General features: G+C 45.7%; 1 protein-coding gene across 1 annotated transcript; it reads left to right on the top strand.

Annotated features, from left to right (window-relative positions):
* The first annotated feature begins 52,626 nt into the window (after positions 1–52,626).
* Positions 52,627–56,699, top strand: LOC117850738 (metal transporter Nramp6). Its single transcript, XM_034732598.2, has 4 exons — positions 52,627–53,379; positions 54,731–54,867; positions 54,955–55,607; positions 56,107–56,699. The coding sequence occupies exons 1-4, from the start codon at positions 52,739–52,741 to the stop codon at positions 56,314–56,316; spliced, it is 1,641 nt and encodes a 546-aa protein (XP_034588489.1). The 5' UTR covers positions 52,627–52,738; the 3' UTR covers positions 56,317–56,699.
* The last annotated feature ends 15,390 nt before the right edge of the window (positions 56,700–72,089 follow it).

Raw genomic sequence — 72,089 nt, 5'->3', positions numbered from 1 at the left:
GTTGTGCTTGCAGCCTGGTGCTGGTAACGATGAGGAGGATGCTGCAGAGTAGGCTTTGACTCATTGGCTTTGGTGTATAAAGTTGACGAAGTCAGATACTTTTATTTGTGTGTGAAACTATGCCCTGTAAAGTACTTATGTGCCAGATTTTGTTATGTATCCGACTTTTGTAACTATTGTGTTTTTATCCCATTCAAACGTGCTGATTTCTGGCGAAGTGGATCCGTTGCGAGGTTAGATAAGTCAAAGTCGGGTTACCATGTCAGGCAACCCGCTGACTTAGAAAGTGCGAGAGCCGGTTGATACAGCAACCTAAACTCGCTTCAACCGTAGCCGTATTTGTTGTTGTATTTTACATAGGTTGACCTCGTGCGAGGCCGGTCTGGTGTATTGCTTTTGGAAATGCATGTGCTCAACTTGGTCGATGGTTGCGAAGAAATCAACTTTGATTATGTTCAATGCCCTTTTTTGACCGTTTGCCGAGTGAGATCAAGAATGCTATTCGGGCCTTTACGTGGTTAGGTGACACGCATTTTGTAAACTCCTCTCTTGCAAAGTTGCAAAAAAATTTCATGTTTTTTTCGAAAAACGTCACCTTCCCCTTTGCAATGTTGCAAGAGAGAGGTCAGATAACTCAGACTTGCAGATCCTCCTCTTGCGAAGTCGCAGAAATTTTCCACGTTCTTTCGAAAAACATCACCCCCCTTGTGATGCTGCAAGAGAGAGGTCAGATAACACAGATTCGCGGCTAGAGGTTTCAGTATCTTTGATCTGTAATGTCGTTGTATTTACACGTTAGGGTTCCTGCGTGCTCTGGCATGAGGTTGCGCAACTTGGTGTTGCCTTTTGCATGCTCGAGCGTGAGGTCATGCAACTTGTTGTTGCCTTTCATGTGAAATCTCCTCTGCACACTGGCGCGAGGTCGCGCAACCTGTTGTTGCTTTTACACGCGAAATCTCCTCCGCGCATTGGCGCAAGGTCACGCAACTTGTTGTTGCTTTTTACACGCGAAATCTCCTCCGCGCACTGGCGCGAGGTCACGCAACTTGTTGTTGCTTTTTACACGCGAAATCTCCTCCACGCACTGGCGTGAGGTCACGCAACTTGTTGTTGCTTTTACACGTGAAATCTCCTCCGCGCACTGGCACGAGGTCACGCAACTTGTTGTTGCTTTTACACGCGAAATCTCCTCCGCACGCTGGCGCGAGGTTACGCAACTTGCATTTTTAGGGGAAGTTTCCTTTCTTTCTTTGTGAAAAAAGGTGTACATGGATCTGCCTCGTTAAAAACCTTGCCTCCATTATGGAGCCCCTAGCAAGGAAAAGAGTGCAGTCCGGACTCTATGATCTTACAAACGAGGTAAATTTGGAAGTAAAGAAAAGAAAAGAAAGAAAAACCATTCTGTTACCTTCGGCGTTGCTTATAGTTCTGCAAGTCGAAGGTAGCATGTACAATTATGGGTAGTATTTTCGTAGGCTATCAATGTTCCAGGTGTGTGGGAGAGTGTTTCCTTGCTGGTCTGTGAGGTGGAAAGAGCCGGGTCTGCCACTTTTTGTGACAATGTAGGGGCCTTCCCAGGTCTCTTATAGCTTGCCTGGGTTTTCCTAATTCTTTTTCCTTTTGATGACGAGGTCACCGATATTGATCTGTCTTTCTCGAATGTGTTGGTCCCTCCATCTTCGGGTTTCTTCCTGATACTTGTCTAGGTTCTCAATGGCCTCATTGATGTCGAGCTCAATCATGTCTTTCTCTATTCTGGCAATTTCGTCCACATCCCTGTGCTTAAGGACTCTTAAGCTTTTGTTTTTTATTTCTTCAAGTGTTACGGCTTCGGCTCCGAATAAGAGCTTGAACGGGGTAAAGCCTGTTGCCCTGGATTCTGTTGTGTTATGGGACCATATGACTCTTGGGAGCTCGTCAACCCATTTGCCCTTTTTTTGATCGAACAGATTTTTTTGACTGCGGTGAATATGGTACTGTTCGCCCTTTCCACAGCTTCGTTTGATTGTGGGTGGTATACGGACAAGAATTTTATCTTTGTGCTGATGCTGGCGCAGAAATCTGTGAATGAGACGCAGTCAAACTGTTTGCCATTGTCAACGGTTAGTTCCTTTGGGACTCCAAACCGGCAGATAATGTTTTGCCAGAAAAATTTTTGTACCGAAGCCGATGTGATAACGGCCAGTGGTTTGGCTTCGGCCCATTTGGTGAAGTAGTCTATTGCAACTACTGCGAATCTGCAATTTTCTTGTGCTGTTGGTAGTGGACCAACTAGGTCCATACCCCATCTCTGGAGAGGCCACGAGGGTGGGATGAGCTGGATAGGGAGCGAGGGTGCATCCGTCTGCCTTGCTGTCTTCTGGCAGGCCTCACAGCTTTGTACGAGCAAGTGTGCGTCCATGTGGACTGATGGCCAGTAGAATCCCTGTCGGATTGCTTTTCCTGCTAGAGCCCTTGAGCCAATGTGGGTTCCGCAAAAACCGTCGTGCATTTCTTTGAGCAGTTCGCTGCCTGTTTCATAATCGACACAACGAAGCCATGGTGTTGAAATGCCTGTTTTGTAGACCTGCCCGTCAATAATTGCGTAGCCCCTTGCCCTTTGCTTTAGGCGTGTACGTTCGGCCTCGTTCTGAGGTTCGAAGTGACCTCTAAGGAAAGCCATTATGCTCGCGCTCCAGTCGTAACACTGGATGGCGTTGACGGGGGCTGGATCTTCTTCTTTGATCGAAGGTGAGGTTATGACTTTGTAGAATGTGTCGGGTGGGATTGGCTCTCCCTCTGCTGCTGCTTTTGCAAGCTTGTCCGCGTCGTCATTTTGTGCTCTTGGTATATTTTTGACATCAAACCCCCGAAAGTGCTTCTCCATGGCTCGGACTGCCTCAAGGTATTTAACGAGCTCTATCTCCTTAGCTTCGCTGTCTTTCTCGATGTGATCACGGATTACCTTCGAGTCCGTTCTGACGATAAATGTTTGTTGCCCTATGGCTTTCATTTTCCTTAAGGCCAGTAGCAATCCCTCGTACTCTGTGGTGTTGTTGGTTGACTTCACGGTTGGTGGGAAGTCTAGCCTCGCTGCATACTTGATTCTGACACCTGTTGGTGATGTGACCACTGCTGTGACACCTGCCCCTTTGCGGCACCAAGCCCCATTGTAGTGGACGACCCATGGTGTTTCAAGTTGTTTTAGCTCCTGCTTTGGCGAGGTCCAATCGACTACGAAATCAGCCAGTACTTGGGATTTTATAGCTGTGCGCCTTTCGAAGTCGACAACGAACTCTGAGAGCTCAGATGCCCATTTGGCGATACGGCTAGAAGCTTCCCTGTTTGAGAAAAGATCATGAAGAGGTTGGCTGGTTACAACGACTATTTTGTGCCCCTCGAAGTAGTGTCGCAGTTTCCGCGCTGCCATAACGATTGCGTATGCAATTTTCTTGAGTTCAGAGTAGTGTAGTTTTGAGCCGCTCAGGGCTTCGGATGCGAAGTAAACTGGTATTTGTCTAGTTTTGCCTTCGATTTCTTTTTCTTGAATCAACGTAGTGCTTACGGCTGTTGCTGAGGCTGAGATGTACAATAGGAGTGGTGATTTGGGTTCTGGCGGGCATAACTTCGTCATAGATTGCAGGTATTCTTTGAGGTCTTGGAATGCTTTGCTTTGCTCATGTCCCCATTCAAGTGTTTTGGAGCTTCGAAGTGCTTTGAAGAAGGGGAGACTTCGCTCTGCCGCTCTTGGAATGAAACGGTTTAGCGCAGCAACCCTACCTATGAGTCGTTGGACTTGTTTGAGCGAAGGTTGCTCTGACATATTAGCTAACGCCTTGATTTTATCTGGGTTGGCCTCAATGCCTTTTGTTGTTACCAGGCAGCCTAGGACCTTTGCTCTTTGGACCCCGAATACACACTTTTCTGGGTTTAGCTTTAGGTTGGCTGACCTCAGGTTAGCGAATGTTTCTGTGAGATCCAGAATGTGGTCGCTTCGTTTGGTGCTTTTGACGATGATATCGTCCACATAAGCTAGGATATTGTGCCGAAGCTGGTTGTCCAGGACTGTTGCCGTCATCCTTGAGAATGTTTGGCCTGCATTTTTTAGCCCTTCTGGCATACGCACGAAGCAGAACGTTCCAAAAGGTGTCATGAAGCTTGTTTTGCCTTTATCCTCCTTCTTGATTCTGATCTGGTGGTACCCCGAGAAAAGGTCAAGTAGCGAGAGCATTTCACTGTTTGCGGCGTCATCCACTACCTTGTCAATCCTCTCGAGAGGGTAATCGTCTTTTTGGCAGGCCTTGTTGAGGTCTATGAAGTCTATACACATTCTCCATTTGCCATTTTTCTTTTTTACTAGCACTGTGTTAGCTAATCAGTCAGGGTATTGGATTGGCCTGATTATGTTAGCTTCGAGGAGCCTGTCAACTTCGGCCTTTACGGCTTGGACCTTTTCGTCGGACATTTTTCTTAGCTTTTGCTTCTTTAGCCTAGCTCCTTGCCTGATGTCGAGGCTATGCTCGATGATTTCCCTGTCCACTCCTTTGAGATCACCTGCGGACCAAGCGAAGATGTTTTTGTTCTTGTTGAGGCACTCGATGAGGTTGCGTTCTTCTTCGGGGTCGAGGTTGGCTCCAATTGTTACGAACCTGTCTGTGATGTACTCGTCTAGGAGTACCCGCTTTGTTTCGCCGTCAGCAATGATCTTTATTTTTTCTTTGTCTCTCTTGGGCTTGTCATGGGCCTTTTGCTTTGCTAAGCTTTCGGCTTCGTTTGATGAGGCTAGGTGGTGGACATTCTTTTGGCCCGGAGCTACCCTTCTTTCTATATTCCTAGTCATTTGCTGATCACCGTACACTATTATGACCCCCTTGAGCGCGGGTATTTTCATGCATAGGTATAGTTGCCTAATTGTTGCATCCATTTTGGTGATGAAGCCGCGGCCAAGTATTGCATTATAGGGATAGTGCATCTCCACCACGTCGAAGGTGATGTGCTCTGTTCTCGCATTGTCGCAGTCCCCAAACGAGATCGGGAGAGCAATTTTTCCCAAGGCCTTCACTGGCTTTCCACCGAAGCCGAGGAGTAGGATGTCGGCTGGGTCGAGCGTGTTCATGTCAATGTTCATTTCTCTGAATGCGTTTGCGAAGAGGATGTCCGCGGAGTTGCCTGTGTCAACTAGGACTTTTCCGATTGTCCAGCCTGCTATCAGCACTTTGATGACCATCGCATCGTTGTGCGAGGTTGTCTTGAGCTTGAAGTCTTCCCCCGTGAAGCTTATGGGAATGTGTGCCCATTCTGGCTTTGTTGGGGGTCCGTCAGGTATGATCACGTTGACTTCTCTGAAATAGTTTTGCCTCTGCCTCTTGTTCTCGAACTCCAAAGAGGAGCCTCCGGTGATTGGCATTATCATGCCGAAGGTAGGTAAGGAGTTTTGGTTGTTGTTTTGTGTGCTGGGCTCTAGTTTGGGCATTATGGCTGGCATGCTTGGGGGAGGATGTAGTGTTTCTTGAGGCTTCTGAGGCGGATTTGGGTTGGCATGTTGCGGGATTGTTTGGTGGTACGGTTGTATGTGGGGCGGAAGAGGCCAGGTCATTGGTTGCTGGAAGTTGACGAAGCTGGGCTGGTTGGGGTAAAAGCTTGGGTGCGGGTAAAAAGCTGTGTGGTGGATTATTTTGGGTGCTTGTGCGGCTACCTTCGTGGATTCTTCTGTAGCTTTCCTCTGTTCTTCTTTCTTTTTGGGGCACCACTCTGTATTATGATGGTTCTGATGGCCATGGTTGACGTAATAGAATGATTTTTGCTATTTTCCTCGACCTCGTCCTCTACCAGAGTGGCCCCCTCTTTGGGTATTGTTGTTTTGGTTTTGGCACTGGCTTTGGTTTTGGTTTCCCTTAATGTTCATGACACGGTTTTGGTTTTGGTTTTGGTTTTGGTTTTGAGGCTTGTTGTAAGGCGAGGGTTGCCAGCTTCGATTCTGGTTTGTTTGCCTTTCCTTGTTACGTTCCGCCACTCTTCTGCGGTGGTCCTCGTCGGACCTGATGTATTCATCGAGTTTGCTGAAGAGAGCACTCATCGTTTTGGGCTCTTTCCTTGATAGCTTCGACGCTGTTGGGCCAGGGGTGAGGCCCATGATGCACGCGGATATTGCTACGGATTCCTCAATGTGCGGCGCTTGAGAACGAAGCTGGACATATCTTCTTACATATTCTGTGAGTGGCTCCTTGTCTTTTTGTTTGCATTGGAAAAGATCTACTTGGGCCGTTTGGGGGTAATGGAAACCCTGAAAGTTTTGTGTGACCTTCGCCTTGAGGTCATGCCAGCTAATCACCGTGTGTGGAGGGAGTAGTGAGTACCAGTTCAGTGCCGCACCTTCGCAAGTAATTATGAAGGACTTGGCGAGGACGACATCATCTCCCCCGGCCGAAGCTACGGCGGCTTCGTAACTCATTAAGAATTGTCGTGGATCTGTCCGTCCGTTGAATTTGGGCAGGGTGGTTGGCTTGTATGTTGTTGGCCATGGTGCGGTTTGGAGCCCGATTGAGAGCGGTGATGTGGCGTCGACCACGAGAGACACCCCTGGCGAGTGATGCTGGGTGCCTTGGCCGAAGTTGAGGCTAGGTTGGAACTGTGCCTGATCAACGGTGGGACTTTGGTGAAAATAAGCTGTGGTTTGGTTTGCATTCTCATGTGGGCTTTCAAGCTCCGCAATTTCTTTCTGTAGTGCTTCCAGCTGCCGCCTAGCTTCGTTCAATTTTGATAGTCTGCTTGAGGCTTCCCTCTGTTGTTGCACCTGTCGTGCTAACTGCTTCTTTTTTCTTTTGACCTCTTCTATCTCCCGGAGGACTGAGTCTAGCTCATTGTCCAGGTCAAAGGGGCCAGTAGCTACGGACGTTGCGGGCTGGTGGCTCTGTTGACTGTCAGTGCGGTTGGTAGCTTCGTTTGCTGTGGGTTGTTGGCTTTGGTGGTTGACCTCGGGTACGGGTCTCTTACTCATTGCTTTTGCCCTTAAGGTTTGCTCGACTCTTGCAAGGCGTTCCTCCTTATCCGAAAGAACCTGATATGTGGCCTCGGGAGCTATAAGCTGACCGGCCTCCACTGTGCTGACTTCTCTCTGTACTGTAAGTCTCTTTTTCCGTTGTGGTGGCATCGTAGGTTGTTTGTCGAGTTAGACCACGGTGGGCGCCAAATGTTGGGGCTCGTCCAAACAATGGACAAGGTAAAATAATGAACGAAGACAATGACAACTCAAGCAAACGTAACAATAGCTATCCTATCAATGAATAGTGCCCGCCTTAGGGGGGACGGTTCTCCTCCCTTTATAGGGCCATAAAGTTACATTTCCGCATACCCGTTATACCCATACCCAACAACTACATCCCGGGCATATTCCGTACAAGACAGTAACTTGACCCTACTCAAGATGTCGCTTTCAAAGTGGGATTACATTTCTAACCCTTTCCAAGATCCTTATTACAAAATTGACCCACAGTAATGTGGTCCCAGGGCTCTCTTGACCCCTTCCTTCCCTACTTGTTAGCTTCGTTGGGACTAAGTATGCTTCCGTATGCTTTCTGCCTTCGTTGGTCGAAGTCAGCTAACCTTGGGCTTTGGTCACAGGACCTCCCCAAAGTCAGGTCGCCGGGAGCTCCGTGGGGGCTTCGACTTCTGGAATCTTCGCCTGCAAAATCACAGAACGGGCATTTTCGTACTAGTTAACCTCGGTTAATTGTTAGCTTCGTAAAAGAGTATAATGACGAGGTCAGCGTTGGTGTCGGGGAGAGGTCCGTGCCAATTTCGTTCAAGGCGCGTTGTGAGGCGGTCCCCGACACAATGCATGCAATTTCTTTGTCTTCCATCAAACCATTGCATCCTTGCTACAACACCTATACCAGTGCCCTCTCCAACTATTTTGGATTCCTTTTATCTGACACATGCGCCAAATCCACTGCCTTCACATGCTCTCTGTTTTTTGTGGCGTTCAGTGTCTTCGTCGTTTTCATTTTTAAAATAAGACTAATAGTGTACTAATGTTGGCCCCCACATTCTCTCAGTTACTCTAGAGCCTGTATAGGTTTATGCTCCCAGCTAACGAAGTTGGAATTTGGTCATGTAAAAATATATATAATGCCAAATTTCCGTTGAGCTCACGATTTTGTGAGAGATGACAGGTATATATGGAATTTCATATCGAACATCAGATGAGACTACTGGCGCACGAAATAAATGTTATTGATCAGAATAGGAACCTGAGGATCTGATTGGGGAATGATTGCAACTCTTTGATCATGCTTTTCTTTCAGACAAGGGACTCTACATTTTTCAGGCTGGTCGAAAGGTGAGACCTCAGCTGCTGCTACAGAAGCTGGAGGCGTCGGGTGATCTGGGCTAATGATGCTGGACAGGATGCTCCTGCAATGATTGACCTGGCTCTTGCAGCCGATCCATGGAGTGGATGAGCCCGTGCCAACCTTGGTGCTCGACCTCCGTTGCACCCTTTCAACCCAACAGCTCCGCTGAACTCACTGCACTTGCTAAACCAAACGGCTCCATCAGTAGCGAGATTGTACCGATTGGGCAGTGGCTGGAACACAAACACCACAAGCAGAGATACTGCATACTCTGATGTTGAACACTCCGACTCTCCAAGGCTCCAGCACATACAACATTTGTTGATTTCTAACCACATTCTGTTGAACATGCTGGGAACCTTTTTCCCATTGCCTCTCATCCTCACTGCATGACTGAATTAGAGAAACGCACATAGTCAGGGGCGGACCCAGGAATCAGTCAGGAGGGGGCTGGTCCATGCTTAATAGAAGCTCAAGAGTTTTGCACCTTTAGTATTTGTAGAGTTTTTGTGAGGAAGGCTATCTGTAAATGTGCATGCTCTGTTTTTTTTTAAAAAAAAGTTTTGCTGTGTTTTTTCAAGCTCAACTCCTTGCTCTCCGGATCATCGTCCGGTTCCTTCCATGTGTTGGAACATTTGGCGCATTTCTATTTATGAAGATGCATGTGACGAAACTAGAAGGGGACAAGGGAGAAGCGCGGGTGATGGTGGTGATGGTGTTTTGATAAACCTGTGGAAGCCGCTGCAATGCTTCTCAACAGCCAGGCAATGAAGTCGATCGAGTTTATACTGGAGATATGACATGAAGCAAATTAAAGTGGAAAAATAAAATAAACTGTTTTGAGTACATGTGCACAATGTGTGCAGTCAATGTTCATTATACTTTGTCCCTGGCAGGTAATTTAGCCATACAGAGTTTATCCCGAATTGAAAGGTTATTCACCTGAGCTCCCGAACCAGGGTTTTTGTTACACTGTTTACTGTAGAAGCAAACTAGTTTTCTTGTCTTTCTGTAGGATTTGAGTTTCGCTGCATTTAAGAAATAATGACAAGTACACTGTTCGCTGCATTTAAAAAAACGGATTAAGAGAAGCTATCCTCATCACTAAATGATCCGTGCAGCCTGTGTGTGACAGTTTGAGTGCCTGAGTGAAAAAACGACAAGAGGCTAAACTACAAGCCACCGTTTGTATCCTTGCAATGTCTGCAGAGGTTGCCGAGTGGAGCTCTGCCGTGCTGCGTAGCCATGTCCTAAAGAGAGCACCGCGCACTTGTATCGGCGCTTTCAGTTTCTCGATCGGATAAACAGAGCGAGTGCAAGTGTGTGGTGTAGGCGCAACTAGTGTGTAAGCAAACCGGAACATGTCGGATCGGATACTGGCTACTGCCGCACCTCCGCCAAGCATGGAGCGTCTGGTGCGTAGAGAAACAATTGCTGGAAAGCTCAAAGTCTTTACTGCAGTATGGGGTTCATAATCATATACAGGAGGCTCAAGGCCGTGCGTGTGGAACTGCTGATCCTATATTCTAGGAGTGCATGCAGTACATGCAGAAGCCGTTAGACTATGATGTTGGGCTATGCCGTTGATGAGATCCTACACCAGGGTTTACCCCCCGCCCCCTCAGTTGTAGCGTCGTGCGGACAAACGCATAAACTGGACTTGAACTCCTCGAACAGCTTGGACGGCAGCTGCTTCGTCATGATGTCGGCGTACTGCTGCTTGGTTGGAACTTGGATGACCTGCAGATGACCAGCAACGACCTTTTCCCCGACAAAATGGACATCGAGCTCAACATGTTTCGTCCTGCGATGATGAACTGGATTCTCGGATAGGTAGCCGGCGGAGATGTGGTCGCAGTAGATGATCGTGGCCTTGTCGACGGGGACGAGGAGCGAAGTAGGTTCCGAATTCAACAGCACTCCGCATGTGCGTTTGCCACGCCGCGATATCCGCTTCGGCACTCGACCGCGACACGATGGATTGCCGCTTGGAAGACCACGAGATCAGGGCATCCCCAAGGAAGAGACAGTACCCGGACGTGGATCGCCGTGTGTCCGGGCAACCGGCCCAGTCGGCGTCGGAGTAGGCGGTGAGCTGCGTCGAGGGCGTCGCGGAGATGTGGATGCCTTGATCAAGTGTCCCCCGCAGGTAGCGAAGAATTCGCTTGATGATATTCCAGTGCACATATCGTGGAGTATGCATGCAGAGGCAGGTCTGGTTCACGGCATAAGCTACGTCAGGGCGTGTGAGCGTCACGTACTGGAGCGCCCCTATAATGCCGCGGTAGAACGAAGCATCAGTGACTGGATTGCCGTCGTGGAGGGAGAGCTTGGACTTGGTGCCGATGGGCATTGGTGCCGGCTTGCAATTCATCATGCCCGCACGTTCTAGGATGTCTTCGGTGTACTGCGATTGCTTGAGGAAGAAGCCGGTAGCGTCTTGCTTGATTTGCACACCGAGGAAGAATTGATCGCAAACTCGCGGCCCAGCTGCTCGACGATGTGTTGCTGGAGCGCGGACGAGGAGGCCGTTAGCAGGATGTCGTCGACGTACACCAGTCGATAGGCCACAACACCATTGTGGTTGTAGACGAACAGCGACGTGTTGGAGCTGGTGGGGATGAACCCGAGCGTACGAAGATGTCCGCCGAGACGATCAAACCAGGCCCGCGGCGCTTGTTTGAGTCCATGCAGAGACTTGACAAGCAGGAACACGTGGTCTGGACATGATGGATCGACGAAGAACGGCCGGCTGGTAGCAGTGAACGCGTTTCGCGAACTCGCCATGGAGGAATGCATTCATGACGTTGAGCTGGTGCACCGTCCAGTCGCGAGAGGTAGCCAGCTTGAGGACTATTCGTATGGACGCAGGCTTGACCACCGGGGAGAAGCTTTGATGGAAGTCGACGCCCGCACGTTGCGTGAAGCCGCGGACCACCCACCTAGCCTTGCGCCGTTCTAGAGTGCCATCGGGATTCAGTTTGTTCTTGAATATCCACTTCCCAGTGATGATGTTGGCGAGGGCGTCGTACTCCTCCTGCATGGCTTGACGCCATTTTGGATCACGAAAAGCGGTGCGGACAGACAACGGCGGAGCTGTGGGCGCGGACGTTGTGGCGACGGTGGTGTATCTTGGATTTGGTAGATGCATGCCTGCTCTGGCGCGCGTGACCATTGGATGACGTTCAGGCGCGGGCGGTGGTGGCATTGGCGATGAGCTCGGAGGTTCTGACGGGGCAAGCGTTGCGGGCGAACTGCTTGGTGGCGTGCTCGGTTCCGGATGGGGTGGCGTCGGGTGCGGCGGTGAGGGCGACGCGATGGGCATGGCCGTTGGAGCGGGCGCGCGGGGTGACATTGGTGAAGCAGCCATGGTGTGTGGAGGACCCCTCGGCGCATGAGGAGCTGGCGTACGTTGCCAACGAGGCGGAGGAACAGGAATGAGATCCTGTGCCTGCGGCGCGGGCGTTGGCCGTTGCGACGAAATCGTTGGTGGCACCTGCGAAAATGGGAAGATTGTCTCGTCGAAGTAGATGTGGCGAGAGGTGAGAACACGACAGGATTCCGGGTTGTAACAGTGATAGCCACGCTGCTCAGCCGGATAGCCGATGAAGATGCACGCGACGGAGCGGGGAGCTAGCTTGTGCGGCGCGGTGGCTGCTGTATTCGGGTAGCGGCAGCAACCAAACACGCGGAGGTGGGCGTAGTTAGGTGGCGAGCCGTAGAAAAGCTCATACGGTGTCTTGTGCTGGTGAGGACGGCAATGGCAGCGATTGAGCAGATAGGTAGCTGTGGCGAGTGCGTCGGGCCAGAATTGTGGGGGAACGGAGGCATGGAAAAGAAGGGCGCGTAAGCTGTCGTTGAGGGTGCGAAGAACACGCTCGGCACAGCCATTTTGCTGGGACGTGTATGGGCACGTTAGGCGCAGCGCGATGCCGTGGGAGGAGAAGAACGTGCGAGACGCAATGTTGTCAAACTCACAGCCATTATTTGTATGCAAGCACTGGATGTCACACTTGAACTGAGTACGAACATATGCATGGAATGAAATAAGAGTGGCAAGCACATCAGACTTGTGGCGCAGAGGAAATGTCCAGGCAACATGTGAGTAATCATCAAGCACAACCAAATAAAATTGAAATCCACAGTTGCTAGGAATCGGTGACGTCCAGACATCACAATGTAAAAGTTGGGAAGGGGAAGAACACACATTATTGGAAGACTGAAATGGTAAACGCACATGTTTGCCCAAGCGGCACGCATGGCAGCTGTGTGTGTCGGATTTGCTACAGGAATAACCAAATGAACTCAAGATGCGGCGCAAGGAATCATCCCCTGGGTGGCCGAGCCGGGAGCGCCAGAAGGCCTTGTCGTCAGCAGCATGCAGACTGTAGTGGCGGGCAGTAGTTGCTGGTGACGGCGGCCGGAGGGGGTAGAGATCGCTGGAGGAGTCACATCGGAGCAGAACCGTCTTGCTGCAGAGATCCTTGATAGAGAAGCCAAGTGGATCAAATTCAATAGACACGGAATTGTCTCGGGTTAAAGCACGAACCGAGATTAAGTTCTTGATTAAATGTGGTGAGATGAGAATGTTATTAAGATGCAGAGGGGAGGGAGAGGTAAGAAGTGATGCATTGCCCGTGAATTGAACAGGTAGAGGAGCACCATTACCGACGATTATGTTGGATGGGGAAGAAGGAACGGAGTATGAGGATGTTATACCGGTGTTCGACGCCATGTGAGATGAAGCGCCGGTGTCCATGAACCAGTCCCCACCGCCGGTGTCCACGAAGGTAATCTTTGTTTTTTTGATATTCTGAAAACGGCCACGTTGCTCTCTGTATTTTTTTTTTACATTTTACATTTTGCGTTCAGTCTATTCTTTGTTTTCGAAAAGGTGAGTTTTTACTCAGGAGTCAGGATAACATTGATTATTTATGAATCACATAGAAAATTCAGTTATACACTAGGTATCCTTCCTAAATGCATGGCGCGTCCAAGCATGTGCATCGATAATTCGATATACATGTACCACTAAAGTCTAGCTAGTGTCAGATGTCACTGTACTAAACAGAAGCTATATGGCAAATTGTGGTTAATATCATTGAGTTTGCGTTTCAAATTAACGACTTTCTTAAAAAAAACAAAATTACCGACGACGGCAACAAGGTTTGCTGTGTCAAAGGAAGACGATTAGTAGCAGGTGGTGTTTTCACAAGAATCAGGCAGAAGTTTAGAGAATCAATTTAGTAGCATGTCTGTCATGGGGTCGACTGCCTACTATGTAGATTATGTGGTGTGGTGGAGAACCGAGCAATATAGTTTAGTTGGTAGAATCCCCGATTTAAAGGTTGTTAACTGGGCTCTAACTCACGAGCTCATGGGTCATGTAGTTATCCATTTCAAGGGTTTCATACTCTATTACCTTAAAACAATTTAAATTCAATGGACCTTCGTTCTTGGTCGTCTTCTTCCTTCTTTTACTTTTTAGAGATCATCTTATGTCAAGTTGTACCAGCTATTTTTTAAGGAAAAAAGTGTATTTTTCATCCTTTAAGGGGTGATTGGTTGGGTGGTTGCAGGCCAGCTAGGCTCCCGAGATGCGAGGTGCACTTAGATCGGATGCCTGAAGCAGCAACACGGCCTGGCTCCGCACGGTGCAAAACGAGTGCCGCAGCTTGGCTCCGCAGAGACGAACAAAAATTTCCCTTTCCACCAAGCCTGGCTGGCGCGAGCGCGCGTGCCGTTTTGCGCCGGAGAGCAGCGGTGCAAGGAAGTGCATTGAGCAGGCCAAGCAATCAATTTCCGTGCAGGCCCTGACCACGCGCAAATGGGCCGGTAACCAATCAGCTGCCCATGTATCCACCGAGCCTGGCTGATAGGGCCTGGTTAGCCGGTATGAGCCAGGCCAGTTTGGACCAGCAAACCAAACCAATCAGACCTAAGTATCACAAAAGTATGGCTTCCATCCTTATATTTCATTTGGTTTGGTGCAAATTAATCCTTAACTAATTAAACGGGTGCACTAATCATCCCCATCTGGACTTCACAATGGTTTAATGCCATATGATAGCAGTTTTGGTGCGGCGTAAGAGGAAACAACGACCATCCTCAAGTCGTGTGAGATGTCAGACCGCATGCAGCTTCAGCTCTACATGATGTTGTCATGAAGATTAAATTTTACCGGATGTTCAATTTAGAGAATTTTCTAAAAAAAACTTTGGCTTGATGCATCTGTTTTAGTTTCACTTTCCCAACAAAAAACACTATGTGTGAACCAACACTTTCTACAAGATAAAAAGAACCAACGAAAATGTCGAACCACAAATTGCATAAACCATACATGTCTAAGAAAACAAAATGAACAAAATAGTATTATTGCTGTAGGATTTGAGCTTATTTGCATTTAGGAAATGTTGACAAATAGAAGTGTGCAACCAAATCTTAGATCAATTTAGTCACAACCACTGCAGCGACCAAATGGGTACAGCCCCCTGATGACGAGTGAATGAGCAGTAGTAGCTAGTATTATTATGGGCATCCGATCAGTGGAATTGCATACAAGTGAGTGCCGTCGAAGGTTTCCAAGTAGATCAAAGCAGCTAGGTACACTTCGTCAGGTTGTCGATTTCTGACCATAATCTGATGAACATGCTGGGAGACTTTTTTCCAACGCCTCCCATCCTTTACTGCATGACTCAACTGGAGACATGTTGGCAGACTATCTATATGTAAATGTGCATGCTCTATTTTTGTTGTGTTTTTCCAAGCTTGAACTCTTTGCTCTCTGCTCGTTGTTTGGTTTCTCTCCTCTGTTACAACATTTGCATTGGCACATTTCTATATATGAAGAAACTAGACGGAAGAAGATCTACAAGCAGGTGGTGTATTGAGGATCTTGTGGTAGCTGCTGCAATGCTTCTCAACTGCCAAGCATTCAAATTCGAGTTTCTACTAGAGATAGGAGAGGAAGTAAATTAAATTGAAAAACCAATATAGATTGTTTGGGCACATGTACACAATGCGAGCAATCGATAGTCATCATACTTTTTGTAGGCATGGTAATTGAGCACTTCGTAGTTATCGATTTAAAGAGATTCATAATCTGTTACCTTAAAACTTTTTAATGCCTTCTCATGGTTGAGCTTTTTTTTCTTGGTAGTGTGATGCGTTCCTATCATTATTTCTTAAATCTTTTTTACAAAAATATGGTCCTAAAACCTGATTTACTTCCAGTTTAAAAAGTTTAATTATCTAAACTTTTAAACGGGAAGTAATTTAGGTCTTAGAACAATATTTTTGTATAAAAGATTACCATAAGAACAATTATGACATCCTTAGAAGCATCGCACACTTTTACAACTTGGCCATTAAATCTTACTATTACTAATTGGAGGCTTCTTTTGAAGCCTCCAGATGAAGCCACCTAGGATTCCTAGGTGGACACTAAGAAAAAGAGAGAAATCCTAGAAATTCTCACAAAAAAGCAAAACATCCGACCATCAATCGACAGATTCAAATCATCATAGCCATTGGATCTATTATGTTTTCTAAAAAATTAACCACCTATGCCATTATAAAAATAGCCTAAAGTAACCCCCTAAATCTATATATAAATTACACACCTCTGCCATTATATAAAATAAACTAAAGTAACCCCCTAATCTTCATCAAAATTACCCACTTATGCCATTATAAATAATATTTAAAATAACTCCCTAATTTGCAACTGAATTGCCTACCGCTATTACTTTAAAAAACTTAAAGTAACCCCTTAAATTTGCATCTATATTACCCACACATGCTATTATTAAAAATAACATGAGGTAACCCTACGTTTGAATCAAATAACCTTAATTAAAAATATACAACAATATATGATTCTAAATCGTCTATATCTTACACTATTGGTATACGATATAATAATTAAGGTCTATACGCATGATGTGTGATGTGTGTCACCATTTATAACGATATAAAGTTATGGGAATATACATTTCTATGCTAAAATTATATTTAGCATTATGGATAGTTCTATTAAATTTATGAGCACTCAAGCTTAGGATTCATTAAACAAATTCAAGCCCATACATGCGGTCTAAAGTGGAAAGTTAAAGATTATAAATATGGATGAAAATATTATAGAGTAATTACAAACTAAAATCTATCACAATTCAATTGGATGAAGATATTAAGTATAATATCTACATAAGTACTGTGTTCGAATATTTAACAAACGAGAGGTAGCTTATGGTAATAGTTTTGTAGCAATGTAATCTCATTTTTTTCCAATGGAGACTCCGCATTAGTTCCCATGAGACAAGCAAGAAAAAAGAGAGATTCTCATAAAAATTAAAAACATCAAACACCAATCCTGTAAACTCTAATAATCATAGCCATTGATCTATTATATTTTCTAAAAAGTGACCCACCGCTATTATTGTGGAAATATTCAAAAATGAGCTCTAAACCTATATCTAAATTACCGAGCTCAGCTATTATAAAACATAATCTAAAGTAACCCCGTAATCTTTATCCAATTTACTAATGCACATCATTATAAAGCATAACTTAAAATGTCATTCTAAAATTTTATCTATGTTACCCACATATGTCGTTATTAAAAATAACCTAAAGTAAATACCTAAATCTTAATCTAATTATTTTCATGTGCATCATATGGAAATCTCAAAAAGTAAACTAATATATGATTCTAAATTACCTATTTATGTCATTGTTAATATAAAAATACTACATTAAAGTATATACACATGATGAGTGCCACCATTAGACCATGTATACATGTATGTGTGGAATCGATGAAAAATATTGATTTGTATGCTAAACATAATGTATAGAGGATTGGAGGTGCGATACAAAATGGAAAAAGTATGAATATGAATGAAAAAGTGCATAGAATAATTATTAATTAAAAATCAATCACAACTGGACAAAGATAGATACATATCTATATAAGTATTATGTTGAAGTATTGGAAAAATAAGAGAATAGTAGGTAAATAATTTTGATTATTAGCTAAGAGTTTAATTTCTAAATAATTTTCAAATCCAATAGCTTATAAAAACATTAGCCCATGCGGGAGCACGGGTTGATGGACTAGTAGAACATAATCTATTAGTGAAGGTTTTGTTGTCATGAGTGGGAGGTTTGCAGAAGTTGCCGAGCTGGAGCTCCACCGTGCTGCGGCACATACCTCCTGGAGAAACGCCGCGCACTTGCTGGTGCCTGGCCGCCTTGGTGATGGTCCAGACGTAGCACCTGAGCTCCTCCTGCTGCTGCTAAAGCGGTTCAAAGTGTCGCGTGGCCTTCAAGCTCAACCTCTGCTGCAACCTTTCAACCCAACATCTCCGGTGAACCAACCAGCCGACCAGCGAGATCTGAGGTTGTGGCTGGAACACAAACACCACAGGGTACATCCTCCGACGATGAACGCTCCAGGCAGGATCTAGAGCCTGGAACATTGTTCATTGCTGAACATGAATAATCAGGCAAGCTGGGAACATTTTTTTCCAATGCCTGCCATCCTTACTGCACAAATGAACTGGAGATACTTGGTGTAAGGCGTGCTCTCTCTCTTTTCTTTTCTTTTTGCCTTTTTCCAAAGCTAAACTCTTTGCTCCCAGATCATGCATGGTCTGGTTTGCTAATTTCCTGTGTTGCTATGCTTGGCACTTATCTATATATGGAGAAGATGTGAAGAGACTATAGATGATGAAGAGTCACCAAAAGACTTGATAAAAGGAATTAAAATAAGGTAGAGGCTACAGCTCATTGATGACTAGTGAATGAGCGGTAGGCAGGCGTACGAGTGGAATTGCAATTCCATTGAGTGCGTGTAGACCATAGTTGAAGTGTCCAAGTAGATGGTCTAGCTACGTGCACCTGGAACACAAATATTTCCAATTTCACGGAAACATGCCTCGTAATATCGCACAGGCCAAGTAAAGTGCAGCACGTACACTGTCCGACTGGTAAAGCCGTACAGGTGATGTGCACTCCAGTCAACCTAGCTCACATGGCAACCCGACGCCCGTCATCACGTGTTGACCTGGATTGTGCTCTGTACGCACAAATGAAAAACTGTAAACAAGTTGGCTTTAGCTTCTCGATCAGATGAAACGAATCCTAGTGCTTGGTGCAGGCACAACTTGTGTGTAAGCAAACGAGAACATGTCGGATCGGATACTGGCTACCGGAACACCAGAACAAGACGCTACATCCTTCGACGTTGAACACTCCAAGTAGGCTCCAGCGCCCGGAACATTGTCGATTGCTTAACAGGATATATAGGGCATGCTGGGAACCTTATTGCCAATGCCTCCCATTCTTACAGCACAACCGGACTACTGGAGATACTTCGTTTCGTGTAACGGCCAGGCAAAACTAAATGTAACTGCCGCATGCTCTCTTGTCAACTGTGCTGCACTTTCCAAGCTCAACTCTTTGCTCTCCGCTCGTCGTCTGCTTCTATTTCCTATGTGTTGCAACTTTTACATGAAGATACATATGATGAAGAAACAAGACGGGAAAAGAGCTAGCTATATATGGAGTAGGTGGTGTAATAATGCTTTTTAACGGACAAGCACTGCATGAAGTCATAGTTAACACTAGACCGGACATGAAGCAGATTGAAGCGAAAAAAAAAAACTGTTTGAGTACATGTGCGCAGCACGAGCATGGGATGGCCATTAGGCTTTTTCCCAGCTATGGTAATTTAGCCGTTCGACTTGTCCTGCCGAGCCACTGTCCGAGCAATAATATAAAGATTGTGGGGTGCAGTACGTGGAGAACCGAGCAATAATATAAAGATTAGTTGGTAGAGTCCCTAATTGAAAGATTATAGCACTCTCGTCGTGTAATTACCTTGGAGCTAGCTACAAAACTTCCCGTCCTTCTCGCCTCCTTGACAGATTGGTTGGGAAGTCGCTGCCGCCTCACAACCCAAGGTGGAACATCTGGAAAGAAAGGAAGCCGTCGCAACTTATGTGTTGCAACGTTTGGCGTGTTTCTGGATATGAAGATATGAAGAAACTAGATGAGCCGATGGTGTATCGATGAACTTATGGGTTCTGGTAGAAGCTGCAATGCTTCTTAACTGCCAAGCATTGAGTGGGGTTTATGACAGGACACAAGAAGTAAACTAAAAGTGAAAAAAAAAGCCACCAACCGATCGATAGTCATTATACTTTGTCCTAGATTGTTCAACTGGGCTCGAACCCCGGTTCTTGCTAGTTCTTTAATAAACTGTTCACTGTAAAATATTCTGAGTAGCGTTCTTGCTGTAGGATTTGAGCTTAGTTGCATTTAAGCTCAACACTCTACCAGCTACTCTAGAGCCTGTTAGGTTTGTGCTCCCAGCTAACCAACTCGAAATTTGGCCATGTAAAAATCCAGATGATGCCAAAGTTCTGTATAGCCCCTTGACTTTGTCAGAGAGGACAGGTACATGTAATTTTCATATCGAACATTGGATCAAAGTGCTTGCGTGCGAAATAGAAGTTGATAATAAAAAATAGGACCGTGAGGGCTGTGATTTGGGAATGATTGTGATTTTTTATCATGCTTTTCTTCAGGCTGGTCAAAGCACTAGTGTTTAGGTGTGAAGGTGCCAAGGTACGTGATGGTAGCTAGAGATCAGGTGGTACATAAGGTGATGCCGCGGCAACTACAGATGCTACGGTCGTCGGTTCGCCTAAGCTGGTGATGCCGGATGGGACACTTATCTAGTGGTTGATGGAGCGCTCGCCACCGGACTGCACCATTTGGATGAGACAACCGAAACCTCCGTGCTCGACCACCACCAGTCCCAATCCAATACCAACCCAAGTGCGGTTGCCGAACCAAATGGCTCCATCACCCGCAAGATCAGAGTCGTTATCAGGTCACCGGAACACAGACACCACAGACTACATCCTCTGATGCCGAACACACCACGTATGTTGCAGCACCCAAAAAATTGTCAATCGCTGAACGTGTTCTATGGAGTATGCTGGAAACCTTTTTCCCAAGGCCTCCCATCCTTACTGCGCAACTGAACTTGAGATAGGATGTACGAGGCAAGACTATCTTTACAACGCGCATGCTTTCCTTTTGTGTTTTCCCACCCTCAGCTCTTTGCTATCCGCTCGTTGTCTGGTTTCTTCCTGTGTTGCAATGTTTGCCACATTTCTATATACGAAGAAGATGTGAACAAACTAGACGAGCAGTGGAGCAGGTGGTGTACGTATTAATATGCTCGTGGCAGCAGCTGCAATGCTTCTCAACTGCCAAGCACTGAAGTGGAGTTTATACAAGAGACAAGACATGAAGTAAACTAAAAGTGAAAAAAGAAACTAAATTGTGTCTGAGTACACTTGTGCACAATGCCACCAAATGGTCATGATACTTTTGTCCTGGGCATGGTAATATAATTCAGGCATATAACTTTGTCGTAGATCGTTGAACTGGGCTCAAACCCGGTTTCTTGGTTACACTGTTCATTATAGAATAAACTGAGTAGCATTCCTGCTATATGATTTGAGCTTAGTTGCATTTAAGAAATAATGACAAGTGTTGAACCAAATCTTAGATCAACTTAGTCACAGCCATTATCTCAGCGACCAAATTAATGGGTCGCTGGCCTAAACAAAGCAGTAGTTTCCATTATATTTGTAACTTGTTTCTATCTATGAGGGTGAAACGAAATTCTGAGCTGAGCTGAGGCCTAGAATGCCTTTTGTTCTTGGGCCATTTTGCTAATCCGTCGCATCAACCTCGAAGAGCCGCTCATTTTTAGCTGCCTTGCTCAGTGTGAGTATAAAAGACCTCTATGAGTATAGGAAGCATGGGCAACAAAATTTGCAGCGTCACGGCCCGTCTTGGCTAACTGTTAAGGCAAGCAATTGCCTCTCCGCTACTACATTTTTCTTGTGGGAAATTAGTATATATGTTAGCTTCAGATACATCATTCTTATTTCAAGGGATGTGAGATGGATGTTGCTGTGCATTACCTTTCCTCCTGAGGAGGTCTTTTACGGTGCACCATACTAGCATATACTAGTGTTCGAAAAGGACTAGTACGAAAACATTCGATGGTCCAGATTAATTGTATACTACCGAGAACCTCGTAGTATAATGAAATAGTATAGGTGGTATAACACTGCTGGGGAATGCGCCTTCAGTACCGGGTCCAAAACCCCTTTAGTACCGGTTGTGCAACAGTATTACTATTTCGATACTAAAGTGGACATTTAGTACCGGGTCAAATAACCGAAACTAAAGGGGTATTAAAAAATAAAAAAAAAGAAATGCACCGACTGGAGCCCAGCAGCACAGCACCTGAGCCCCACACCAAAGAGGGAGGGAGGGAGGCGGCGTACTTACGCTGCTCAGCCACCGCCACCGGTTGCTGCCGCCGCTGCTCCTCAACCCGCCAGTTTCCGCTACCGCCGGATCTGAGGGAGAGATGGCCGCTACTCCAAGATCCACTCACTCCTTGCTCCACCGTACCTGCCGATGCTCCACCACCGTGCCCTCCAGCCGGAGCTCCACCGCTCCTTGCCCCGCCGCCGCTCCTTGCTCCACCTCGCCGTGCCCTCCCTTCTTGCCTCCGCCACTCCTTGCCCCTTGCCCCGCCGCTGCTCCTCACCACATGTAAGAGGTGAGGGGCGAGCGGAGGGGGGCAGGAGAGGGGCGGCGACGGAAGGGGCGGCGATGGGATCTGTGTAGGGGAGAGAGGGAGGGGATTCAGCTGGGGAGAGAGAGGGGATTCGATGGGGAGAAGAAGAGAGAGAGGCGCAGGTGAGAGGCCGGATGAGGGGGACGAGCGGATAAGTGTGGGGAGGGGGGTGAGCGTGGGGTGAGAGAGAGAAGGAGGGGCTAATGAGGTACCCCTTTAGTACCGGGTGGAGGCTTCACCCAATACTAATTAGTACCGGGTGAAGCCTCCACCCGGTACTAAAGGCCCTCATGCACATTAGTACCAGTTGAAGGCTTCAACTGGTACTAATGGTGACCTTTAGTACTGGGTGAAGCCTCCACCCAGTACTAAAGGGGCTCACAGGGGGCTCCTCGGAGACTAGCTATTAGGCTCGATATTAATGCTCACATTAGTACCGGATCAAAATGCAACCGGTACTGAGCCTCGGGACAATTGCTGAGTTTCTAGTAGTGTAAGGGTAATATGGAAAAAATCACAAGTGGCATCATCGTAATATAGTTATGACATCACTTTTCATTTTTGTATTTTCATTCTTCATTTTCATTTCTTTCTCACCTGCTATGCTTCTTCATTGTTGCTTTGGCATCCTGAGAAACACAAGAAATTTTGTTGCCTTAGCTTTCATTTTTTACGATTTTGAAAAGCTCTTTTACGGTATACAGTACTAGACTATACTAGTGTTCGAAAAGAACTAGTATAAAAGCGATAAAAGAATGGAGAGAGGTAGCGCGTGCATTTGAATATGTGATGATAGCAGCTTGTAGTATAAACTCAACACTGAGTTGGCAATGGGAAAGGGAGGTGGATCTACTGGATGTTGTCTGCGACCTCAGTAAACATTGCCATCAAGGATCATGTTTTAAGCCAGGTTTGCACGGGGTGTTTAGCCTTTTCATTCAGGAGCAAATGGCTTGACTTTGTGAAGAACACGCGATGGAAGCTGAATTTGGGTTAGTAATATCTGTAGCTGTAAGCATCCTGTGGCATCTTTGACAGGGAACTCCCTGGTTGTGTCAGCCATGTTGCGAATATCATGCTGGTCATCAAGTTGTATATATGGTGTGCAGATTAGTAACAGTGCATCAACCCGTTGCATTCTTGCTACAGTACATACACCAGTGTTCCATCGTTAACTCTCCAATTATTTGGGTTCCTTTTGTCTGACTCATGCGTCAAATTAATCTGCTATCTTCAGATATTTTGAAAATGAGAACGTGCATGTATACATGCCTTCACATGCTCTCTCTGTTTTCTTGTGGCGTGCAGTTTCTTCGGCGTTTTCAAATCAGAGTCTATGTACTAAGCATAACATAGATTACGAGCCACGTAACAAATTCAGGCCATCCGACTATAAGCAGATGAATCTAGCTAGGATCGCCGGATGGCCTGAGCTGATAATGCCTGTCGAAACACTCCTGTGGTGACTGATCCAGCGCTTGATACCGATCATTCCAACGCAATAGCTCTGCCGAACCAAGCGCAGCCGCTGAACCAAACGACTCCATATCACCAACCAGATCAGACCGATCAGGTTGTCACAGGAACAGAAACATCTCACGCTACATCCTCCTGCGCTGAACACTCCAAGTAGGCTCCAGCATCCAAAGCATTATCAATTTCTGAACACAGTATATTGAACATGGTAGGAACCTTTTTCCCAATGCCTCACATCCTTACTGCACGTATGAACATGAGATAAGTACGTCGTATAGCTAGGGTAGGGTTATCTCTGTAAATGTGAGTGCTCTCTTTTAATTTTGTTGTGTTCCGAGCTCAACTCTTTGCTCTCCCCTCATCGGTTGTCTGGTTTCTTTCCTGTGTTGAAATGCTTGGTGTGTTTCTAAATACGAAGAAGAAAGTAGACAGGAGAATAGCTCTATTTATGTGTATTTGACGAGCAGGTGATGGTGTACTGATAAGCTTGCATTGTGGCAGCAGCTGCAAGCCTGCATTTCTTTTCATCTGCCAAGCACTCAAGTCGAGATTATACTGGAGACAGTACATGGGCACAATGCGAGCAATCGATGCCATTATACTTTGTCCTGTCCTCCTGGATATGGGTAATTTAGGCGTACGGCTTTGTCCTATAGATTGTTCAACTGAGCTCGAACCCGGGTTCTTGGTTACATGGTTCATTGTAGCTTTTTTCTGTAGGATTTGATATCAGTTGCATTTAAGAAGTAATGACAAGTTAGGAGTGTAGAACTACTCATTCTTAAATATCAACTTAGTCACAACCATTGCAGCGACCAAATGGGTAGCTGGTTAAACAAAGCAGTTTCCAGGGCTTGAGCTCGCCCACCAAAATGGCTCATCGCCGTCATCTAGTGCCCTTGGTTTGTTGGCTCTTTTCAATGAAATGGTTCAGGTGGATTACTTACCCTGTTTTTTCCTGTAGTATTAGTTGTGATCTTCTCGTAGCTACCAGAAAGAGTGAAAGGGGATTCTAAGGTTTCCTAGAAGGCATTTTCTTCTTGTGCCATTTTGCTTATCCATCACATCTCATCCTTGAATATATAGTTGTACAATTTTCCCTTCTTGCTCGGTTCATAGGAATGGTAATTACACAACAAATCCCATCTTGCATCTCTGAAAAAAAAATGTCATATCTGAAGCTATGCCAAATTATGTTTAAAATCATTGTGTAGAATTTAAAGTTAACGACAAAGGTTTTAAATGGAGTTGATTGCCATCGGTAGTAGGTTGGTGTTTTTATTGGAATCAAGCAGGAGTCCAGAGGATCAGGTCAGTACGTACTTCGGATGAGCATCAAGCAGGCATGCAACTTATATTCCAGGATCAATGTGCTCCTTTATCCACGACAACGAGGAATAGTACGACAACAAAGCATTCATTCTAGCTAGTCGCAAGCAAGTTATTAGGGTAGGCTAGCTAAAGAGGATACCTGACATATGTTCGTATTAGTGTTACCTGAATCAAAAGAGAAGTGAGGGTGCAGTCTACAGCTCATAAGGCCTGGTCCTGAATATCAGATAGGTCAATCAAAGTGCAGCACAGTGTGTCCGACAAAACTGGCCCACCAATACGGATGAAATATGTGCCCTCTAGTCAACCTCACTTGCCCAATAATCCTAATACGCTGACCTGGACTCGCACCAAATTGTTTGCTGCCACGTTTTCATGCATGTGCGCACACGGTTGCAGAAGCTACTAGGTTCATGATGATCTTGGTTACCTGAATTCAATCGAGTCTTAAGAGAAGCACATGAATGAGTAATATATATGCATACACGGATGTATTTAGTAGTCAAACAACGTAACCTCCTTTAAATGCTACGAAACACAAGCTTTTCCGGCCAATACAACCCGGGCTATGCAAAGGGTACGAACACCAGCAGATTTAATATGTGGATGTAGGCTTGGGCTGGTCTAGCTTAAGTCTAAGCCTGGTCATAACCAGGGATTAGGATTTCGTTTTGTGAATTTTTTTTGGTCACCATCGAAAACACCGAATTTCATGAAATTTTAGCTGAAATTTGAACTAGGAAGTGTGTCTTTCATTGACAGTAATTTTGGTCACCACCGAAAAGACTAAAATTTTGATCACTGGTAACTATATTCCAGGCAACCAAACACGATAAGGAGCAGCAAGTCAGCAACACATTAGGTCAAGAGTATGGTATCCATTGCAGATAAGCCATGTTTGGATCGAGTGGAGATTGTGACAAGCTGTCATCGTAGCTTCTTCTTTAGCACACAAGCTACACCTCCTTTTGTATCCGAAAAGGCGATGGACAGTTACATATGTGACAGCCCAGGTCTTGTTTAGTTGCCAAAGTTTGGAGGTGCCAAATTACTGTACAACACTGTAGCGTTTCGTTTGTATTTGTGAATTATTGTCCAAACATTGACTAATTAAGCTCAAAAGATTCGTCTCGCAAAGTACAACAAAACCGTGCAATTAGTTTTTAATTTCGTCTACATTTAGTACTCCATGCATGTACCGCAAGTTTGATGTGATGGGGAATCTTCTTTTTGCATAGTGCCAAAGTTGAAAGTTGGGATGAACTAAATAAGGACCCAGTTAGCAAGGTTTTATTGACGCCCATCAAATAAAGGTTGGTTGTGGATGTTGCAATGCTGCTCAGTGCTCAGTGAAAATGTTACTGTATTCAAGTTTCACATCGGGAAGAAAGAAACTGGATTCGCAGAAACTGTCCTCGTCATTAAAAACCGGACAACTATTCCGTTCAGTGTGTGAGTGCCTGAATGCATCGCACAAGAAAGAGGCTGAACATGCAGAAGATGCCGGGAAGCGCTCTGTCGTGTTGTGTCTATACCTTGGAGAGAGCGCCACGCACATGTATCACAATAACAGTGCATGGCGCAACCGAACATGGTGTGCCAGCAAACAGGAGCAAGTTGGATACTGACTACCACCGCACCTTCAATTGTGTAGCCATGTTGGTAGTGGTCGAGAGATGGGATTCGAGCTGCTGCAGCCGCTGCTGCAGGAGCTGGGATTGTCATGTGGCCAGAGCTGGCGCTACCGTACCGGACGGGGGCGTTTGGCAACCTGCTCCAGCGTAGCCAGGCTCATGGGCAAACCCAGCCAAGCCGTGGGATGCAAATATTTTGTTTGGCAAATCTGCATCCCGTAGGCTAGGTCCAACAAAAATTTTGTTCGGTATTGAATGTGTTCACCGTGTATCTGGCCCATGGTGGAGTTACCACCCACCTCTCCTTCCTCTCTGTACCGCCGACGCACACTGCCCGTCGTGGCCTCGACTTGCGGCACGCCACCGCGTCCGCCGCTCGCCCGGCCGTCACTGTCTTCGCCCTCCGAGGCCCCAGTCCTCCACGTGCTGCCGCATGCCCCGCCAGACGCTCGCAGGCCCCTTGCCTAGTCATCAGTTCTAAAGGCATCACACCTCTTCTTCTCCCAGTCATCACTTTTCTTCCTCAACTCTCTTGATCTTGAACTGCGCATGCATATGTGTGGGTTGGCTGCCGGGTCCCACATTGGAGGAGGGAGGCGAAGGTGGTGCTATTCGAGCACATGCTCTGAATGCTGGGGAACGCGCACACGCCGTCGGAATCCTTCGACGAGCTCAGTACTATATTTGCTGAGTGTTGTCGAGCAACCACTGCTCCCGGTCCGGCTGCCAGAGCTGGAGGCTTCTTGAATTTTGAAGCCGGCGACGGTAAATCAGTCTACAATTCCTCTGTTTTGAGTAGAATTAGAGTAGGAGAAACCATTGTTAATCGCCACGTCGATAATCCCTAGCTTAATAACTATTACTTTGTCTTGTGCATTGTTGCATAATTTCATTCAATTCGTCTCTTGAATCGAACTTGTTCCTTATCCAATTTGAGATCTAAACCTTGAATTGAACTTTCCCTCGTTCACTTCAAGCTCCTCGTTATCCGATTGAACTTATTCCACTGAGGAGCTCTGGATCCACGGCTGCAGCTGGATTGAACCGCGAAGCAGCAGCGCTCGGTGATGCGCTGCTAGCGGCGGTTGCGCTCGCGATGCTGAAGGCTGGGGACCCTAATGTGGACTTCTTTGAGATGGCGGCGAGCTTTGGCCTGAGTGGCTGCCGAGCTCACCACGGCACTCTCGCCCAAGTCTGTCACTTCTACGGCTACGGCATTGCCTCCGCCCTCCTATCACGGGCTCCGCTCGGAATCTTTTGCGCGCCGCTGCGGCTTGCATCCGCCGCTTGCCCTGTCGATGCTTGCATCCGCTGCGCCCGCCATCACGGCACCCGCCGCCAGCCACCCATTGACCTATCGATTCATGTGCTGGCGAGTGATGGTGGTTGAGAAAAAGAAGCACCGGAGGTCACGATAACCCCCACGAGCGCATCGCCTCAGCCTGTGCCGCATGGAACAGTCGATTTTTGCGTTCCATGCGATGCAGGTTGCTCCACCCTTTTTGCATCTCGTGGGCCTGGCCCAACACTCCAACCAGGCTACCGAACATGCCTACTTGCAGCCCATCAGCCTGGTTAGAGGTCCATACAAGCTACCAAACGGACTTGATCCGGTGCTCACCTATGGCCCACGTGGCGGATGAGCTAGCCCTAGCCGCCATGCTTGAGCTCCGCCGCACCATTCCAATTAGCAACTTCTGCTGACCCGTGTGCGGTCGCCGAACCGTGCGGCTCCATCTCCAGGGAGATCACACACCAATCGGGTTGCAGTCGGAACACAAAATCCACATGCTACATCCTCTGATGGTGAACTCTCCAAGTAAGCTCCAGCACCCAGAACATTATCTATCGCTCACCAGGATCTGACGGGTACTCTGGGAGACTTTTTCCCAATGCCTCTCATCCTTACTGCACATAAGAACAGGATTATCTTGCTGTAAATGCGCGTGATATCTTTATGTTGTGTTTTCCTAAGCTTCAACTCTTTGCTCTCCGCTCGTCCTGAGGCTTCTTTCCTGTGTTGCATTGCATTGGAACATTTTCATATATGAAGAAGAAATTAGACGGGAGAAGAGATATAAGTGGGTGGTTTATTGATAAGGTTGTGTCAGCAGCTGCAATGCTTCTCAACTGCCAAGCACCGAGGTTTATTGATAAGGTTGTGTCAGCAGCTGCAATGCTTCTCAACTGCCAAGCACCGACAGTCCAGTTTGTACTGGAGATAGGACCGGAAGTAAATTAAAGTGAAAAATGTAAATATGTTGTTTAGGCACATGTACACGATGGAAGCACGGTGGTCATTATGGTAGTGTGATGTATCACTATCACCACGTATGCTTCAAACTTCTGAGCGCTGTGGGATTTGAGCTTAGTTGCATTTAAGAAATAATGACAATTAAAAGTAGAAGTGCAGAACCAAATCTTAGATCAACTTAGGCTCCGTTTGGCAGCAAGAATCGGAGAAACGCTGCCAAACGTTGCAATCGAGAAACGTTTCAACGAGAATCACCGAGAAACGATTCTATCTTTCTGGCTTGTCGAGTGAAACGGCAAGAAGGTGGTTTCTGAAGGTGGTTTCTCGTGATTCTGATTCTTCCTTTCTTATCTACTCTTTTATTTAAAAATATTTATACTGATCCTCTTAAAGTGCAATAATTAAAATGGATGGCATTTGTATCGTTCTTCACCCACAAAAATTCTCAATATTTTTGGTAAACCTATCCATTTATATAATTTTTTCATACAAAATAATGTTTCTTACCAACCTTTCAAGAATCTAAATCCAAGCCTTTTAGCCAAATGATTCTACAGTGTGATTCTGATTCATCGGAGAAACGTTTCTGGAGAGAATCTGAATCCAAAATATTTCTGTGAGAATCTGGATCCATACCAAACGCACCCTTAGTCACGACCCCTGCACTAAATGGGTACAGGTTACAGCTACTGCCCCTTGATGACGAGTGAATGAGCAGGAATTGGAACACAAACATTTTTAGGGTCTGTTTGATTTGCCCTTACTTATTTTAGGGACTAAAACTTACTTATTTTGAGGGACTAAAGTTTAGTTCCCCCTATCGATGTTTTATACCCGGCAACCTACTGAGGGGGTACTCAAGCTAGTAGATTGGTTGGTGGGGAATGCCGGATCTGGAACTTGAAGGTAAAAGCGAGGACACAAGATACGGATTTATACAGGTTCGGACTGCTGGAGTAGCGTAATACCCTACATCATGTTTGGGGTGTAGTATATTGCGTCCTGCACTTGGGTGTTGCGTAGCCTGATTGTTGGCTATTGATGATGGTTCTGAGGATTCTGAGCTGTCGATCTAGGTACCCCTGCCCTCATTTATATACTCCAGGGGGCAAGATTACTAGTTGGTTACAAGGAGGAGTCCTAGTAGGATTACATGGTATGAGTCCTAGTAGGATTATGGTGGAATTCTAGTAGGAGTCCGTCTTCTTCCTTTCTTGCGGGTACTGGGGATCTATCCCCGATAAGCCTCCGAGCGTTTCATAGCTGAATGCAGCAGTCTTCGAGTACTTTTAAGATCCTTGCCGAGTAGATTTGGTGCTCTTCGAGTACTTTGTCTGGCTGAATCTTCAAAGTTTCTAAAAGCTACCATGAGGCTATGGTGTGCTTAAAGCCTTGATCATCTTGATACTGTAGTCTTCATATATACAAAGCGGCAAAAGTCGCACTCCATATGGAGTAGCCCCCGAGCCTTAGGTTGAATCGAAAAATCAGGCTGAGGGTCAATAAAATCTTGAATTTTCTTCCTTTGTCTTGAAAAAAAAAATCAATTGTTGGGTGTAGCCTATCAGCCCTCGAGCCTTGGATTGATTGAATAATCAATTCAGGGATCTTGAATCTGCACGCAAGTCATCATCCGAGTAGTTTTGCGGCGTTCAGCCCCCGAGCTTATGTGCCAGGTGGACCGTGTAAGCCACGTCAAGTAGTTATTGGCACTTAGCCCCCGAGCTTGGAAGCTATCTGAACCATTGGAAGTATTTTCAAGTAGTAATTGATTTGTAGAATATTGAAACTACTGAAATTTATTCAGCGATCAAAAAAGGTTTTTTGTCATGCTCTTATTTTGGCTATATCTCTCCCGAGTAGTTAGCCTATTACGTTTAGGCTCTCAGCCTCCGTTAGCCGCAGCCACTGCGTGGCGAGATCTTTATCTCTTGTACGCGTACGGGCACTGCCATTTGCATAGCTGAGATCTTTGTCTCGTGTATGTGGGCTGGCACTTAGGTGTGACAAATGCACCTAAGGCTTTCACGAATTAAGGCGTGTTCTGCTCAATGAGAATATCAATGGCTAAGAGAAGACATAAGTAGCCGGCATTGCGACAAAAAGTTAGCGCAATTGCCTTCAAGAGTTTGCTGCCCTCCGACGAGTCCTTTGGCTTTCAGTTTCTTCAATGACGTTGGCAGATAATTCATCTTGTGAGACATCATCTAGGTGACGCTCTCTTCAGGGGGTTCTTGGTTGATGTTGTTCACCTTCTTCCTCGTTCGTGATTAAAGCGAAGAGTTCTCTTTCTAGAGTATAGCTGCCAGAGCTTGAGGTGATGACTTCTGTGAAACCATTTTCTTCGTAGATTGGTGACAAGGGTGTTCCTTCTTGGTATGGTAGGATCTTAAGGTTGGCGATTAGCCGTGACTCATTATCCTGGTCAAGGAAGGATGGCTTCATGCCTGGCCAGTAGACGAATCTGCCTTGAGGAGTTGAGGTAATCACCAGGCCTTGCTGCGGTCCTGATAAAGGAATTTCTTCGATGGAATCTGAGTAGAAGTCGAGGTTGTGGTCTTCAATCGTCTCCAATCCGGATTGTGACTTGGATGGAGTTGCTTGATAAACCAAAGTCGTGTTTCGGAGTCCAAACAGGAATTGACTCGGAGTTTGATTCGGTCCGCACGATGGCTTGTTTGCCTACTTGTGGGAGCCAGTCCGAGTTGTTGTAGAGTCCGAGTTGTACTCGAGCTCACTGTTTGTCAGATTGAAAATTTTGCTGAGTTTCTCGATGAAATCCTCCATAGCATGTCGACGAAGGGTGATGTCGAGTTGCTTCTTCTCCGAGGCCTTTGCGATGTAGCGGTGGAAACCTCCAGCACCGTCGGCGATGTAGACCCAGGAGCCGAAGATGAACGTCGCACCCGCTTTGAACGCGATCGCAGGCTTGATGATGACTTGAGCCATCGAACTCGCCTGGAGAATTTTGGCGACTTCCCCTACCTGACATGCCAGCCAAACTTTTTTGGTTCACCCCAACATTACCCACTTGTCCGACTGTTGCTAAGCAATTTTGGGATACTAAACGGACCTCCCCAGATGGTAATCTTAAAGTGGTCAATTTACCCTCTTTTGCAATCAGTTTCGCTACAGCACCTGCTGCTCTAGCTAATTGCCTACCCCTTCCACGTGTGATTTCTATGTTCGCAATACTTCTTCGTGAATCTCCGCTATTTGAATATTGAACATCATAACCACGAATAGGAATGAAACGGCAATAGCTCCTATATGAACTACTGGGAAGATCATAGCGGAGAAGTCGAGACCTAACAAAATAAGTAAACCAGAAGTGTCGCAAAAGACTAGGATGGGAAACAAAACCAGTTCGGTTCCTATCTATCGTTGGTGTTAAAGGGAGAACTGCAAGGAGCCAACTCTAGTACGAGAGGACTGGGTTGGGTCAACCTATGGTGTACCGGTTGTTATGCCAATAGCAGCGCCGGGCAGCTAAGTTGGTGTTTTATACCCGGCAACCTACCGAGGGGGTACCCAAGGTAGTAGATTGGTTGGTGGGGAATCGCCGGACTTGAAACTTGAAGGTAAAAGTGAGGACACAAGACACAGATTTATACAGATTCGGGCGGCGGAGTAGCGTAATACCCTACATCCTGTTTGGGGTGTAATATATTGCGCCCTGCGCTTGGGTGTTGCGTAGCCTGATTATTGGCTATTGATGATGGTTCTGAGGGTTCCGAGCTGCCGATCTAGATACCCCTGCCCTCCTTTATATACTCTAGGGGGCAGGATTACTAGTTGGTTGCAAGGAGGAGTCCTAGTAGGATTACATGGTTTGAGTCCTAGTAGGATTATGGTGGAATCCTAGTAGAAGTTTATCTTCTTCCATCCTTGCGGGTACTGGGGACCTATCCCCGACACCCCCTGTTTGGTTCTAGGGGCTAAACAACATTTAATGTCCTATACAATGACCACATTGCCCCTAATCAGGTATTCACTAAAGCTTAGTCAAGCCATCCCTCACTAGAGAGGAATTTGCCCCAAGCTTCAAGCAATTCCAATCGTAACCCAAATTATTCATCTACGCCGGCAATTTCAAAGCCCGGCGCCGGCAGATGATCCGGTCGCCGCTGCCTTTGGCACCCACACTCGCCCGTGCTGCTCCGCAGCATCATTGCCTCGGTCGTGCCATGGCCCCCAACCGAGCACCGAGCACCCCATGGGTTCAGCTCCGCCACGGCCTGAGCCTCCACCACCTACTGCCGGCGCTGCCCTTCCATGATCTTGCGGAGCTCGCCACCGCTTGTTGGTTTGCTGCTGCCGTCAGCGGCCGAGGTGGGCGGGGCCTAGGCTGGACCCGCCTTCTTCCTGTCTGGCGAATTGCCGCCCGCCACCACGTCTGCGTGCATGGGAGCCGGGGGTTTCAGCTTCCCCATAGCGCCCGACTTGACGCCTCACAGCGGCGACGAGCCGTCTGCCTTCACCGGCGCGACGCCCGTGCACGTCTCTGTGCTCCGGCCACCACTGGCGGAGAAGTGCGGGTGGGTTGCAGGGTGTGGCAGCGGCAGGGGGGAGAGAGGGGGGACGGGTGGCGGCGGCGGTGGGGATGGCGTAGGGTGCGGCGGATCTTGGGTGGATGGGTGCGTTCGATGGTGGCAGGGATGGCACAGGGGCGGCGGCTGGGGGGGGAGGGGCGGGGGGGGGGGGGAACGGAACCGGTACGTGCGGCTTCGGGGATGGCGCAGGGGGCGCCGACGGTAGGGATGGTGCAGGGGTCGTGCGGGGGAAGGAGGATGCGGGGGCGTGCGGATGGGTGCGACGGGGGGAGAGAGAGGCAGACAAGCATTCAATGAGGGCAGAGGGTGTCCAGGTACCTTTTAGCCCCCATAAGCAACTCTTTGGTGGCTTATGGACTAAACTTTAGGAGCTAAAGTTTAGTCCAAATAAACAGAGATGTTTGGAGGTTTAGGGGCTAAAATGGACTAGTGGCAAACCAAACACCCCTTAGTTTCACAAAAACATTTCTATCACATAGGTCAATCAAAGTGCAGCGCAATACTCTTTCTAGCTCACTTTACTTGATGCCCTGTTAAACAGGCGCTGCAAAATGTACAATGGGACTGTTTCAGTCTCATCTCTGTTACTTGTCTCTGATGATTGAATAAAATCTTTAATTATAAAAAAAGTGCAGTGCAGTATCCCGACAAAACTGGCCCATGTACACAGGGGACGTGGACAGAACACGTATCCCCTGGTCAACCTCACATCAAATTGTTTGCTGCGATGTTTTCATGCGCACACAATTGCAAAAGCTGGTGAACAAGTGCAAACACAACTAGTGCGCAAGCAAACAGGAGCATCTTGCCATCTTGGATACTGGTCACTGCCGCACCTCCGGTAGTGTAGGAGCCTAAGGTGGTGGTCGAGACTCGAGAGGGGGAACCCGAGCTTTCTGCTACAGAAGCTAACGTTGAGTGGCCTGAGCTGACGAGCCGGCCTGGACGATCCTCCGGTGGTTGATCCCGCGCTTGCTGCTAGACCAGATTAACATCCATGCTCAACCTCCGCCGCAACGTTCCAACCCAAAAGCTCTGCCAACCCAAGTGCGATCGCCAAACCAAATGGCTACATCCTCGGACGCTCAACATGCCAAGTAAGCTCCATCACCTAGAACACTGCCGATCTCTGACCAATCTAAGCTACCGAACATGTTGTGTACCTTTTCCCTAATGCCTCGCATTCTTACTGCACAACTGAACTGGACATACATCGTGTAAGGCAATGCAAGACTATATGTAAATGTGCATGCTGTTTTTTTTTTCCTTTTCCAAGCTCAACTCTTTGCACCTCTCTATTGTTGTCTGGTTTCTTTCTTGTGTTGCAACGTTTGTTGCGTTTCTATATATGAAGAAGATGTGAATAAACTAGATGAGCAGGTGGTGTATTGATAAGCTTGTCGATCTATTGTGGAAGCAGCTGCATTGCTTCTTAACTGTAAGCACTGAAGTGGAGTTTATACAAGAGACAGGACACAAGAAGTAAAGTAAAACTAAAAAAAAAGAAAAGAAAATTGTCGTACACATCTGTACAATGCCACCAATTCGTCAATGGTCATTATACTTTATCTTAGATTGTGCAACTGGACTCGCTCGAACCCGACCAGATTCTTGTTGTTGGTTCTTGGTTAAACTGTTCAATGTAAAATAAACCGAGTAGCGTTCTTCCTGTAGGATTTGAGATTAGCTGCATTTAATCTCTACACGCTCTCTCCCAGCTACTCTAGAGTCAGCCCCAACCTTTCGCTATTTATAGGCTCCGCTGCACCCTTTCAATTAACCCAACAGCTCTACCAACCCAAGTGCGGTCACTGAACCAAATGGCACCATAACCAACTTTTGGGACTAGAGATCCTGAACAGATGAGAGAGAAACCATAAGAGAAAGACAATACTCTCCATCAAGCTCTAGATCTCTATTTATAGGGAGGAATAGATAGCTATTTTTATTTATTCCATTGGTAAGATCGAGTATTACATATAGATATCTAGATTTTATAAAGAGACCTTTGGACGTTGCAACTAAGTTTTAGATCTTACAAACAAGCTCTTGGGTGTCGCAAATAGGTCCTCGGACCTCTAATTCGTGCCTCTTTCATACACAAAGAGGGGTCCCTAGCCTTCGGCAACCTAAGGCGCACCCTCAAAGTGACAAGATCGTACAGACCGGCCAGGTCGTGGCTGGAACACAAAGACAACGAGCTACATCCTTGAACGCCAAACATTCCATGTAAGCTCCAGCACCCGAAACATTATCCATCACCGAACAATATCTATTGAGCATGCTGGGAACCTTTTTCCCAATGCCTCCGATCCTTACCACATGACTGAACTTGAGATACATCGATCGTGTAAGCAGGCAAGCCTATCTGAATAACGTGTGTGCATGTTCTCTTTTTTGTTGTGTCTTTCCAAGCTCTCTTTGCTCTTCCATCCTCGTCTAGTTTCTTTCCCACCATCCTGCTGTGTTGCAATGTTTGGCGCGTTTCTATATATGAAAATGTGAAGAGAGAAACTAGATGAGCAGGTGGTGTACTAATGAGCTTGTGGCAGCAGCTGTAAATGATTCTTAAGTGCCGAGCACTGAAGTGGAGTTTACACAAGAGACAGGACAAGAAGTGAAATAAAAGTGAAAAAGAAAAATATTTTGGGTACACATGTGCACAATGGCACCAATCGGTCGATGGTCATTAGGGAATAGGGATGCAAGTTACAAATATTTTGGGTCAGTAGGACAGGTGTTTATGTGTACACCTTGACCATACTCTGTAGGACAGGTATTATAATGATAGGTGTTGAAATCATAAAAGAAAATAATGGTCTGGAGTTGAGATTTGGTACACGTTCGCATCTGCGGAGTGAGAAACCTAGCAACACCTTCGATGGTAAACTACACAACCTGGACATTGGGATCCATTGCAAATATACTCCCGGATGCTGGGAGAACATGTCCAGCTTCGGTCGTTGATCCAGCACCGCGGATTCGCACCCTGCGCGAGCCAGCCCCATCCTTCACGCTCGACCTCCACCGCACCCTTTCAACCCAACGGCCCTTTGAACAGCGAGATCGTACAGGTCTGGTTGTGACCGGAACACAAATACGACAGGGTACATCCTCCGACGTTGAACACTCTAAGCAGGCTCCAGCGCCCGGAACTTTGTTGATTGCTGAACAATATTATCAAGCATGCCGGTAACTTTGTTTCCCAATGCCTCACATCCTTACTGCACAACTGCGCGCGCTAGAGATACTTCGTGTAAGGAACAAGACCATCTTTAAATCCCCATGCGTTTGCTTCTTAATTTTTTGTTGCATTTTTACAAAGCTCAACTCTTTGCTCCCGGATCATGGCCTGGTTTGTTTCCTCTGTTGCTACGCTTGGCGCATTCTATACATGGAGAAGATGTGAAGAGACTAGATGGATGTGCAAGTGGTGTACTGATAAGCGTGTGGCAGCAGCTGCAATGCTTCTCAACTGCCAAGCAATGAAGTGGGGAGTTTGAGCAGGAGACAAGCCTGAAAGTAAATTGAATTAAAAGTGAAAAAGGAAAATAAATTGTCCGAGTACACATGTGCACGTAAATATTCTATGTCAGAATATCACCTTGACCATACTCTGTTTGACAGCTTTTATAATGACAGGTGTTGAAATCATAAAAGAAAATGATGGGCTGGACTTGATATTTGACACACGCTCGCATTAATTTGGGGAGTTTAGCAACACTTGGGATGATAAGCTACACGAACTGAATATTGGGGTCCATAGCAAAGTGTGTACTACTGGATCGATGCTGGGAGAACATGTATACATTTGCAGGATGTCCAGATAATGGAGAAAGAAAGGGTCAGATTTTCGGAAGAGGCAAACTTGCTACTACGCATCCAATTTCATTATTTCTCTCCTCCATCAACAATTGCATCCTTGCTCCAGCACGTTTACTAGTGTGCCCTTGTTAAAGTCTCCACTTATTACTTTGGATTACTTTTGTCTGACTCTGTTTGAAGTGTCTTCGGCAGTAATTTATTTCTGATTGGACATTTCTGAGCTGCATCTGCTGTTGCATCTGCTGCAGGTGTCCGGTGGTCTGAATTGATGATGCCAAGTGGGGACAAAGCTCCGGTGGTTGATCCAGTGCTTGCCGCGGACGCATGTTGTGTAGGAGCCGAACTCAAACTCCATGTTCGCCCTCCACCACGGTATTCCAACCCAACCCGCGAGATCATGCTGATCGGGCCGTGGGTGCAACACAAACACCATAGGGCGCATCCTCCGACGCTGAGCACTCCAAGTAGGATCTAGCACCCGAAACATTATCTACGACGTACTGACCACAATTTGGCCGACATGGTGAGAGACTTTTTCCCAATACCTCCCATCCTTATTGCACATCTGAGACACGTGGTGCAAGGCAAGACTATCTATCTACAAATGTGCATGCTCTCTTTTTGTTGTGTTTTTCCAAGCTTCACCTCTTTGCTCTCCTTGTCGCCTCGTTTCTTTTTATGCCGTACGAGTTTGTTCCAACTGAAAGACCGTTCACTTGGGCTCGAACCAGGTTCTTGTTACACTGTAGATCAAACTAAGCTAAGTAGTGTTCTTGCTGTAGGATTGGATCGGAGATTAGTTGCATTCAAGAGATAATGAAAACAACCAATCTTAGATCAGCTTATTAGTCATCACAACCACTGCACGACTGTACCAAATGGGTCGCTGGCTAAACAAAGCAGCAGTTTCCATTGTATCAGGGAGAGTCTACACGTGAGCTGATGCATAGGATGCCTTTTCTTCTTACATCATTTCGCTTATCAGTCGCACCCTGTCCTTGAAGAGCTGCTCATTTTTAGCTGCCTTGCTCAGTTCTTAGGAAACGTAATGCATAGCTAAATCCATCTCACATCCCTAAAAAAGTGAATTTCTTTTTCGCGAGTGCCTAAAAAAAGGATCAATGGTCGTTAGTACTGTAATGCTCTTTTGTATACGAAAGCCCGGTGGATAATTACACTTATGACAGCCTAGCGAGCAAGTTTTTATGACGCCCCATGCCCCAATCACAGAAGATCAATGGTCGTTGGTACTGTAATGCTGCTAAGTGAAAATTCTATTCAAGTTTCATGTCAGTAAATGAATGAAACAGGATTCAAAGAAGCTGTCCTCGTCATCGTTAAAAACTGTCAACTATTCTCGATAAAATGTCCAATTGAGCTCTGGTATGCTGCTTCTACGTGCTGGAGTGAGCGCCGTGCACTCGTTGGTGCCTAGCCACCTGCGTGAGACTGACCTGAGCTACTGCGTCTCTTGCTAGACAAGGTGGAAGCTTCGGGTGGCCTGAGCTCGTGGTGCGGGATGGGGCGAACCTCTGATGGTTGATCCCGAGCTCGCCGCTTGCATGGGCCGTGGAGGATGTGCCAGACTAAAAATCCATGCTCGACCATTCCAACCCAAAAGCTCTGCCGACCCAAAACGCGGTCGCTGAACCAAACGGCGATCCTGCTGAGCGGAGAGTGGCGGCGACAAAATGATAGGAAGGTACATCCTCTTACGCTCAACGCTCCAGGTAGGCTCCAGCACCCAAGCCATTGCATGTCGCTGACGGCGATGTGATGGACATGGTGGGAGACTTTTTCCCAGTGCCTTCCATCCTTACTGCACAGCTGAACGTCGTGTAGATGCGCATATTGCTATCTTTTTGTTGTGTTTTTCCAAAGCTTCAACTCTTTGTTATCCACTCGTTATCTAGTTTCTCTGTGCGTTGCACTGTTTGCATTGGCATATGTTTCTATATATAAAGAAGAAACTAGATGGGAGAAGAGCTATAAGCAGGTGGTGTGTTGATAAGCTTGTGGCAGTAGCTAGCTACAATACTTCTCAGCTACCGACCATTGAAGTCGAGATTCTACTGAGAGACACAAGATAGGAAGTAAATTAGAGTGAAAAATAAAAATAAATTGTTTGAGCACATGTGCATGATGCGAGCAACCGATGGTCATTATACTTTGTCCCAAGCATGGTAATTTAGCAGTACGACTTTGTCCTGGCGGCCGACTGTCTAGTGCGTAGGCTCTAACCCAGGTCCTCATAGTTCAATGTAAAGGATTTCCTAGCCTATCGTCATCTTAAATTTCCTTAACACCTTCTCCTTAGGCACCTTTTGGAAGCAAGGGGAAGCAAAACTCAGGGATGGAAAAAACCCCACTAAGAACTAAGATGATAATTAAAATTATATCCTCATGGATTACCTACCCAGTAAATTCGGGATCCCAGAGGGATTGGAGTTCCCAAATTAGTGTGATATACTGAGTAGTGTTCTTGCTGTAAGATTTGAGCTGAATTGCATTTAGGAAATAGTGACAAGTAGAAGTGTAGAACGAAATCTTAGATCAACCTAGTCAAAACCACGGCAGCGACATATAGTGGGTACAGGCTACAGGCCCTTGATGACTATTGCATCCATATGATTGCGATCACAGATGAAGTGTCCAAGTGGATAAAAGCAGCTAGGTACTACACTTCATCAGATTGTCGATTTCTGACCACAATTCCTCGCTCTTCCTCCCATACTTACTGCATAACTTTTTCCCAATGACTCCCATTCTTACTTCATGACTCATCTGGAAACATGTTGTGTATGGCAAGACCATCTATATGTAAATGCGCATGCTCTCTTTTTGTTGTATTTTTCCAAGCTTTAACTCTTTGCTCTCCACTCTTTGTTTGGTTTCTTCCTGTGTCGCAGTTGCAATGTTTGCATTGGCGCATTTCTATATATGAAGGAACTAGACGGGAGAAGAGTTATAAGCAGGTGGTGTATTGATAAACTTGTGGCAGCAGCTATAATCCTTCCCAACTGCCAAGCACTGAAAGTCAGGTTTCTACTGGAGATGGGACAGGAAGTAAATTAAAGTGAAAAACGAAAATAAATTGTTTGGGCACATGTACACGATGCGAGCAATCGATGGTCATTATACTTCTTTTATGGGCATGGTAAAGGAGTTTTTCCCGGCGGCAGGCTGTCTACTGTACATGTGTTTTTGTGGTGTGGTGGAGAACCGAGCAATTTAGTTTAAGTTGATAGAGTCCCCAGTTTAAGCTATTGATTTAAAGAGTTTCATACTCTATTATCTTATAACTTTTTAATGCCTTCTCCTCATATGGTTGACCTTATTTTGGTAGTGTGATGTATCACACTATCGCTATCACCACGCTTCAAACTTCTGAGTGCTGTAGGATTTGACCTTAGCTGCATTTAAGAAATAATGACAAGTAGGAGTGTAGAACCAAGTCTTAGACCAACTTTTAGTCACAACAACTACAGCGACCAAATTAAATGGTACAGGCTACAGCCCCTTGACGACGTGTACTGGTAATATTATTGGCATCCGATCAGTGGAATTGCACAAACACGAGCGCATCGATCACTGATGAACTGTCCAAAGTAGATAGACAAGCAGCTACGTGCACTCGGGACACAAATATTTTGAATTCTACAAAACGCACCTAGGAATATCGCATTGATCAATCGATGTCCAGCACTACATATTGGTGGCGCGGACTCAAACCCCACATCAAGTTGTTTGATGCCACGTTTTCATGCCCAATGTGCACACAATTGCAAAAGAGGATGGGGATCCTTCTGCAGCTAGTCTGAGGAGCAAGGAGATTGGGTGTGGGAGGCGGGAGTAAGTTGCAGAGGTAAGTCGGGAAAAATCGGTTTTAAAACGGGAAATTCCCGTTAAAAAACTTAGCTGACTACACTTGTATTTCCCCTTCCTTTTATCTCCAACCATAAGCACTTGTTAGCAGACAAATATACAGGCATACCTGATGATCCCCTACCTTCTTATACAGCATGTGTAAGCGATCTTTGGTTGCTTTGCCTTCTAACTCCTAATTAACATCTAACGGCCAAATTAACAATCGAGCATGCTATAGCTATCGATCTGTAAAATTTGACTATCAACAATACGCTTAAGTGATTCTATCAAATTTAGGTGTCATATATGTTTAAGGGAACTAATTTAAATGTCATATGTATTTATGTCAACTTAACAACTTAACATAGATACTTAAACATGTAGCGCCGTTGCTCACTCTCGCTGATCTCACTCTCGCTGCTAGACCAAACCTCCGTGCTCAACCTCCGCTATACCATTCCAGCCCAAAAGCTCTGCCGACCCAAGTAGCGCCGTTGAACCAAACGGCTGCGGCACCAGCGAGATGGTACCGATCTGGGTGCCTCCGCAGCACGAACTCCTCGCACTACATCCACCGACGCTGAACACTCCAAGTAGGCTCCACCACCGGAACATTATCCATAGTCTATCGAACACGATGTGGACATGTTTCCCAATGCCTCCCATCCTTACTCCACAACTGAACTGGAGATACGTCGTGTAACAAGGCAATGCAAGACTATCTGATAATGTGCATGCTCTCTTTTTGTTGTGTTTTTCCAAGCTCAACCCTTTGCTCTCTTCTCATCGTATGGTTTCTTTCCTATGCTGTCACGTTTGGAGCGTTTCTAATTTTCTATATAGGAAGAAGATGTGAACAAACTAGAAGAGCAGATGGTGTATTGATAAGCTTGTGGGTTGTGGTAGCAGCTGCAATGCTTCTTAAGTGCCAGCACCGAAGTGGAGTTTATACAAGACACGGGACATGAAGTGAACTAAAGGTGAAAAATGAAAATAACTTGTCAGATTGCATGTGCACAATGACACCAATTGGCCTATGGTCATTACAATTTGTCCAGGCCATGGTAACTTAGGCATACAACTTTTCCCTAGATTGTTCAGCCGGGCTCAAACCTGGGTTATTGTTGGTTCTTGGTTACATTGTTCACTATAGATAAACTGGATAGCGCTCGTGCAGTAGGATTTGAGCTTGGTTACATTTAAGAAATAACGAGAAGTGTACAACAAATCTTAGATCAACTTAGTCACGACCATTGCAGCGATAAAATTAATGGGTCACTGGCTAAACAAAGCAGTAGTTTGCATTATATTTGTTGCATTCGTCTCGTATATACCAGGGCCTTGCTACACGTGAGGGCGAAAGGAAATTCTTAGTTGAGTCTGAAGCATCTTGGATATTGGCTAATGCCGCACCTCCGGTGGTGCAGTGCGCCTAGGTGGTGGTCCAGAATCTTGCTAATAATCCCCCGTGGTCTGCTTAGTTTTATAGCTTAAAAAAGTTTGTTTAACTTATGGGCCCCCTCAGCTAATCTACACTCAATATACATCAAGCCAAAGCCCAATTATCTGAAGTCAAGCGTTGGGGCTCATCTGTTATCTTCTGGGTTGCAAGGATGCCACCCATTTCTTTCACTTCTTTTTGATATTGTAGAATAATTTTCCAGTCACGAAGAACCAAAATTGATTGAATCTACTATATGCAATGTTTTCATGTGTCTATCGAACACTATGTGGACCTTTTTCCCAATGACTCCCATCCTTACTCCATAACTGAACTGGAGATACGTCGTGTAAGGCAATGCAAGACTATCTATCTGCAAAGTGCATGCTCCCTTTTTTGTTGTGTTTTTCCAAGCTCAAATCTTTGTTGCTTCTCCATTGTTGTCTGATTCTTCTTTCCTATGTTTTGCAACATTTGGTATGTTTCTATATTTATGAAGAAGATGTGAAGAAACTAGACGAGCAAGTGGTGTATTGATAAGCTTGTGGGTTGTGGTACAGCAGCTACAATGCTCCTTAACTGCCAAGCACTGAAGTGGAGTTTATACAAGAGACAAGACAGAGGAGGTAAATTAGAAGTGTGAAAAGAAAAATAAATGTTTGAGTATGCATGTGCTTAATGACACTAATCGAGTGATGGTCATTATAATTTGTCCCACGCATGGTAATTAAGAGTGTGATGTTGTCCTATATTGTTGGGCTCAAAGCCAGGTTCTTGTGGTTCTTGGTATACTGCAAAATAGGCTTAGTAGCGTTCTTGCCGTACGATTTGAGCTTATTAGTATCATCTAAGAAATATAATGACAAGTACAAGTGTAGAACCAATGATCTTAGGTCAACATTAGAGTGTACTCCCTCCGTCCCATGAAGAGTATCCTTTTAGGTTTGTCCTAAGTCAAATTGTATTAAGTTCGATCAAGTTTACAATGAAAAGTATCAATATTTATGACACTAAATAGGTATGCTACGAAAATATATATCATAAGGAATCTAATAAAACTGTTAGGCATCAAAAGCATTGATATATTGTTATATAAACTTGGTCAAACATAAGATGATTTGACTTAGGACAAAAGTAAAAGGACACTCTTTGTGGGACAGAGTGAGTAGTCACGACCAATATCCCGACGAACAAATTAATGGGTTGTTGTCCTAATCAATGCAGTAGTTTACATTATATCTGTAATTTGTTGCGTTCATCTCATATCAGGGCTTCACTACCTAGAAGTGTGAAAGTGTATTGTAAGGGTTTCATTGCATTATTACCAAGATTGATAAATCAGTTCTAGTTTACGATAGCCACAACTGAAAAAGCGAATCTTGGCCCCCGCGTCGCCCCTAAGGTGACTTGGGTGGCGGCACCCGCAGTGCCGCCAGGGGCTCCTCCAACCACCTTTCTTGGTCCTGCCGCCATCGGAGTTCAACGTCGGAAGCCCGGCCAGAGGCAAGGAGGGCGGCGGCCGGGATCTCTTTTGTGAGATAGGTGATCAGGGGCAGCCCGGGCGGACCGCCGCCGCATGTGGCTCGGGCGGATAGACACCACCCCTACAGCCCTTCCCCACGGGCGCAACGATGGTGAGGCCTCCCCCGCATGAGGGCGGCAGGGCGGCGACGGCCTGTGGTAGGGCGGTGGCGCACAGGAGCCGCCGCAGGTTTGGATCTTCACCTCCGGTGGCCGCCGCTATGGGGGCGCTCGAGGATGAGGTCAAGTCTAGCATCACACGAAAGGATGGTCATCACGTACGGATCATGGCAGCTTGTGCTCCTTCCATTGCTGACGCCCCTTCTGGTCATCTTCCGGTGGGGAGCAACGCCCTTTCTGGTCGTCTTCCGTGGGGGGCAAAGGATGTCCTTTCGGTCGCTCACCGTGTTAGGTGTCCGTCGTGCTAATTCTTCACTTGGTTGGTGAGGTGGTCGTGCGAATGAATCTGCTCAACCTTACTAGGGGAGGATGGCTGGTCGGTTGTTGATGGCACAGTGTGAACTCTAGCAATTACATTCACGAACGTCGTGCTTGCAACAGGTGCTCAGGACCTCGCCGTGTGGCATGTGTGGTATGGGACACATTTCATCTACAGCAGGTTTTAGGTGTTTCAGCCTCCAATGATCGACGGTGGCGTGGTATGGGACGCATTTCGTCGATCCTTGGGGCTATGTTGTGGTGGGCTAGGGTGCGATGGCAAAAGTCATGCTAGCCTTAGCCGGCTTCGATGGTGACGATGCCTTTGGGCATTGTTTTCCCTCTAGAGGGCGCCGTCAATTTATCTCAAGCCCACCCATCACTAAGTCTCCAGTGAAAACTTTGTCCTAGCGGGCGGCGGCGGCAGCAACTATCGTTGTTTCCTCGGTGGAGGCGTCGTTTCGGAGATTTTGAGTGGTGGAGTACTTCGTGCAGGTATTGTGGTTGCCAAACTCGGATCCTTCAACAGCTACTGGTATCTTGCTTATCCCTACTGAAGTGTGGATGGTTTTGATGTGGTCTTGAGTTTGTGGTCAGAGTGTCAAAATAGCAAACAGAGTTGCTTCTCTTCTTCGTCGTTGGATTGGCTCATGCTTTGGTTTTGATTTCCCATACGGAGGAGAAGTCGGTTCATTTGAAGGAGACCTTACAAAACAAGACGTATATGGAGATTAATGAAGTAGCTCGGTAGAGTTTTTGAGTTGTATTTTCCTTATTTTGTTATTTCTCGTTGGTACATCAAATCTTCTAATGTTTTGGCTACATATTCTTTTGGAACATGTGCCACTCTGTAATCTTTGTGGTCTGATGCATTTTTTAAAAAGAATGTCTAAAGCTGGAATATAATCTTCCATTATTAAAAAAAATTACCAAGACTGAGAACTTGGTAACTGAGTTTGCTGAATGTCATATATGAGGATGAAACTCCTCTCTCATGTCATGAAACTCCACCTTCCTCTCTCCTCATAATGAACTTGCCAAGTTAGCAAAATTGCTAATGTGGCATATAATTTAATTCTCATGAAACTCTGAAACTCTTATATGAAACTCCATTGAGATTGGCATAAGTTGGATTGAGGCCTAGGATGCTTTCTCTTCTTGCACAATTTCACTTATCCTTCACATCATCCAAGAAGAGCCATTATTCTTAGCTGCCTTTCTCAATTCTTATGAAAGCTAATGCACAACAAAATCCATCTGGAATTCCTAAAAGAGAAGAATGACATGTCTAAAGCAGGGGCAGATCCAACTCTTGGACATAGGAGAGCTCCTCTTCTCCTTCTTCTTCCTTCATCCTCTCCTTGTCTTGTTCTTCCTCTTCATCCATGTCTAAAAATTTTAGTGGGACTTTGGGGGCACTCCATGGTATCCATGAGGGTAGGGTGGCCTCCACTCTGGATCTCACACCTGCTGAAGCTATAACATATATACTAATAATTACACATAAGAAAAAGTTACTAAAACAAGTAATTGCTTGCTGCCTTTCTTTATCTTTTAGCCGAGATTATCCGTGGATCTGCAGATGTTTTTCCCCACGCTTCCTATTCCCATAATGCATCCAGAAAGTGGAGGAAGATGAAAATGGCATGGAAACTCCATTGCTAAACCTCTTCATACTGCTTTGTCATCCTGAGAAACACAAGAATTTTTTGTTGCCTGACTTTTGACCTCTGTTCCCTCTTTCCGTATTCACGATTTGGACGCTTAAATAAGGAAGACGGCAAAGATGCGGTGCATGCATTGAATGTGATGGTAGCAGCTTGCGTGCGTTCATAAGAAGATTATCTGAACATGTCAGTGAAGGAGGAATACTAATTTCGCGAGAAAGAACAGGAGCCTAAGAACTCCTTATAAACCTTGGCTGTATATATCGACTATGTAGATATAGTTGGTCGGATTTTATCCTTTATCTAAAAAAGAGATGCACACCTCTCTGGGCACAATTTTTGTGGCAAAAATAAACATCCTGCCTTTTATATCCGCTTACTTTTCTTTGTTCACTGTATGACTTAAGAAACGGTACGATCAGAGTCTTGAAGATAAGAAAGAGATTGGAAGAATGCCATTGCTACGCATCAGCGGTCTCATAGGTCGCCTCATGCAGTGCCACGTAAGATTTTTGATGATGTGGAGGAGAGAGAGCGAGGAGAGAGAAAGAGGTCGTTGTTGCACGAAACAACTGACTCATGAGCTAAATTTTAGGACTACAAGACAACTCAACAACCATTGTACGAGTTGTTAGTGACATGCAACTCATAATATTTCTTTTTTCATGTACACAAATTAAAGAATTATATAGCTCTAGTAGACAACTTATAAGACAACCCATTGTACAGGTTGTCTGTTGAGTCGTCTTAAGATTATGTGTCAATGCATAAGACCACATATTAGATGATACCAATGTACTTGTCCTTAGATAAAATCTAAGACAACAAATGGTAATATATACTGCTGAAGGGCCACAAACCCACCATTATGCCATATGTAATCAATTATGCATCTCACTAATTAAACTCCTGAACCCAATTACCAGTCATCACGTTGGTGCATGCTCATGAGTTGCAAAAGGGACTGACCATACTCTGTCTGACAGCAATTATAATGACAGATCGTCGAAATCATGAAAGAAAGTGTTGTGCTGTACTTGAGATTTGATACACTATCGAATTTACAGAGTGAGAAACCTAGCAACACTTACGATGGCTAGCTCAACCGAAGCAAAACCTTACATTCATATCCGTAGCTCCTCTAGATGGCATAGGCAAAGAATCTACGCTACCGGCCTGTTCCGTTGTACCGTTCAGAGACAAGCTGCTCAGCAGTAGTAAGCCCGGCCCAAAGCAAAAGGCTGAAATTTTTTTCAGATGAAAGCAGAAAAGGTTGTTTATTTCGTGACGTTAATCCTTTCGCGCCTGACTAAAAGGAAAAATAAAAGGAGGAGGGGCCAATGGCCCTGGTACAGCGGTGAAGAGAAGCGATTCTCAAATAAACTGCACAAAAATGGAAAAAGCAATTATTTAAGAAGCAGGTTTGATCCATCTTCTGCGTTTTAGAACAAATGGAAGCGGTGGGAAAAAGCGCGGCCCGAAAAAGCTGAAAAAAGTGCACCGTTAGCTACTAGTTTCAGCTTATTTTGACCATAAACAAAATTTAATATGTTGCAAACAGGCCAAATGCATTACGGTTCACGGCTTCACCGCCTCCTCAGCAGCAATGTGAAAGCAACACAGAACTACTCCCTCTATCCTAAATTACTATTCGTTTTGATTTTTCTAGATACAATAGTTTTGATATGGATGTCCAGATACGTAGCAAAAGTTATATATTTAGAAAAGTCAAAACGAGTGCTAATTTGGGACGGAGGGAGCAGTGAACAGGAGCCATTAGGGCACAAACGGGTACCTAATGGGTATTTTATACAGTATTTTCTTCTTCTAAATTGTTTTATTCGACTTATGTGTTTTGTAATCTAGATTAGTTCTTTTGATGAGTTGGGTCGTCACAATCCGAAACAAATTAAGGGCCTGCTCGTTTGACGGCAGATCTTGAGCTTTAGTGGTTGCTGTTTTTTTCTGAAAAGTTAACACTAACTTTTAGAAGATGTGTTTAGCTTTATGAAAAGATCGTAAAACTGAGCTTTCCAGCTTCCTATATAAACTCAGTTTTTTTAGCTTCCAACTTTTCGAGAACTACACGAAAAGTTTAATTTGAACTTCTACTTTTTCACGCTGAGAAAAAAGCTCAAATAAATAGGGCCTAAAACTACTTCAATGGGGAGAGAGAGGACTACTTCAGTTTGCAGGGACGAGACGCCGTGTTAATTTTCCGATCATATTCCTGAACTGTGGGCGCCAAGGTCGCTTCGATGGTGTAGCAACTACCCCGTGAGACCACACCAATTCAAAGCAAAGCTTTATCAAAAAGAAAAAAAAAGCAATGCAAAGAGACGCTAGCTACTGTTGCGGATAAGTTTTTGCCGGAGGTAGAGCCAGACAGGCATATGTTCTTGTCAGTGAAAGCATGCAGTTGTGTGCTGCAGATTCGACGCGTGCTTGCCTCCTGTTGACGTGCCGTGCTAAGGTGCCCATGCAGACACGTAATAACCTGATCGTGCTAAATTTTAACACATGTCACATCGAATGTTTGATACTAATTACAAATATTAAATATAGTTTAATTACAAAACTAATTACACAGATGGAGTCTAATTCGTAAGACGAATCTATTAAGCCTAATTAGTCCATCATTTGACAATGTAGTGCTACAGTAACCATTTGCTAATGGGGGGTTAATTAGTCTTAATGGATTCGTCTCGCGAATTAGTTCAGGGGTTCCACAATTAGTTTTATAATTAGCTTATATTTAGTCCTCCTAATTAGCATCTGAACATCCGATGTGACACGTCTAAAGTTTAGCAACTGTTATCCAAACACTCTTAAAGTCATCATGCAGTTTCAGGTGGATGTGGTCTGTTGGCTATCCATTTTTGTTGGGAACCTCTAGTTCAGAGGTCTCTTGATGATAAAACTCAGAAATCACAAGCCTCGATCCATGCATTGTTGTACCGTTTTCCAAGAAAAATGATTAGCAGTAGTGAACTGTAAAACCCGAAGCAAAAGATGAGCTTTTTTCAGATGAAAATAAAAAGTTTTTTCCTTTTAAGTTGTGACGTTAAATCTTTAATTTCTCACCTTAATGAAAGGAAAAGAGAAGAGATCGATCAATTAATGTAAACTTTATTCGTTTGATTTTTTCTCCCAAAAGACGAAACCAAAACTTCTGTTATTATAATCACCCATGCACTTTTGATCGTTTACGTGAAGTATTTCCTTATAATATCATTTTGATAGCCTTTGTGAATGTTGTGATTGCGATTACTTGATGAAATGGGATTGATTCCCCTACAGTTTACATGCCCGTGCCCCTCTCAGCAACCTCCCCAAAAGTCCAATCTCCCTTTTTTTTTCCCTAAGCTGAAGGCTGAAGCATCAGCAATCACCAATCTGGTGATCTGAGCCCGGTCCAACTTTTGCAGCTACACAAGTCCAAGGAAAAAAAGATACAATTTTATATCATCACCTATGCTGAACCTATCTAGCTCCCTCGGATGGAATATGCTGCCTTAGATCAGTTAAATATGTGCACATCATGCACTAGCATACCTTGCTATTTGTTTTTTTTTAAATAATACCTTGCTATTCGGGTGTTGGGCAAGCCGTAAGCACGTGATATGATGCTCCCTGTTGAGTAGTCGCTACCTCTCTTGGGCTCTGTTGTGCCGCAGCCGTCCATTGGAAATTCGGAATTCCATGGGTAGGGCAGGGTCAAAATGAGGCGGGGGATATATATGATATACTGTAATTGATAAGGGTGCGATCCGGCAACAAGACAAGGAGGGGCCTATCAAGGGTTATGTTGCAAACAGTGGTTTCCATGGCTATGATGCCTTTTTTATCATGAATGAACAGTGGAACCTGTTGATGTAGCTCTATCTGCCTTTAGTTTAGCGGCTGGCCTGGGCACCCGCAATAGTTCTAGCAAGATAGCTGATGTCCACATGGGATATAGTAATTTCTATAGATCATCCACCCAATAGTCTTACTGTAACATTAATTTCATGTGGGCCTTATGCTCCAAGCTTTATCCTCTCCTCACGCCTCTTCTCTCTCCGACTCTCCCCATGGTCATGGTGTCACGGTCAGCACTGCCCCTGCTCCGGCTACCACTTCAGCTCCCGCGCCGCCCATGGCCAATGGCGTTGTGGCTGGTCCCTGCCATGCGCCACCCCTCATCTCCACGCCACCGCACCTCGTCCTAGGCCGGAGCCCACCCGTCCTCCCCTCGCCCGCGCCGGCCGCCACCCACACCTCTATTAGCAACGCCACCCCCTCCTCCTCCCGGCCAACGGCCACCCGTCCTCTCCTGCGATGCGCACAGGCACGCCCTGCCCCGACCTCCCTCCTCCCCACGTCACACGCCTCCGCCTCCACACCCACCGGCCACCCCCCTGCTCCTTCCCCATGGCGTCGAGTTCAAGCTCCGCCCAGGCCGCCTCGCCCTTGGCGGTGCCCGCAACTGCGGTTTCTGCTCTTCTCCCATAGCGCCGTTACCGAGCCCACTCGCTCCGCCTCGCCTCCGCCCGCCATCTCCGTTGCCATCTCCTCCTCCAGCACCGCTCGTCCTCACCGACCTGTTACGCGTCGGCAGACAACTGCAGTCCCTCCGGCCCGCAACGGCGCCACTGAGACCATGCCCGAGCTCGCGCTGCTTCTCTCGTCGGCCTTCCCTCCTCCGCGGTGGCCTGGCTGCGCTCCGCTATGCCCCTGCACTGCTGCACGACGGCAGACCAGCCGCCCCGTGCCTGGCTGGCCTCTACCTCCTCATCCCCACTCCCTCCCCGCGTCGGGCACAGGCCATCGTCGTGCCTGCTCGCACCAGTGGCCGCGCCTCCTCCCGCGAGTCGCGACCGTCGCAGGACGTTGCGGCGCCCCTGTCCCCCGCCGCGTCCACGGCGACAAGGTGCAGCCCGTCCTCCACTCCTCCTCGCCGGTGACCTGGTGCGCTCGTCGTCCCGCCTCGTGCTACCGTCGACGCCTCATCTCGTCTTGCGGCACTGGTCATGCTCAACGGAGGAGCCGAGAGACTGCCGGAACGCAAGATCGTGGTGGAGAGATGACCGAAGAAGAGAGAAGATGGAATTGATTAGTGAGCACCTATTGGGGCCTACTTAGCACGGGGATGCGTGCTAGCAGCCCTCGCCAGCTCTAGCGGCAGCACCTTCTCTCTTCTCGCTTCTCTCTCCTATATGGCTCCCTTGTAGAGAGCTTAATGGTACCATTGCGTGGCGGGTACCCTACTGAGCACGCTGATCGATGCCTAATGAGCAGGGTTGTACGAACGTAGCTCATGTGAAAAAATGACTTTAGGGGGTGTTTGGATACCCCATGCTAAAGTTTAGCACATGTCACATCGGATGTTTGGATGCTAATTAGGAGTATTAAACATAGGCTAATTACAAAACTAATTACACAGATGGAGTCTAATTCGCGAGACGAATCTATTGAACCTAATTAGTCCATGATTTGACAATGTAGTGCTACAGTAACCATTTGCTAATGATGGATTAATTAGGCTTAATAGATTCGTCTCGCGAAATAGCATAGGGGTTCTGCAATTAGCTTTATAAGCTCATGTTTAGTCCTTCTAATTAGCATTCGAACATCCGATGTGACACTGCTAAGGTTTAGCACCTAGTATCCAAACACCCTCTTAGTTTGGGTGTTGCTTTTTTGGAGGATTTGGGTATTGCTATAACTACAAGTCCACCACCACCTACAGTTTTGTGTGGTCACGGGTACGTGGTACTTCCACAATTCCCACTATTCTACCACTTTATTCTTAGTTGTCCCTTCATCAAATCTTTCTTTTTGGCGCTTTCGTTTTCCCCCCTCAAAAGCGACGGCTAACAATCCATCGACGCTTCGAAAACGCCACTTGGTACTTCTCCACAAAGCTACATGATATTTGTGAGTTTTTTTTTCACCGTGTCTGAAACTGCAACATCCTTTTCTAGTTGCACGGATATTGACGGCGATGTAGCAGTCTCCGTTGTTAACCGATCGAGTTTACCTGCCAACACGTACAATTTTTTTTATACATTTTCTTTCCAAGGAGAACCCTTTTTTCTTCTTCTAAAAAAAGTTTTTTTTAATTTATTTTCTATCCAAAGAAAACCGTTTCTTCTTCCGTCAGCCGTAAATTGTCCTGGTAGAACTAGAAAACGGAGCACAATTTTACTACGAAACAAACATACTTATATATTTATATATATAATAACTATAGCAAAGTCAAGGTTAAACTTTAACCCTGTCACATCGGATATTTGACACTAATTAGGAGTATTAAATATAGGCTAATTATAAAACTAATTGCACAACCCTTAGGCTAACTCGCGAGACGAATCTATTAAGCCTAATTAGTCCATGATTTGACAATGTTGTGCTATAGTAACCATTCGCTAATGATGAATTAATTAGGTTTAATAGATTCGTCTCGTGATTTAGCTTAGAGCTTCTGCTATTAATTTTGTAATTAGCTCATGTTTAATTCTCCTAATTAGCATATGAATATCCGATGTGATAGGGTTAAAGTTTAGCTACTGTCTCCCTCCCGAGCACCACCTAAAACTATATAAGAGTACCCCAAAAGAGACAAGGGGGATTACGAGTTGAACAGCGATAGAGAGGTGAGAGCATCCAGGAAGCGAGGCGGGCACGTGACAACCACGAGCCTTACCCGTCGCCCGCGTCGCGAACTCGCGGAACGCATCTCGATGGCCGCCGCCCCCGCCGGCGCCGGGGACGGCGCCTCCGCGGCCAGGGCCGTCAAGGAGGAGGAAGAGGCGCGCGCGCTCCTCCCCGCCCCCGCGCCGGCCGGCTACGGCGATGAGGAGGAGGAGGAGGACCTCGAGGAGCGCGCGTACGAGGCGGCGGAGAAGGTCATCGTGTGCATCTCGGACGGGCCGGACCTGGAGAGCAGCGGCTGCGACGACGCGGCCCTCTGCTCCTCGTCCGGGGCGGCGCCGCCCTTCTCGTGGCGGAAGCTCTGGCTCTTCACGGGCCCCGGGTTCCTGATGAGCATCGCGTTCCTGGACCCGGGCAACCTCGAGGGGGACCTCCAGGCGGGCGCCGTCGCCGGGGACACGCTGCTGTGGCTGCTCATGTGGGCCACCGCCATGGGCCTCCTCGTGCAGCTCCTCGCCGCGCGCCTCGGGGTCGCCACGGGCCGGCACCTCGCCGAGCTCTGCCGGGACGAGTACCCCGACTGGGCGCGCCGCGCGCTCTGGCTCATGGCCGAGGTCGCCATGGTGGGGGCTGACATCCAGGAGGTCATCGGAAGCGCCATCGCCATCAAGATCCTCAGCAGAGGGTACCTGCCGCTCTGGGCCGGCGTCGTCATCACCTCCTTGGATTGGTGAGTTCCCAATTCTCATTTTGTTTGTTCTGCTCGGTTGCAGTTCTTGATGGCAATTGGTACTGAATCAAAGTATATTTCCAAAAGATTGGAGCTTTTTTTTTCTTTGGGAAAAAAGATTAGTTTGACCGGCATTGGAGAATTCGTCACAAATGGAGATTTTTCCAATGAAAATAAAAAATTGCAGCTTTTAGACTTAGTCGTTGCTACTGCAGTCTGAAGTTGGAAATTGGATCATTAGGAGGGAGGATTATGGCGAAATTTTGGTTAGAGCGAAAGTATTAGATCTCAGGTAGCTAGATCTTTCAGAGAATAATTGTTTTCCGTACTTCTCAATTTTGAGGAATGTTTCAATTTTTTGAGGTAAGGTTCACCATTGACGTGCACCTCTGATCCACTTTGAATTCATTATGTCCTGGTGTAGGAAGTCTCGACCTTTCAGTTTCACTGTGGGTTCTAACCTTTAGGTTTCACTTTGATATTTGTTTTGGACTTCCTACCAAAGAGAACCTTTTGGACTGCAAAAAAGTATTAGAGGAATTTGTTGTAGTGTTGCCCTAAATTGCTGGTGGTCAAGTTGTTATTTTATATGAAGATATGCTTCACCCCCCCCCCCCCCCCCTAGTTTGTTTTATGAGAACTATACACCACTAGTGGTTTTAATTATCAAGTCAAGTGCCAAGTTTAGAGTTTCCAACTACTGATACTCAATTATGTGGTTGTTTTCTGTTAATCCACTTTAGCCTCCCATGTTAGATCTCCTCCAAATAAATGGTGTTCTTTTCTCTAGAAAAGTCAGTGTTATGATAAGCTTGTCTTTTCTTGTTGTTGGTTGTCTTGGAAGTTTGTATAATATTAACTTGAGAAGTGTTGTGCTGACTCTTTCACAATGAACTGATGCTGCTGACAGCTAGATATCATATCCTATTTCACAACAGCTGGAAGAATACTACATGGATGTGACAACTGACATGTGAATACCTGCTACTTTGTTAGTGCTCGATACTCATGCAACACTTTGATTGGACCTTGGGCCTTTGCTGCTTCTGACAAAAGTTTGAGGCGCTTTGATGTGAAAAATTTTTTAACCTTGTCCCAGTGTTTTGTGGATAGTTATGCTATGAATAGACCAAAAATTGGCAGTCATTGCTTTGCTTATAAAGTGGCATACACGTCTATCCAAATGGTCACAAGCTCGCTATTAATTAATGTTGTCTGTGTGAATTTCTGCCTTGTGTTTTGCTCTGGAGGATGATAACTTCAATATACTTAAGCACAAAAATTAAGTGCTTACAGATATGTAAATGTTGTTATTTGGATCGTGACTTACCTCTTCGTTACCTTTTGTCAGCTTTATTTTTCTTTCGCTGGAAAACTATGGGGTGAGGAAACTGGAAGCTGTATTTGCATTTTTAATTGCAACTATGGCCATCGCCTTTGCATGGATGTTCACAGACACTAAGCCCAACATGAAAGACTTGCTAGTTGGTAAGGATCTCACTTACCTGCCTTTGATGCTGCAAATTATATCATGTATATTTTTGTCCATTGATCACGCATAATTTTTAATGTCAGGTATTTTGGTTCCAAAGTTGAGCTCAAGGACAATAAGACAAGCAGTTGGGGTTGTTGGCTGTGTTATCATGCCCCACAATGTGTTTCTTCATTCAGCACTCGTGCAATCGAGGAAAATAGATCAAAATAAGGAATATCAAGTCCGTGAAGCATTGAGATACTATTCAATAGAGTCAACTATAGCATTAGCTGTCTCCTTCATGATAAATCTCTTTGTCACAACAGTTTTTGCAAAAGGATTCTATGGCAGTAAGGAAGCTGGTAATATTGGCCTTGAAAATGCTGGACAGTATCTACAAGAGAAGTTTGGTGGAGGATTTTTTCCTATCCTCTACATTTGGGGGATTGGGCTATTAGCAGCTGGGCAGAGTAGTACAATAACAGGAACTTATGCCGGGCAGTTTATAATGGGCGGATTTCTTAATTTGAGGTTAAAAAAATGGGTCAGGGCATTGATCACCAGAAGCTTTGCAATTGTGCCCACTATAGTTGTTGCTTTGTTCTTCAACACATCTGATTCTGCACTGGATGTTTTAAATGAGTGGCTCAATGTGCTCCAATCAATTCAGATTCCTTTTGCACTCATTCCACTCATAACCTTGGTTTCGAAGGAGCAAGTTATGGGAATCTTCAAAATAGGCCCTAATACCCAAGTAAGTAATCATGAATTTGGTACCTATTACAGTCCATTTTTTTAACCATATTGTGCACTTTCTGTCCTATATTTTTGTACTTTTGTGACATGGTCCATGCATGCTGAACCTAGAATCGATGGTGTATGGGTTTGATACGGTGCTACTTTGTGATTAATCAAACTAGTAATAACTGATATTCCCATCACACAAACTGGTTGTGTTCTTGGTAGTGCCAGATTGCCTATTTTGCTGCAGAAATCTCATTGCTTCACACTTGGACAGAATACCCATCCACACAAAACTTTGATCTGGTCCATTGATCAAACTATGAAACAGATAGATAGTAGAGTTCTATTATATCATTTTGGTTGAGAAAAAAAATCATCTTGATCACATTCCCACCTGATTATGAGCTGGTCCATTTATCAAACAGTATTGTGCTGACTTTGTCATTTTATTGCGCATGTTAAATTTTAAACTGATATTGTCCTCACACAGCTTCAACGTTCTTACGCAGGCTGTAACCTGGACTGTGGCCACACTACTGATCACTATCAACGGCTACCTCTTGATGGATTTCTTCTCTTCTGAAATTCGAGGCCCATTATCCGGCGCACTCCTCTGCGTGGCAGTCCTCATTTATGCTTCATTTGTACTGTACCTCATCCTTCGGGGCACGGAGCTGTCGGAGAAGATTGCCAAAGGGATTCGCAACAGTTTTTCATGACAAAGGTGGCCAGTTTTGCGCTTTTACACATTGACAACAAGCGTTTCGGGGGATAGACTGACGTATAGAGAGATACCACCAGACCTAGTCTGGTGACTGCGGACTGGATATTACAGCACACCAGTGTACAGTGACTGTATGAAAGGGCCGTCTGTTGCTGCGAGGAACTGCAAGCCTGCGGCAGCTGCCCGTTGCACCTGTTGAACAGCATGCTGACTGCGTCAGGCCGCCGGAAGTAACACAGAGAGATAAAGTGAATTGCTGATGTTGAACTTGAACATTCAGGGACGATCGGGTTTCTTTGCAAACAATTCTTTTTCAGTGACCATACGAAAAGAGGGCAATGGTAATTGAAGACCTGAAAGTAATGTGTTCCGTTTGTACATGGGAGTATGTGCTGCACCATTTTTTCCTCTGGTTTTGAATTTATGGGTTAGTTCAGTTTAATCAGTTTTTTAGGTTCAGTAAACTGATCAAGTTATGCTAACGTCGTATATAAATACAACCTACTTAGGGAAACCATTAGCCATTGGGTTAACCTTTTCAGAGGAAGTAAAGCATTAAACGAGAGGGTGTCACACCCCGTTGCCGCCGGCGGTGATGATCGGGACCTGAGGACCAAGCTCACCGTGGATAGCTTCGTGAGGAAGACGACCGATAAATGAGATAACTCCGATTCAATTTTCTCATCTCCCCATTATAGTATCACCTAGTACAGCAAAAGCTCACCAAAGACTGTTTAACTAGAAAAAATATTGTCAACATTTTTAAAAAAAAGTTGGACCAACATTTTTCAAAAAGTTGGACCAACATTTCTTCGAAAAAGTTGAACCAACATTTATTCGAAAAAAGTTGAGCCAAATATTTCTTTAGAAAAAGTTGAATTCAACATTTTTCGAAAAAAAGTTGCACCAATATTTTTTTCAAAAATGTTGATCCAACATTTTTTTCAACCATCTTCCCTGGCTCCGATGGCAGGCGGCCGGCGAGCTCGCACAGGAGCTGCGGTGGCGTGGGGAGGCGCGCCAGCACGGGGAGGTAGCAGGGCTGGGCGGTGGCGGCAGCACGGGCCCCACGTGAGGGGCGGCGGCGTAGGCAGGGGAGGGAGGGAGTGAGGCTAGGGTTTGAGTTTAATTGGATCTGATGGATCTTATTTCTCATGGATCTTATTTCTCGCACGAATTTCAACCATTGAAAAGTAACACCAATAAAATCTTGAAAAGTAACACCAATAAAATCTTCCGGAAGATGGATAGGATTTCCGTTTCAACAGAGCTTGGTTTCTTGGGCTGGCTGGGCCTTGGTATTAGCACAGGGCCCATAGCACAACCATACCGATCTGGGCCAGGGCCCAGGTGTTACAGCAACGAGTTTTGAAAAGGGAGCTAGCCCATCATTGTAGCAGTTCCGGGTTAGAAGCCGATAGGCCTGCTGGGTGTGCTGAGTTTGGTAACTTTAAAGTCCATTAGGCTCAAATACTAAGAGTAACTTTAACTATTTCCTAAAAAGTTTTTCCCTAAAACTATATATTGGGGTTCTTAAAAAAATATTCCCCAAAAATATATCAACCCACAGCAATTCCCCAATAACTAAGGCCACATCATCGTAATTGGGTACAGCCTGGCGCCTCCCTGCTTTCTCCCCATCTCATTCTTTCTTCTTCTTCTTCCTCCAGCCAAAGAAGAACCGAAACAGAGCGAGGTCCTCCTCGCCGCTGGCCAAAATCCTCCAACTATGCACCGCCTCAACCCAATAGCCGCCGCCCTCAGCTTCACAACCCCTACACGACACAACCCCTACACAACGTCCTCGAGCCGTTCCCCTTGAGCTCTGGTGTCTTTTCCCCTACCTTTTCCCGTCTGTCTATAAAGACCTTCACACTCGCAGCCCCGGCAGAGTGCTTCATCGCGAAGGCTTTCGTCTCCCTCTGATCTTTATCTTTTTGCTCAAAGAACGAATAAAACCCGCATTTGACCGCCTCGGTTCGCTGGCGATGAGATGGCCATCGATCATGTGACCCCTCTAGGACCGAAGAGCAGATACGCCATGGTAATTGACTGGTTGATTCCTATTTTCCTTGCGTTGCTCTGTTTCTTGGCTGTTCATTGATTTCATTGGCGATGTCGTCGGATTGAATGTGTGCTTATGGCATGCGACCGCAGGAGGGGACGAGTGCGACGACGACACGGAGAACCGGTGCTGGCCGCTGTGGCTGAAACTGTTGCTGTCCACGAGCTTCTTCATCCAATGAAGGGTCCACGCCGTGTGTCAGAGATACAGAAGGTGCTGGACATCACCGGCGTGCAGACGTACATCATCAACAGCGCGCGCGGGGTGTTCCTCAACGAACGGCCGCAGCCCCGCCCGGGAAGGGCGTCCTCGCATCCAAAACAGCCAAAGTATAACACCGCCATTGTCACCGACGGCTTAGCTTCCCAAACGTCGCCGTCATGGGCGCTGAGCCTGAGCTCGTGCCCGTCCGCCCCGAGGCTGCCGTCATCCTCATGTCGTTCCCCCCGCGCAGGGCCACGTCTCCTCGATGCTCCGCCTGGCGCGCGCCCTCGCCACGCGCAGCGTCGCGACCACTATCGCTGTGCCCAACTTCGTCCGCCGCTGCATCGTCAGCGCCTGCGACCAGGCTGGCTGCGGAGACGGCGTCGGTGTGGACCTCGCGTCCATCGACAGCGGCGTGCTGAACGACGGCGAAGGTGAGCCCCCGGGCTTTGCAAGCTTCGTGCACTCCATGGAGCACCGCATGCCCGCTAGCCTGGAGGAGATGCCCGTGGTGCTAGGTGATTGGGGAAGGACCGTACCGGACCCTGCATATACGTGGGGTGACGGAGGTGTTTTTAGCGTCCGCACATTTTTACGGGGAGAATTAGGGAGCTGTTGGAGGTAAGTTTTGTTTGTTTTTTCCCTAAATAAAATTTTGAGACAATTTTAAGGTACGGGAGTTGATCTAATTACATTACTCTCCGCTGACAACCCAGAACCCACCCGTATTTCTGCCCATGTACGAGCGTGCAAGGTCCTAACACATGCAGTAGTAGAGTCATCACAGCATACATGCTCTTTATTTTTTTTTCTTTCTTCATTCTTCTAATTATCCTAGCTATTACCGAATTATATGCTAAGATGTACGGTGATGTAATTTTTAACACGAAGAGTTTAGTTCAACTTGTTCTAAAAAAAAATAATCCAACATTCTGATTATACTATTTTGGCATTTTAAGCATAAAAATTGAATAGATATACTTAAAGCGTTGGACTAATGCAGTCAACATTTTTAAATGCTAGGTTCAATATTTTCTCAAATTTAGTTCAACAATTCGGATAGACTATATCAACATTTTGTATATAAATGTTGAAGAAGTATGTCCAAAATGTTGGAGTAGTTATTCAAAATGTTGAAACAACACATTCCAAATGTTGATTTAAAAAATACATATAAAAATTAAAAATATATCCATATTGGATCTTATTTTGTTGCATTAATTCCAAATAACACGGTGGTTCAAATGGATTAACGGTTTAAGAGAAAAATACATTTGAACTTTGAAATCATTCTCCTCTGCCTCCTCCTGTCCGCTGACACATGTCCTCTATGACTCCATTTGACGATGGTTGGAGCGTGCGAGAGAGTTGGGCTGAGGAAAAATTAGATGTATCCAACGGACAAGAAAGCTAGCACGAATCTCCAATACCGGAAGCCACGTAATAAACGATCCGCAGGGTGTGCCCGCCCATAGCGGCGGCATCACAGCCTTGTCTAAAATAATTTTGGGCCTCAGCACCCACCATGGGGCATGAAGCTTCGACCCGGCCCAACGTATCCTGATTTAGCACCCAGCCCATGTCGGAAGTCTGATGGGTTGGGCTTATTGTACTTCATGTGGCCTTTCTTTATCGGGCCGTACAGAGCTAGAGGTAACCAATAGTGCCGTCATCTCCCTCACGCTCATGCTAGATTCTGCTGGTTGGCTTCATCTCGTCGGGTCGTGCAATGCACCAAGAGATCTCATCTCATCGATCTGCCCGCTTGTGGATCCGGCTGGCTTTGACATGGCCCATGTCGCATACCAATCTTGTGCTAGCTAGCTAGCTGTTGGCTGGAATCTTCATTCGTCAATCAGCTAGCAGCAGACCGATCATCCATGCAAGCTAAGCAAAGATGGCAAGCATCTGGTTCGTGCCAGCGTATGTGATCCATCGGTCAAGCGCAACGCGACAGCCCTCCACCAAAAAAAATACTAAAAAAATAGAAATGCACGCTCTCCGGTACGGTCCGGGTCATGGTCAAGCCTCCTGCTGAGATCATCTGGGGGCCTGAGCTTCACGGCCGTGCATGACCTCACTCGCCGGCCGGCCAGCCAGCTGTAGGCTGCCATCCGTACCAGACTGGTGTACTGCACGCAGCTTGCTGGCTGCTGCATCTCTGCATGCATGCACGCGTTGCAGTTGCAGCCCCGGCCAGGCGACAAGGCGTGCATGCTTTGATGCTTGCACACAGCAGTCCTGGCCGGACCTCCTGGTTCAACATCGGAATAAGGAGAAGAGGTTTCTCGAAATTTTTTTTTATATATACACATATATGCTCAGCTCCTAGCAAGTACTACTGTACTAGTAGGCATGAAGAGAGAAGCGTGCTGTGACATCCCTCGAGTTGTGAGCTTACCGTGCATGCATGCGTGCGTGGACACGAGCACGAGTGTCCAGGTGTGCGTACGTACTACAGCATGAGAACTCACAAGGTTTTCTTCTTCTTCTTCTTTTTTGCATGAACAGAGCAACTATATTGGTCACTTGCAACTATTTACTTGCAACAAGTCGCAATAGTACTTACAACTGCAATGGGAAAAGAAAAGGAAAAAAAAAAGTCCAAGCTAATTCACGCACCTCCCATTCAACATCGATGGATCCGTATGGGTACCAGATAGAGATCTGAGGATGATGCGCCTACACTTAGTACGCTGCAAGCACGTGTTGTGTTGTGTGCTCGATCGATCTTTTCCTTTTTAGCTTGCTTCCAGACCAAGCACCATGGCATGAAGGGAACTAAATTAAAAGGTTGTGCTGGAGAGACGATAGAGGACGGGAAAAAGCTAAGCTAGGGCGGATGGAATGGCCGGTGCATCTTCCCATCGACGTGCTGCCTGCAAATTGGACATGCACGCATGCATGGCCACGCATCAATCGTACGCGCCTGCGAACGAGTTTGCATGGCCTCTTGTCTTACATGAATGCACTCACCTGGAACTAGAGCTGGGACTTGGATTCGTGCCGTGGCCGCTCTCTCGTTACTCGTGCCGCATCGTGCTTAGACTTCTAAGCACGTCGTGCCGTGCCAGCAGGGCATGACAAGTCTTTAATTGGTCCCAAGCAGCCTGTGGCATACCAACACGTCTTTGTGTTGTACCACTCCAAGCACAGCCTTCACTCGATACATGTGTTTGTCTTTTATTGGTGCTCATTTTACTTGCAAATAATGTTGCTCTCATACATAGAAAAAAATTAATAGAGGAAATAAATATTATTATATAGATATTGTACGTGAATGTTATGACTATATGTGGCCATACAAGAGTGAAATATTATTACGTTATGAATAACCATTATCATGATTCCATGCAGGTAAGATAATTTTTATGGTTTTTTTGTTGTAGTAGTTATGCTAGGCTATATAACGTATTTGGACGATATAGTCTATACTAATCCGTGCCATGCCGGCCCAAGATATGTGTCATACCATGTCACCCATCGTGCTAAGATACTAAGCACGGTCCTTGCATTCATGCCGGCACACGACGGCAAAGATCCGTGCTTCGGGTGACCCGCAAATAGAACGGCCCAATTCCTAGGTCTACACTCACCTAAGCTGTCTCGCCGATCATGATCAAAGCACGTTTCCATTTGACCACTGATTTCGATCCATGCAAGCACACTACCCTCTCCGATCCTGGTCAAAGCACTGCATGAGATCTTGAGATCTTGAGATGCTTGCTTGCATGAGCATGACCTCACTCTGCGGTGGCTACCAAGTTGACTTGAGGTCGGACGACACTGCCTGCCACCTCGATCTCCTACACATCCATCCATCCGTACTGGTACTGAAGCCACTGCGCGCATGCCCTAACAGCACCGGCCTCCGAGCACCTCGCTTTCAAGCCATAAAACTTTTGCAAGCACAAGCAGTAGCTTGCCGGCCGGCCACACCAGCTGGCTGTGTTTAAGGCCTGGTGCTTTTTGACAAAAAGCTTATTGGGGCCTTTCAGAAAAGGGAACAGCTAGCTAATTATATTATTATATGAATTATTGTAGCTTTAGAGAAACAAGGCGATATGATTATATTATTGTTTGGCATTCCCAGCTTTCGGATTTATTTTGGTTCAGAGCTAGCTAGACAGCGTGTGTACTGTCTGAAACTACAATCTCTCATCATAATCCGCATATATATAAGCAATTATTTCATGCCATATAGGTTATTGTGATCTTTATTGGTAGACATAATGCATGCACCGGCAGATCGACCGAATCAATCGACCCTGATTAGTGATGAGAGACTGGATATGAATGTGATCGAGGTAGCAATTAGGGGAAAGCAAAAGCCGGCCTGTTATTAATAAAATTTATATCGACGTAAAGCCACCAGTGGCCCGCCTGTCAACCGTCCATGCCCATGCATGAGTTCAGCATTGATATGAAGCAAAGATTACGGTAGCTACTGGGTGTGCTGTGTGCATGCAGCAGTGAGAGTGAGTGAGTACTTGGACGCACGTGCTGTGTTGTGCTCGATCCATCTTTTCCTTTTTAGCTTGCTTCCAGACCAAGCACCATAACAGGAAGGAAAAGTTTGCATGCCGTAAGGTCAGTGAGATCGAGCGAGGACACGGGGTGGATCATGGATGGAATGGCCGGTGGCCGAGCTGCTTCTGCTCCCAAACTGATGAGCATGGCCACATGCAAGGACGTACTGCTTCCCTACGTGCCTGCGTGTGCGTTCATGCATGGGCTGATCCATGAATGCGCTCACCTGAGCTGTCTCACTCCAACGCGGCCCTCGATCTCTTAGCTTTCCCCGCTCACTCATTCGCCGTGCCGAAAGCGTGCACACTGTTGCTCCCTGTAGCTGCCAGTGCGTCGATCCTTCTTGCCCTTTTACAGTGTCGATCAGGGGCTCACCACTGTACAAAACGGTTTTCGCAGCTACAAATAGCTATTTGCAGGAGCGGGTAACAGGTCCACTCCTGTAAAGTCGTTTCCAATGATGGGTGACGCCATCACTCATCCCTGGAAGTGCATTTCCAGGAGTGGGTGACACCATCACTCACCCCTAGAAATGTTATTATCTTCAGAGGCGGGTGATGGCGTCACCTGCATTTGGAAATGGTATCTTCAGGAGCGGGTGATGCTATGACCCGCCCCTGCAAATCAATTAAAAAATAAAAAATTGTACCACGGCCGCTGCCCTATGCCACTTCTGCCCGTCCCCGTCGATCCCCGAACCCTGACGGACCCTATGGGGATCAAACACTCAGCAAACAGATGGAAAAACAGAAGTTCAAAACAACCAATCTTGGTAAACTAGTCACAGTCATAGAACAACCAATCTTGATAAATTAGTCACAGTCATGGATTGAATCAAAGTACATGGTCACAAATCGAGCACAAGCTAGCAGATCGACCACAAAGCTAGTACAAGTAACACATCGATCGACCACAAAGCTAGTACAAGTAACACATCGAGTACAAGTTAAGCTCCCTACTAATACTGATTGGCTACAGGATGCGGATGCGGTGATTGGCTACAGGATACGGATGCAGAGATTTGCACGGCAGCTCGTGAGGTACCCGTGATGGATCATGGCCTTCGTGGACGACAGACGGAGCAACCAGTGGCATCGGCGACTTGTTCTTCTTCGCCGACGCTACGGCTCCTCCGGCGCCCGGCCCTTCCCACCATCAACTTGCGCCGCCCGTGCCCCGCCGTAGGGGCCGGCTGCACCGCCCGTGGCCTGGCTGCACCGGCCAGCTGTGCCGCCTATGCCCCACCGTAGGGGCCGATCGTGCCATGCGGCCGCACCGCCCATGCCTCGCTGCAGGTACCGATCGTGCCGTGCGCCCGTGCCGCCCATGGCAGCCAAGCTGAGGCCGGCCGCGCCTCCGAGGCCCTCGCCCGTCTTCGCAGGAGGGAGGAAAGAGAGAGATGGGGGAGGAGAAGTAAGAGAGATACCGAGAAGAAGATACGATAGGGATGGAGGGAGTCTAGATTCTGGATTGAGGTTGGACCAATCACAATGCTTCGTTTGGAAGTCGCGGATCGATGACGTGGCTGGACGTGTTTCTTTCATAAGCTTATAGCAATTTTTTGGATGATTTTTTGGACCATCAAACGATTTTAAATAAAAAAGTTGTCAACTACAAAGTTTAGATCTTGTCGAGCTCTACTTTGATATAAAGTTTATCTCCATCCAAAATCTAAAAAAAGTTATGATTTTTTTTCACGGAACAATTTTTAGGAGCGGGTCATGCCATCACCCCCACCTAAAAATGATTTCCAGGGGTGGGTGACACCATGAGCTGCTCCAAAAAATTATTTCCAAGATACGGGTGAATAATTATTTTTTTCATTTTTGTTTTTCTTTTAAAATGTGTTTTTGAGCTATTAAATGATCTCAAATACAAAAGTTGTCAACTATAAAGTTTTATGTCTCGTCGAACTCTACAATTTTGATATAAAGTTTGCATTCATCTGAGATGACATGAAAAAGTTTGTATTCAAAAAATACATCCATTAAACTCATTCGCATATACTCATACATTTACATGTACTTATACATTAACATATACTCATGCATGTACTCATTTATTTATTATATACTTATATATATTTAGATCTCGTTATATATATTTATATCTCGTTGAGTGTTACAACTTTCATATAGAGCTTCTCTGCGACCGAAGAGCTTTGAAATTTTAGAATTTGTAGATTTCAAAAATTAAAGAGCTTATAATAATATTTTAGAGTAATAAACAGTCCCAAATGAAAAACATGTCAACTTCTAGGTCTCATCGACCTCTATAATTTATAGTCGAAGTCATTTGAAAATTCAAAAAAATTATATTTCAAAACTAGACAACTTTAATAATATTTTGAAGTATTAAACAATCTCAAATTGAAAACTTATCAACTCCAAAATTTTATTCTCGTCAAGCTCTACAAGTTTGATGTAGAGCTTATGTATAGCCGAAGTCATTTGAAACTTCAAAAATTTTAGATTTCAAAATTAGAGAACTTATAATGATATTTTAAAGTACTAAACAATCTCAAATGAAAAAATTTTGAACTACAAAGTTTTAGGTCTCATCGAGCTATATAATTTTGATATAAAGTTTACCTTCATCCGAGATCATATGAAAAAAATATGAATTTATTTTCATAGGACCATTTCTAGGACCGGCCACATCATCACCCGCCCTTGGAAATCATTTTCGGGAGCGGGTGATGCCGTCATCCGTCCCTAGAAATGGGACCTATATTTCCAAGAGCGGGTGATAGGATGACCCATCCCTGAAAATGGTGATTTCTTGGAGCGGTCACCCATCGCCTGTCCCTGGAAATAGCATCCATTTCCAGGAGCAGATCGTTCCATGGTCCGTCCCTGCAAATAGCTCTTCAGGGCTGATGCTACAGTGATACCCCATTTTGTAGGTGCGACCAACTCCTAGAAAAAAAGGGGACGCCCTTATAGATCGTTTTTTTAGTGCAGGGCTACAGAGTAGTGTGAAGTGTGAATAGGTCTCTCCAGCTATTCTTGATTTCTTGCAAGCCTTGACTCAAATCATGCATGGGAAAGAATAAAGCACGGGCCAGACCATGCAGTGCATCCATGGAGAGTTCGACACACACTGCACGCGCACACGTAGACGCTGGAGCCGAGAGAGGGGGGGTGTGGGTGTGGCCCTCTATCGCACACGTACCCTGCAGGCTGTAGCTACCAGGTAGTGGCATGTGTGCTACCGGCTAGTCGAATTCGATCTATTCCATGCACGCAGCTAGTGACGCAGGCCATTTCGGTAGCACAGTGCTCTTCTCGTCCATGGTGACACATGTACAGTGTCGTCGTCGTCCTTGCCTTCCAGCTAGCTTGCGCCCAATATTTGTTAGAACGACGATATTCTTGGAAAACAATCTTGTAAAAAGAGTTTATTCGGTGGTTTGTCATCGTGGCACGTACACCAGCAGGACATGTGCACTGTCGCTGCGTAGGCTTGTCTTGGTATTGATCTTGCCAAAAATTTGTTTTGTTTTAGACATGATTTCGAATCTCATGGGACATTGAAGAGATGCAACGAATTTCGGCCCGGGGACCATTGTATTTGGATACATACCACGTCTAATGTCTGTTGTAATCATCCTCTCTGTAATACTCGATCTTGGGCTGTATTGTGCCGGCAGTTGCACGTGCATCAGAGCTGATTAAAAAAAAATACTCACCGGATTAATTAAAACAGAATTACATGAAATTTTTTTTCTGCTTATGAATTTATATACACAAACTCTGCACTAGGGATAAATAACTAGTATATGTTTATATAGAAAATAAGAAGCTGCTATAATTCATATGGAAGTGTCCAGTTTTCAAGTGACCAAAAACTTCCTAGCTATTTTCCCGCCACTTTTGTCAAAAGCCATTCTATCACAATCCCACTCAAATAACATTATTTTCTGTATACACGCAGTTCCAAATTACAGTGTAATACCATTCATTATAAAAGTACAATTTCTTCACACACTAGGCTTGCATTTAGCTGGGATGAGTACCAGTAGTTGTCGTGTTGTCTTAATCAGTTTTCGGCGTTAATTACTAGATGACGGGTGGGGCCGTAAGCACAGAACCATGCATGCAACTATGCAAGGGCTTTCTTGTAAGAGGTATGCTCCGGTTTAACTTGCTGCTTAGCTGTTCACGAGTTGGAATCCAACAGAATCCTATCGAACATGACAAATCGATCTCCCTTGTACCTACGTGTATATGCTACCTAGTTAGATGCAAATGCAACAGCCAGCTAGCGTTCTAGCTAGGGTAAATTTGTCGGTTGCCACTTGATGACGCTAGCTAACTCCATGCATGTCAGCGTTATCACTGTCACCTCGAGCCAGCTGTGGTGAACTGGTGACACATATGGATGCATGGAAGACGACGACGACGACGACGCAGGCACGCAGCACGTACGTCCATTCCAACACTACACATCCATCACAGCTCATCAGCTCTAGCTCAACGAGCTCAGAGGAGCCACACACACGCACGCACACACTGACACACACTCATCAGCTTCTCTTCTTCTCCCTTTTGTCTACGTGCCGGTACCTTTCTTTCTGCGTCGACTGCACAGGCGATGGTCCCTAGCTTCCATCGACCTTCATGCATGGAGGACCAGACGTACGCATGCTAAACAAACATACACGCCCGGCCCGTGCACGCACACATCACACACCCAACGACATGTACAGGGACCATATGGGAGATGGAGAGAGGGGTCGGCGCACAGTACCTAGCTGACCGTGTACGCGATGGATGCACGTCACGCTCCGAGTGTTCATGTGCTCAAAATGGGAGGGAGCAGAGAAGACGATGGGTACGTGCTACGTGCATAGAGGCACGCGCACATTCTGATTTCGGACCAACACAATGTGCAGAGCGAGGTTGTAGCGGAAGGTCGTGGGCACATGTTGATTAATTTGGTTACAGAGGACCATACCCTTGTTGAAGATGATGTGAGCACTTGCGTCGAACTTTTCTCTTCCACCATGTGTATCTAAGAAATAGGCACTACTGTCATCACCGTCGGAGCATCACCGTCGGAAATACAGATATCACCACCAGTTCTAACCACAGTCCGTCGATGATGCTCGGATTTTATTTTCACCACTAGTTCGTTAAACAATCCGATAGTGAAGAAGTATATGCGGACCTGAAACTTTTATCAAATATGAGTTCGTGTCCGTCAGCAACCTCTCTCTCCTCTAGCCTTACCTTATCCGCTTCCCCAGCCACCAGCACCCGGACAGCCTCCTCTTCCCTTCCCTCTTCATCTCCTTCCTCTCCCTTTCCCATGTGACGGCTGCCGGATCGCTCCGTTTTCCTTCTGCTGCCTCTTCCTTCTCCTCTGCTCGCTCACAGTGGCAGTGAGGAGCGGCGGTGTGACAAGGTAGAGAGGCAGCCCTTGGGGTGGGACTGCGAGGCCGCGGGGCGGAGGCGGCCGTGCAGGGCCTCTCCTGATTTATTTTCGCTGCACCGACCTCTCCTGCAGGCCCTGCATGGCCTTAAATTCTTAATTTGACCTATCAGCTCATCAGCTGGAGTAAGTAGCTGGCTCGATCTGCCCGTACGATCGATCGACCTTGCATTGCTACGGCTACTGAACTACCGCGGCGTACCTGACGTACGTCTCTTTCGGTAAATGAACATGTAGGACACAGTAAAGTGCCGTGATTCGTGCACCGTACCTAGGATGGAAATCACTTGCATTTAGCAGCTGCGAGCGTGAGGCTATTCATTGCCAAGACCTTTTCAAGGGAGATGACGTTGGATGAACTACCGAGCCAAGGCCGCGCCTTGGGTTTTACCACTTGTTTACTTTAAGCTTTAACCTATCTTACCCAAAGTGTAAAATATGTTTTCGACAAAAAGAAAATGTTGCCTGCTCCCTCCGTCCTAAATTAGGCCCTGTTTGGCAACACCCCCCTAAACTTTAGTACCTGTCAGATCGGATGTTTGGATACTAATTAGGAATATTAAATATAGTCTAATTACAAAACTAATTGCACAGATAGAGTGTAATTCGTGAGATGAATCTATTAAGCCTAATTAGTCCATGATTTGACAATGTGGTGCTACAGTAATCATTTGCTAATGATGGATTAATTAGGCTTAATAGATTCATCTCGCGAATTAGTATAGAGGTTCTGCAGTTAATTTTATAATTAGCTCATGTTTAGTCCTCCTAATTAGCGTCCGAACATCCGATGTGACCCTCCTAAAGTTTAGTACCTCGCATCCAAACACCCCCTTATATTAGTTGAAGTAATTATGTTGGATATTTAACTATATAGAATCTGTTGCCAAAAAACAGAGAAGATAAGCTCTAAGAGCATCTCCACCAGCCTCCCAATAAATATTTTTCAATAACTAGTTTACGTGGATATCTCAATATCCATTTTATTATTGTTGGGAGAGTTACTTTTGCAATCTCCCAATAATCTCATCCCAATCCAACTACTCCCTCCGTCCCAAATTACTATTTATTTTGGCTTTTATAGATACATAGCTTTTGCTATGGACTAGATATATGTATGTCTAGATACGTAGGAAAAATTATGTATCTAGAAAAGCCAAAACGAATAGTAATTTGAGATGAAGGGAATACCATCTTGGGAGAGTCATAACTCCTTTATTTAGGGTGAGTTGAGATGAGTATTAGGTTGTTCCAATAATTATTAAGAAAAGGGAAAAAGTAAAGGGAGTCTGTTGGAGCACTATGTTTTACCAACTCTTCCAATACGGTAGTTGGATTGGGAATTATGGAACTGCTCTGAGAAGCTCCGCCCTCTATCCACGAATGTAAGCATGTCTAGAGCATTCGAAAATTGAAATGCTTATATTGCGGTTCCGATCGGAGGGAGCAAACTTTCCAAACACCATTTTTGTTGCATATGGGATTCATCAACACATGGGTTGGGAAGAAAAGGAGGTCGCTGTCGGTGAAGTTAGTTAGCTACTTTTCAGCTCTCTGCATTATGGGGTGGCCGTACTTAACTGGCGCCCTAGCACGTACAAGATGAACAACCAAGCATCTTAATAAAGACTTAAACACACTTAAATAAAGCGCCGGTAACTCGATTCATCGTGCGTACCAAGTTGGTTACATGGATTAAATCCCCATGTTTCCTCTACACAGTAGCATTACCGTACGTACCTCTGCGTGCAAGCGCATTCATGATCTGAAGATTATCAACACTGATAATACAACCTGCCTGCACGTACACACTGTACTCCCTCAGTACTTTGCACGTCGTACTAGTATTAACTAACCGCAAGCTAGTTCTAGCTTAGAGAAAAATATAAGCGATTCCAACCCTTAATTTCGCCGGAAAGGTCACATTTCTCAACTTTCACGAGCGCTAATTTAGTCCTCCAACTTTTATTTTCAGGTTCAATATAGTTCTTCGGGCGCTGTCCATGTTGGCACACACGTCAACAACTTCAAAAAAAAGTGACTACAAATTTGTGATTCACAAATACCTCTGTTTGTCTGCAAGGGAGTACCCCTTCTTTTGAAACATTGGAACACCCATCATTGAGTTGTATGAAACATGCTCAAGACAAGGATAGTCCTTTAATTTCCATGAGCACAAACGTGGATGAGCACCTAGGAAAAGGGACTATATTGAATCCAAAAATGGAAGTTGGAGGACCGAAATAGCCTCTGGGAAAGCTAAGGAACGAACTTGACCTTCAAAGCAAAGTTGAGGGATGAAGTCGCATATTCCACCAATTTAAAACCATTTATTCTTCTATCAAGGAAATCGAAACTTTTTTCTCTTCTCCGATCACAAGGATGGCATGCACACATTGTACCCCTAAATAATGCACGCAACTTACCCTGACGCCGCAAAGGGGCTTCAATTCTCTCAAGCGTCTACAAAGATTACTAATGAATCAAGAAGGGGCAATGCCTAGTGTGGGAATAGATAAAATTAAAATGTCATGGTTTATGTAAAGAACATTTCACCCCCAAGATCATATAAAGAGTAACAATTTTTTCAGAAGTTAGGATGATGGACTAATTTTCATACTTCTAATCAGCAAAAATTCCTTTCTAAAAAGCCATAACTACTTTTGCTATTTGAGAGAGCGAAAAATTACTATCTGCACTTGAAATTAAATGTGTGAAAAAAATTCGCACCTTTCTCCATAGAGAAAAAGCATGACATTTTCATTATTCTTTCATTATAGAATAATGAAAATGCATTTTCTCTTTTTCTCTTTTCAAAGGATGACAGTGAAATATTTCTATATTTTTTTTGTTTCTAAGGTTATTCATGTAGTTGCCGTATCAATCCATATTAAAAAAAATAAAAAGTTTGCTGAATGCATGAATGGTGACACTACCTGAACAGTTTTGGTTTTCCACAATTAACCCTATGAATATACTAGTAGGTCCATATTGGTTGCATGCATGCATAATTAGGTCCACAACTTTTTGGCAGCTACTAACTTGGCCCACACAACAGTATATGTATACACTATATAATGTTTGTGTGTAGGGTTGATGGAGCTGTCATGCATGCTAATAGCTTCATAATGGTTTGCTTACTAATCTCCATGCACGCTCCTGGTTAGCTAGCTTGATAGTGGCTTCCCAACACTCTCGAGAGCATTAAACCCTGAGGTGTCACTGTCGTTGCTCATCAATGGCCTGAGGGCGACCGAAATCTTGATACAGTTGGGGCTGAAAGAAACCTCAATGATGGTCGTGAGCACGCACACCCACACAAACCACACATGATGGATCGTTGTCCATTCTGTCATCGCTGATGTCAAATGATTGATGATTTTCGTGTGAAAATTGAAAAGGGTTAAGTCCTGTCACCCGTTCAATAATGCTATTTATAGGGTGATGAGCTTCAATGTTTTGGAGTAAGCTACATGTTTCTGAATGTATGCAAACCGTTAAAAGTTAAGTTCTTCAGTTGTCTGCAAGAATAG

The sequence above is a fragment of the Setaria viridis genome, chromosome 3, assembly GCF_005286985.2.
Source record: "Setaria viridis chromosome 3, Setaria_viridis_v4.0, whole genome shotgun sequence".
Classification (NCBI taxonomy): domain Eukaryota; kingdom Viridiplantae; phylum Streptophyta; class Magnoliopsida; order Poales; family Poaceae; genus Setaria; species Setaria viridis.
Note: the sequence above shows the minus strand (reverse complement) of the source record. Positions and strands in the feature narration are given on the sequence as shown.

Bases quoted from the DNA above. Each gene is read 5' to 3' on its own strand.
- LOC117850738 (XM_034732598.2), top strand. From the start codon at position 52,739: ATGGCCGCCGCCCCCGCCGGCGCCGGGGACGGCGCCTCCGCGGCCAGG. The intron at 53,380-54,730 runs GTGAGTTCCCAA...ACCTTTTGTCAG, and splicing joins GTCATCACCTCCTTGGATTG to CTTTATTTTTCTTTCGCTGG. The intron at 55,608-56,106 runs GTAAGTAATCAT...GTTCTTACGCAG, and splicing joins AAATAGGCCCTAATACCCAA to GCTGTAACCTGGACTGTGGC.